The sequence below is a fragment of the Danio aesculapii genome, chromosome 20 (assembly GCF_903798145.1).
Source record: "Danio aesculapii chromosome 20, fDanAes4.1, whole genome shotgun sequence".
In the NCBI taxonomy this organism is placed as follows: Eukaryota; Metazoa; Chordata; class Actinopteri; order Cypriniformes; family Danionidae; genus Danio; species Danio aesculapii.
Window position 1 is genome coordinate 6,708,383 of NC_079454.1, and position 72,089 is coordinate 6,780,471.

General features: G+C 38.6%; 2 protein-coding genes across 4 annotated transcripts in view; both read right to left on the bottom strand.

Moving 5' to 3' along the window:
- Window positions 1–1,294: 1,294 nt before the first annotated feature.
- On the bottom strand, window positions 1,295–29,285 carry vamp4 (vesicle-associated membrane protein 4). Of its 3 annotated transcripts, none has more exons than XM_056481752.1 (9): window positions 29,074–29,285; window positions 25,258–25,386; window positions 19,701–19,802; window positions 12,512–12,558; window positions 12,347–12,397; window positions 6,652–6,752; window positions 4,187–4,266; window positions 2,374–2,425; window positions 1,295–2,265 (listed from the first exon to the last, which is right to left on the bottom strand). In XM_056481752.1, exons 2-9 carry the CDS (start codon window positions 25,258–25,260, stop codon window positions 2,240–2,242), a joined length of 462 nt encoding a protein of 153 aa, XP_056337727.1. In that variant the 5' UTR covers window positions 25,261–25,386; window positions 29,074–29,285; the 3' UTR covers window positions 1,295–2,239. The 3 variants fall into 3 exon arrangements, with proteins under 3 accessions (XP_056337727.1, XP_056337730.1, XP_056337729.1); XM_056481755.1 differs by having other exon boundaries at window positions 25,238–25,386; XM_056481754.1 differs by lacking the exon at window positions 25,258–25,386 and having other exon boundaries at window positions 29,074–29,284.
- A 36,846-nt stretch (window positions 29,286–66,131) lies between these two features.
- itpa (inosine triphosphatase (nucleoside triphosphate pyrophosphatase)) overlaps window positions 66,132–72,089 on the bottom strand; it is a 9,909-nt gene continuing 3,951 nt past the window's right edge. The window contains exons 5-8 of the mRNA XM_056481484.1: window positions 71,129–71,160; window positions 69,190–69,302; window positions 67,095–67,171; window positions 66,132–66,365 (exon numbers count right to left, since the gene is read on the bottom strand). Of these exons, the coding sequence (XP_056337459.1) occupies window positions 66,236–66,365; window positions 67,095–67,171; window positions 69,190–69,302; window positions 71,129–71,160 (352 nt within the window). The 3' untranslated portion in view covers window positions 66,132–66,235. The remainder of the gene's footprint in view (window positions 66,366–67,094; window positions 67,172–69,189; window positions 69,303–71,128; window positions 71,161–72,089) is intronic.

The following is a 72,089-nucleotide window of genomic DNA, read 5'->3' on the forward strand; positions in this document are numbered from 1 at the left end:
CTAAGGCCATGTCTACATGTACACGGGTATTTATATATATATATATATATATATATATATATATATATATATATAGATAGATATAGATATATATAGATATTATATAGTTTTCCTCGCTTTTGTTTAAAAAAAAATGTCTACATGAAAATGCAAAAACGCACTTTGATGCATGTTATGGTCATGCCAATCCAGCAGGTGGCGATAATGACACTTTTATACTCCGTTTAAATAGTGAATTAACTATATATTCTTGAGTAAATGGGCTAAATCTAGTGTTTTTCAACCAATGACGAACTTCTGGTGAAAGATTAATGTGACTCAATTTCATGAGGTTCCTTTTATAGCATCGACATTGTAATGTCATTAAAATACATTCAGTTAAATAGATTCAAGCACTCATTCAGTTGTTCATGTGTAAAACGAGATAAATGACCATCAGTAGCAGCAGCATAGTGCAGAAACTCCACTGAAAATAGGCCGAAACTGTCATATTTTAAAGACATGGCGGAGGAAAATGTAATTTAGTACAGTACTTCTTACCCTAACCTGCCTAGTTAACCTAATTAACCTAGTTAAGCCTTTAAATGTCACTTTAAACTGTATAGAAGTGTCTTGAAAAATATCTAGTCAAATATTATTTACTGTCATCATGGCAAAGATCAAATAAATCAGTTATAAAAACTATTATGTTTAGAAATGTGATGAAAAAATCTCCGTTAAACAGAAATTAGGGAAAAGAATAAACAGGGGGCTTATAATTCAGGGGGGCTAATAATCCTGACTTCAACTGTATATGCGCCAAAAGTGAAATGTCAGAAGTCTCTGTGAGTGTACGCTGCAAATGAAATTCCCCTACACGGTGACAAATAAAGTTAACTAACTAACTTCAAGTCAATGCAAACATGAGTACAGAGGCGGATTACCATCCCACGGTCAAACAACACAGAATACGTGATTAATTTGCCGCAAATGCGCAGAATTTGCCTCATTCACGTCTTCCATGTTTAGAGTGAACCTAGCCATGTTGGCCAATCAGAGAGGAGCAAACATAATGCACGCTGACGTCATGAGGATAAAACTCACTATGACTAAAAGGTTATAGCATCCACACTGTACCTGGAGTTTCTGAAAATCTTCACCTTGGCTGGAGTTTTTAGAAAGTTGTGGGTTTAATCACGACTAGAAAAAAAGCGCCGTTTTGAAAATACCCATGTTCGTGTGGACAGATCCTAACCCTTTATGGGACCTCATGCGTAAAATGTTCTCATGTTTCTCTTCAATGAATCCAATCAGATGCCCCTTAAAATCACTTTATTTCAAACGCAGGATTATTTCACAGTCTCCCAAAGGAAAGCCAATGCTGACTTAGACTGGGAATATATATATATTTACAAATAAATATAACGCAAAAAAACGACAGTCAGTAAAATCAGATGAAAGTTTTCAGGCGTGTTCAGTTCACCATCATCATCACCGCGCACGACTATTACATTACTGACCAATTACAAGCTGTTAAAATGACGCCAGAGAAGATAATTACAGTTTGTACATAAATAATTTAAATCTGGAGGGGAAAGACAGCTGCAAATAATTCGTTAATATTAAAATAATACAAACTCGTCACTATTAACCACGATCAATAATAGTCAAATATGGAAAAACAAAACTTTACAGCAGGTAATAGCAGCAAATATTAAGTAACATTACCTTTCAGAGTAACTTGTTTTGTTAAGATGATGAGGTCACAGCCACGGTGACATCATCAGGAATCTGATTTGGCCCCTCCCACCTGAGAAGACAGTATTTCACAGACCTACCATTTTAAATGTGCGTGCGCGTCATGTCGTAAGCAGAACGAATTGAACTTCTAATTAGCTAGAAAGAGGACATCGAAATACCAGCTGTGTGCAGGGCGAACGTTTGTTATTCTCTGTGTAACATAAATCCTTAATTTGTCTTGACTGAATGAATGTACAACGAAAATACCCAGTGTGCGTATACTAGAGATTGGTCTGCACTAGTGTTGTGCCTTGTTGCGAGAGCTTGATATGTTGTGTAGTCGCACACACGCACAAATTAAACCCTGCCCCTGTTTGTAACGTTTCCAGACCCTGCCAAAGTAGGCAAATACAGTGGGCAGCCCAACCCTGTGCAGCGCCCCCCTCTTGTACGGAGGAATGACAGCAGAAAGATGAGGGAGCGGAGGGAGGTAGATCGCCTCTAACCTCCCGGCCAGACACTAGCGATACCGCAAGATCACAGGAACTACGAAAAGAGAGGGAATTCAAAAGACAAGCTTAAGTCAAATACAAGTAAAGTTTATATGGTGTAAGTGCATGGTTGCATAAAGAAGTGCGTATAGAGGAGGCTTACCAATTATGATAAGGAGGAGGATGACCACTACCAACGCTACAATCATCTTCATCTGAGGAAGACAAAACCGTAGGGAAAATAGCATCATAAAATGAGGTTTGTTTAAAAATAATTAACAATAATGATCTTAAATGCTCTAACACTCATAGATAGATCGATAGATATAGATAGACAGACATATACATCTAATGAAAATTAACATTTTGCTAGCAAGAATTAACATGTTAACTTGAATGACCATGTTGTTACTGTTTTCTAGAATAAACTAGCATGTTGGTAACAAAATATGACGTTGCAGCCATGTTTCTAACATGAATTAGCATGTTGCTAGCATGAAATAACATGTTACTGATGTGTTAGAATCACTAACAAAGCAATTCATGCTAGAAATGTGCTAATTCTTATTAGAAACATGGCAGCGACATTGTATTGTTAACAGCTTGCTATAAGCATTAATTAGTATGTTGCTAGCATGAATTAGCAAGTAGATAACAAAATTGCATGTTGCTGACATGTTTCTAACATGAGATAGCATTGTTGCTAACAAGGATCATCATGGTTTTTGGTGCGTTAACATTAATTGTCATGTTGCTAACATGAATTAAGAAGCTATCAGCATGAATTAACATGCTGATAACATTTCTAGAATGTTGGTAACAATACATGACATTGCAGCTATGTTTCTAACATGAATTAGCATGTTGCTAGCATGAAATAACATGCTACTGGTGTGTTAGAATCACTAATATAGCAATTCATGACAGTGGTGTGCTAATTCTTGTTAGAAACATGGCAACAACATTGTATTTTGTTTCCAGCTTGCTATAAAACATTAGTATGTTGCTAGCAGGAATTAGCATGTTGTTATTATTTCTAGCATAAATTAGTTGGTAGAATTAATTAAAATGGTGATTTTATATTATTAAATAATATGTTGCTAACCTGTTTTACTAGCATGACTTGCCATGATGCTACTTTATATCTTGTGAGATTTAACAAGATGGTAGCATGAATTAGCATGGAGATAACATGCTTCTAGCATGGATTGAATGAAAATGTTGCTAAACTATTTCTAGGATGAATAAGCAAGCTGGTAACAATTGTATGTTGCTGACAAGTTTTCTAACATGACATAGCATGTTGCTAGCACGAATTAAGCAGCTAGCAGCATGAATTTACATTGTGATAACATTTCTAGCATAAATTAACATGGCGCTAACCTGTTTCGAACATGAATAACCATGTTGCTGACATGAACTGTAGGTAGTGTGTTTCTTGCATGAAGTAACATTTCTAGCTTTTAGCTTTTTCCTACATGGAATAGCACATTGCTAATTTGTTTCTACCATGTTTAGCATTTTAACACTAAAGCCCAATTGACTTAAAACAAAGTCATGGTTTCTTTAATTATTAAAACTTTTGCCATCTTTTAACACTACCGATTATAGCATTAAAGGACTAAATGGTTGTTGCTAGAAGGGATATAGCTCTGGCTGAAAGATAATGAGCATAATTTATTTTATTTATTAAATTACCCATTACATTGTGTCTTTTATTAATGTCTACACTTGCCCTAACCCTAAATCTCCCACTCATAGTAATGTAAAAACAGTAAGTAGTCTTGTACAGTGTCAAAAAAATGATGTTATATTAATGTCCGCATGCCAAGTAACCTTAGCTGTAGCTCCGCTAGACATTACCACACTAAAATGGATCAATTTCTTTTTTGGGCCGAACAAAACAAACCAAAAGAACAGGACCACATGTGTGAACTCACTCTCAGAAGTAGTTTATGTATATATATATAGGATACCTTCATGTCTCTCCACCACATCCTTCTGTGAAGCTGCTTGGCTCTGCTGCTGAACGCTGATGCATTATCCGACAGGCTTTCTGAAAGTCATGTGACATGACCGGATCAGTGCCAAGGTGGACTTGAGACATACATGGCCATTATATAATTTCACAGACCCTTAAAACCATTTTATATGGGTAAACAACGTCTCCTGGAGATGCTTGTTGACTTTCAGAATGCAGTCTTGAGATGTTACAGCTCTGCAACATGTGGGATCAACTGAAACATGTTCAGCCTCATTAGTGCAAGAAGAAGAAGAAGAATCAGTGAAGCTGAGCTCATACCAGCTGCCATTCAACAACACAGCAGAGGATCAATGCTTATATTGCCAGAAAGACTCACACAACACAGGTGCCCCTACCAGATGGTTTCTCTTTATTTATGCATGAAAAGGATGTAACATTTTTTTTAGATTCACCTTCAGAGCTCGGCACAAAGATAGTATTGCAGACAGCAGATGGAAAACATTCCCCCTTTGAGAGTGACAATGTCTTCCAGATGCTGCATTATAAAGCTACTTGTTCTCCATTTGCAAACAATGTGGAGGCGTTTCTAAAGCATAAACAATGGATACAAGACACTGAAGCATGTGTCTGAGCTCAGTACACCATGTTTTGATTTTTGTACACCAACCAGCAACTCTATCATGCACATTTCTTTAGTACCTACAGTATGATCTCAAAGGTGCTCTATTGGATTGAGTTCTGATGACTGTGGAGGCCATTTTGAGTTTAGTAAACTCTAGGGTATTTCCAAGAAATGTTGAGAATGGGATTAAAAATGTATACACACTATTGAGTAGAATAAACTGTTTATCCGATATGAAGGTGTATACACTATAAGGGAAACACATTAGTAAGAAAGTAATGTGTATTTATATAGCGTATTTATTGTGTATGGCCATACACCCAAAGCCCTTCACAATTATGAGGGGGTTTCTCCACACCACCAATTCATGGGGAGAATTTGACCAGGAGACTGGGGTTACACCCCTAGTGCTATGGGATTTTTAAGACCCACAAAGAGTCAGGACCACAGTTTAATGTCTCATCGGAAAAGACGGCGCTCACTGATAGTATGGTGTCCCCTTCACTGTACTGGGGCATTAGAACACAGACCGCAGGTTAAGCACTGCCTGCTGGCCTCACTAACACTACTGCCAACAGCAACCTAGTTTTCCCATGTGGTCTACCATCCCGGTACTGACCAGGCTTAGCCCTGCTTAGCTTCAGTGAGTAACCGGTCTTAGGCTGCAGGGTGATATGGCTGTGTCCATATAAACTAAATAAATTCCACCATGTGCATCAAAAAGTCATCTGATTTAGTTTTAATCAAGTGTTAACAAAATAATGGGCAGAATGTGACAAATTAATAGACATTTCAGCAGACCGACCACATTATAAAACATCTAAAATATTGTTCGGTCTTTCTTAAATCCCTTAGCCAAAGTCCATCATCAAATCGATTTAGTATTGTTGACCCCTTTTCACGTTTAAAGACAATAAAAAGAACCTATTCATTGGCATAAAAGTTAAAATATCAAGCCTACACACAGCAGCCTGAGAAAAATGCTCCTTTTTGAGATGAAACTTAGAGGATTTTGCCTCTGAATTCTTCATTTAAGGTTTTTTTTTGGGACTAGTAACTCATTTCAGATCAGCATAGACAAACCCATGCGCAAACATCTTCTGGTTTATTTTTCACATCTGGGCCAGAAATGAGAAAAATACCACACCACAGTGTGGGCCACGAGACATTTTACCCACTATCTTGGCCATATGTCTCCAGGCGGTTCCCCAAACGAAATAACAGAAATGGGACATAACTCACAAGGGGTTCAGGTACGGTGAAATACAAAACTAACAGAAGGACTTATTCACATCACATCGCTTCAGAACAGTTTCCCACAGTCTTCTGGATCAAGTTTGGTCAAGTTTAATGAGCTGTCGAATATGACTGATTGGAAATAATAGTTTGTTTACACATGGCTTTACCATCTATTCATTTGCAAATACATGCACAGGCACAGAAATTATTAACATAGGTCTGCAAATCTTTCCTTGATTCATTAAAAGTACAGCTAAACTGAACTTAATCCATTATGCCATTTAATGGACCCTTTAATTTTTGTGGCTTCAGTCATTGTTGGGGTACATTATTGGTAAATCTGTAAGCATTAACAACTGAGATATATATATATATATATATATATAAATATCGATATGGACAATAATTATCGAGACTGCCATATCACCCGGCCCTAATTGAACTTGTTTCCATTTTTACAATACTATACATTCCCACTCTGAAGAAGAACTACAGAACTTCTGTGATGGTCTAAGAATAATGTCTTGATTCTCTTGGGTTCAAAGGAATCAGAAAGTGTCGAAGGATTCACAATAATCCATTCACATTCATCTTACCAGATTTATCCTGCAGCTCATCCAGACGTTCTCCACGTTCAATCACTTTGGAGATGTTCTCCTGCATGACGTCAATAACCTCATCAACCTGAGACTGCACCCTGAAAACCAACAAGACAGAGAGGACAACATGAGGGGAACGGTTTTGTTCTTCCATTCGATTCAGCAGGACATTTTAACAGCTTCTGTGCACATGTTTGATTATATTATTTTGAAGAGAACCTTTTCTTCTTATATAAACCATTCAGGATTAAACAAGATATCATTATGACTGTGATCTGTTGACCCTGCAATGTTGAGAGGTGGTGAGAATGTTTTGCTAGACGTAGTCTAGACACATCCAAATAGTTTGAAATATTTGATCTCATTGGCATGACAAGCAAATACGCACTAAATAGCATGTGAGGTATTTAGCTGCTCTTATACACCTGGCACAAGAGTTTGGCATGGCTTTTGTAGAGGGATATTAACCTGTAAATGAACTGAGAACAGGATGTTTTGCTTCTGTGCCTGGATGCCCGCCTAGTACAAACCATCATCTGTGCCAATCGCACAGGACCTTGCACATCTCTTGCACCTGGACTAGTAACTGCCACATGCAGGCCTGCTTCCATATCAATAACCAACAGACAAATGAAGTAAGTGCAAAAATCTGAGATTTACACAAAGGAAAGAAAAAAACATTAGGAAAATTTCACCTTCCAAGGTTTCCCTATTAAATTCCATTGTTTTATGAGTTACTCCACAGTGCAGCACATGGTTACGTAAAGATGGTATCGTGTGGCTGCACACACTGGGCGAAGCTCTGCTGGGTCTCCACTGGGAGAATTACTGCAACACATTAGTATGTACCAAACTTCATAACAAAGAAATGCTCACAGTCTGGCTACTACATCCACGTCAGGACCAGAAGAACTTTTGAATATTGGGAGTAGCTGTTTACTTTTGCCTGCAAATATTATGTTGTTTCATAGAAACCCAGATGGTTACAGTGCTTCCCTTCTTTGCAGACGGGAGGTGTGTTTGTGGGTGGGTGTTTTCACAGATGTCATTATGAAGGGTTACATAAACTCTACAAGCACAACGACAAGGGCAGTGCTGGTTGAGTCAAGAACTGTGATTTCCATTACACCCTGCCAGTGTAAATCTCTAGATATCTGCCTCCACATTTCTAAGCTCAGCTCATCCTACTATTTGGAAATTCTTCAGTTCTGAAAATAACTATCAAACTTAAGACATCAAGTCTTGACTTGACCTCGACCCTCTCTAGGTTTCTGCCTTGACTCAAACTTGACCATCTTCTGGTCCCGACTTTGACTCTATTGGTCTCAGCCTCAACACATACTGCACCCTCACCTTCATTCTTTGGCCATGTACACATGGGAATTTTTATATTTTCCCACTTTTGGAAAAAAATCTCTGTCTACATAAAATCACAAAAACGCACTGATGCTGCATTTTCAAAACATGCCGAATCAACATGAAGCAATAAAAACCTGGGACACACCAGGCCAACATGTTTATGCTTATGTTAGCCTGTTTCTTCTTATCCTGAGGTTTACAAAAGTGTCATATCCTGAGCAGATAGCTGTTGTGGTCATTGAGTCATCGAATCAGTTCCTGCAAAGACCCCAGTTACAGACAAGTCTCCGCATTGATCCTGTCTGCTAGTCTGAACAACTGCCTGGTGACCAACCTGGACCTTCACCTTCTCCATTACAGATGTCCATTGTTCTCAAGACTGCGGCACCAATACTGCACCTCTGTGCATAACATTTGGCAAGAATGGAAATGGTCTACACTGGTTACTCTCAAGGTTTGTTCAATGGGTGTAGTTTTGGTTCCTTGCCACTTTTGCCTCTTGCTTGCTTGGACTGGTGAAGCTGCCCATCGGTGGACTGCTCTTCATTGGATCATCTTTCAGCAGTGATATTTGCATTACTGTATGTTCACACCAGATGTGGATGAAGGGTCAATCACAAGTGATTTACATGTTAAGTCAATGCAAAGATGTGATTAGACATCCTGCGGCGCTACTCGCATGAATGACATGAATCGAGCGAATGACACGGCGGGTTGAAAGATCGTAACTTTGGCAGACATGAACGCCACGCTAACCAGGAACTTGCTCTACTAGGGGCGTGATTACGACATGGTGCCTGTTGTTGGTGTCCCAAGGGGAAATCCTCCTGTCAACACATGACAACAGCTCATCAAACTGGAACTGGCTCAGTCGGAAGTACCACTGAAAGCTTCCATCATCCAGGTACAGCTTCTGGAGGAGCTGATGAACTCACAGAGCTGGGTGCACCTCTGAAGGATCTAAAGGACCCAGACATGGCACCGAATGAATCTGCATAGTTTTTCAGCATTCCAAAAACACATAAAGTACAGCTATTCTCACAATGAAATCCAGTGGCATTTTTACCAGGGGCTCTCAACTTTTTTTACTTCAGGGCCCACCTCCTTCTCCGAAAACTTTTTGAAGGCCCACATCTGACATTTTTTCTTAAACTGATTGTCAAGAGAAAATTCTTATTTTAAACCTTTATTAGCAAAACATTTCTTTTACTTAAACTATTATTATCTTACATTTGTACAGCATTTTATAAAAAAAGAAACAACATATTTCATATATATATATATAGTTGAAGTCAGAATTATTAGCCTGCCTGATTATTTTATTTCCCCAATTTCTGTTTAACGGAGAGAAGATTTTTTTTCAACACATTTCTAAACATAATATTTTTAATAACTCATCTCTGATAACTGATTTATTTTATCTTTGCCTTGATGACAGTAAATAATATTTTACTAGATATTTTTCAAGACACTTCTATACAGCTTAAAGTGACATTTAAAGGCTTAAAGGGCCCATAGGTTACCCCTTTTTCATATTTAATATAAGTCTTTTGTGTCCCCAGAATGTGTCTGTAAAGTTTCAGCTCAAAACACCCATCAGATTATTTATTATAGCTGTTTGAAGTGTCTGTATTAAAGCTGGGAAAAAGGTTTTGCTGTTTTTTTGTACTGGCCCTTTAAGGCTAGTCCTCCCCGCCCACCGTTCCCACGTGCCTGTCAGCAATCGCCGCCCTCGGCTGCCTCAGGAAGCAGATCTCACGTAACGTGTGTGAGAAATACTACAGTAAGAACTTTAACAATCAGTATTTGATGCATTTTTTGTGGAGTTGCAACAATGAGTCACACACAATGTCATTACAAAGTTCACGCACACACACAGCAAGGACACAAACACAGCGCAGACACATACACACACATACGCAGACACACGCGCAGAGAGAGAGAGAGAGAGAGACAGCGCGTTAAGCTTTGCACTCGTTTTGCACGCATATGTGACATGATACTGATAATATCCACTGCTGTATGGATATCTCTTATATTAATGTACAAAATAAACCTGATTTAACGTCAACAAACCGTGATGGAAGCGTCTTCCTTTATAATTGTTCTGACACGCGGCTGTGCTGATTAAGTGAATCTGAAGTGAATCGCTGTTATTCTTTACACACATGCTCCGTTTTAAAACATGTTAAACTTGTAAAACTCACTCTTGATCACGTTTGATGATGATTGATGATACTAGTGAACTGAACACACCTTTTATTCCCGCCTGCTTTGCGCTCGTCCTCTCTTGATGATATGATTATACACGTGACTACCGGACATGTTAATGCGCGCAGCTGTCTATCAATATTGGTGGGCGGGGGGACCGCTCTCCTACGTAAAGTTGCGGTCGATCTGAAAACCGCTCCAATTGGTCCACCGTTTTTATGTTGTTAAATTTAAAAAAGGACTGGGTGTGTTTATTTCACCCCAATATGACAGTTTATACACTATACCTACACACATTTCTGTCTAAACAGCTTGAAAAGTAGATTTTTCACCATAGGTGCCCTTTAACTAGGTTAATTACGTTAACTAGGCAGGTTAGGGTAAATAGGCAAGTTATTGTATAATGATGGTTTGTTTCTGTAGTTGAAAAAAAAATAGCTTAAAGGTTAAGAAACAATGTAAAACTGATTTTATTCTAGCCGAAATAAAGCAAATAAGACTTTCTCCAGAAGAAAAAAAAATTATCTGACATACTATGAAAATTTCCTTGCTCTGTTAAACATAATTTGGGAAATATTTAAAAAGAAAAAAAATTAAAAGGGGGGCTAATAATTCTGACTTCAACTGTATATATATATATATATATATATATATATATATATATATATATATATATATATATATATATATATATATATATATTCAGTAGTGAGCTGTTCACCAAAACACCACAGAGTCTCACCAGATCCTCCTGTATGGGCGCGCATCTGTTTTAAAACACTCGCACTCACGTTATAAACCAATTTAGACAACTGTGCTGATATTTTAATGATTTCACACAAAGAGAGCTAGCATAGTTTGTGAATCAACAAAGATGTGAGACTCTGATACGACTCGCAGACGTGATTCAATTCAAATCAATTCAATTCACCTTTATTTGTATAGCGCTTATACAATGTAGATTGTGTCAAAGCAGCTTCACATAAAAGGTCACAGTAAATAGGAACAGTGTAGTTCAGTTTGTAGTGTTTAAGTTCAGTTCAGTTGAGCTCAGTTCAGTGTGGTTTAAAAATCACTACTGAGAGTCCAAACACTGAAGAGCAAATCCAACGATGCGCAGCTCTACAGGTCCCGAAACATGCAAGCCAGTGGCGACAGCAGAGAGGGAAAAAAAAAACTTCACTAAAGGCGGAAGTGAAGAAAAAAAACCTTGAGAGAAACCAGGCTCAGTTGGGCACGACCATTTTAATTTCTCCGCTGGCCAAACGTTTTGTGCAGAGCTGCAGTCTTAGTGGCGGAGGCTGGAAGCTGGCCTCAGCGAAGACTCGTCTGTCTCTGGAGCGTCACAGAAATCAGTCTCATGTTCTCCACTCCTCCATGACCACCACAGTAGCTGCTCAGGAGGCAGGATGCCGTGAGGCATCTGCGAACTGGTTAAACCCTAATCATTGTTACCTTTACATTTGTGTGATGGTTTGCTTCATACAGCTGAGCATGTAGTCCTATTTGACGTGCAGCGGTTGGAAGTGCAGCCATGGTAAAGTCTGCATTTTACAGTGAGACTCTTGCGCAGAGTCCAAAGTATTCAATAACACAAAACAGGAAATGCCATTACACCAATCATTTTATATAAAACATATTTAATAATGAAATCAAATAATCAAAGTACAATAATTAAGTTAATTTTAAGCTTAATAATTAAATAATTTAATCGAGGCCCACCTGCAGGATCGCTGAGGCCCACCTCAGAATCCCTGATTTAAACTAAACTGAACTAAAGCGGTTTCAATTTACTCTCATGCCTGGATTCCTGGAATATTATGAAAAATTTGAAATATTATGGCTTAACTCGCTGTTCTTCATCTATGTTACCACAATATACAATGTAAAAAAGCTACAGAAATAAAGATACTAACGAAGAACTAGAAGTGGCGAAAGCTGACTGTGTTGTCCCTTCGCTTTGGCTGCGTCTGGACCAAACAGCTATGCTAGAACAGACCAAATGAACGACAGCTGACTGAAAGGGGAAGTATCTATATTGTCATTCCACAAAGGGAACCCGGAACTAGTGCTGCTCAAATACAAACAATAAACAATGGTAAAAATAAAATTGTGTACGTACTGTCTGATTTTATCATTTTGACCTCCAAATCTTGGTCCTGTCGGTCCTCTCCTTTAAAAAAAAACATCAAGAGACCGTCAATAAAGCCACATGCAAACAATAATTAATGCAGAAGATCTGTTTATATTCCAGTTCAAGGCTGATTATGCACAACTGCAGACTTACAGGAAAAAGTCCTCCTCTTCGTCAGAGTCTTCCTCCAGTAGGTTCCTCTGCAAATTAAGAAGATGAGTATATCAGGCTGGGCACAACTGCGCATTGTGGGTTTAATCTAATGTTCTGTCTGAACTGAAACCAGGTGTTTGACATAACAGTCAGTCTGAGACTCATTCAATTCTTATTGTTATGTTTCCAGAGGTCTGCCAGCCATCAAGGACAACGGAACACTCTGAAGGGCACAATGTGGTCACAGCGTGTGATGCTGCTTTCCTAGAACATAATTTACCAGAAGATAAACCCGTTCAGGACACAAACTCCAACAAGGAGACATCGCTGATGAACAAAGAGATATAAAGTCCATGCGGTCTGCATTCAATTACAGATCTGGAGGCATCTGGTTGACCTCCCATTAGTTTTGTTGTAACATCCATGACTGATCACATACCGCAGCTGATCATGATTTCAACATCTCCATGACTAATATTATGTAACTCTCCATAACTGCATCCAGACCTGTGACACTTTACTAAAATTCCTTCTGGAAAATTCCATGCTACCTTACCAGAAAAAAAATACCACAGAATGAAACAATAAATGACATTTTTCTATTTTAAAAGCTATAAATGTAATGGAAATGCATGGCTAAAAGCCTCCAAAATTCAGTCCCACCATGTACTAAGTGGCCATATCTACTAGATACATGAAAACAAAAATACAATGCACTTATTGTGTTTATATTGTATTGCACAACACTTAAATAGCTATTAAGCTCAAGGACACGTTTGTTGGCATGCTTAAGGGTAGGTTAAAATGTAAGGATTGGGTCAAATGTGTTCAGTGCATCCGGAATGTTAATAAGAATGTTAATATGTTAATAAAAAACCTGAAAAATCACATGTACGTATATAATCACAGCCTTTGCTCAATAGTTTATTGATGCACCTTTGGCAGAAATACAGCTAAGTCTTTTTGAATATGATGCCACAAGTTTGGCACACCCCTGTCTTTGGGAATTTTTGCCCATTCCTCTTTGCAGTACCTCTCAATCAGGTTAGATGAAAAGCGACGGTGTACAGCCATTTTCAGATCTCTCCAAAGATGTTCAATAGGATTTAGATTTGGGCTCTGGCTGGGCCACTCAAGGACATTCTCAGAGTTGTTGTGAAGCCACTCCATTGATATTTGGGCGGTGTGATTTGGGTCATTGTCCTGCTGGAAGATAACCCGTCGCCCCTGCCTGAGGTCAAGAGCACTCTGAAGCAGGTTTTCATTCAGGATGTCGCTGTACATTGCTGGATTCATCTTTCCCTCTATCCTGACTAGTCTTCCAGTTCCTGCTGCTAAAAAACATCCCCACAGCATGATGCTGCCACCACCATGCTTCACTGTAGGGATGGTATTAGCCTGGTGATGAGTGGTGCCTGGCTTTCTCCAAACATAACGCCTCGCATACTCTCCAAAGAGTTCAATTTTAGTCTCATTAGACCAGAGAATTTTGTTTCTTATTGTCTGAGAGTCCTTCAGATGCCTTTTGGCAAATTTCAGGCGGGGAGTGGCTTCGTTCTGACCACTCTACCATACAGGCCTCATTGGTGGATTGCTGCACAGATGGTTGTCCTTCTGTAAGGTTCTCCTCTCTCCAGAAGAACGCTGGAGCTCAGACAGAGTGACCATCGGGTTATTGATCACCTCCTAAACCAAGGCCCTTCTCCCCCGATCACTCAGCTTAGATGGCTTTGTCTTCATGCTTGGTTTGTGCTTTGACATGCACTGTCATCCCTGGGGCCTTATATAGACAGGTGTTTGCCTTTTCAAATCATGTCCAATCAACTGAATTTACCACAGGTGAACTCCAATTAAGCTGCTGAAACATCTCAAGAATGATCAGTGGAAACAGAATGTACCTGAGCTCAAAGGACTTTATTAAAAAGTAATAATGTTCAGTTGCCTTATCTAAAATATCTAGTTCTACAGATTCAGTTCAGCCAAGGCAGATTTTTTATAAATGACTCAGACTAATTATAACACGGGTTCAAAAACGTAATTTGTCTATGTCCATTAGGAATGGGATACGATGTTATCACAATACTTGTGTCATGATGCAATATTATTGTGACTTTAATTATTGTAATGTTCTGTACTTGATTAAATTTTCCAACTTCAACCGATGTCCCCAAAGGAAAGCGAACTGGAAATAACGCATTTTAAATGTAATTAGGGCTTAAACAACAACAGCAATGGGTCATTTTAGATTATGTAATATGTAATTTAATTATAAGTTCAGCAAGCAGTTTTCGAGATTACAGGATTCTTGGGCGAATAATATGTCGCAAATATGGCCGCCTAGATTTTCTTGAAAGGGTTAATAGTATTTGAAAGTGGATAGAAGGTACATTAGTAAAACTTTAAATTAGTAGTCAATTAGTTCTGTGGGTCCCTAAGTGGGAATCGAAGGACAATGGGGGGGGGGGGGGGGGGGGGGTGGGGGAAATCACTTTATTTACCTATTAGAATTACCATATTTTATCCATAACCTACAGAAGAACAAAATAGCAGTTAATAGTTACATTAAGAAAACAACCTTTCAATTTTTGCGACCCCAGGGGTGATTATGTTATATTAAGGACACAGCACATTGATTTTATGGCACGAGTATAAACTTTCTGATGCCTTTACGACACTCATGTACATTAAAAATAAATACAGGCCACAACTGAACATGGAGAAAATTAAATGATGAATAGTCTTGGGCCTACTTGTATGTGTGCACCGTTGTGTGCAAGGTTTATATATTTAAATCCACCTCAGAAGATATTGGGGGTCGCGAGTCACTGGCATTGTTGTTTTGGGGGTCATGGGCTGAAAAGATTGGGAACACCTGCATTAGTTAATGTATTTACTAACATGAATAAACAATTGGTAATACATTTATTACTGTATTTAATCAACTTCGTTAACGTTAGTTAATTTTTTTCAAGTCAATCGGCGTAAGTTAATGCACTGGGAATTACATTAACGTTGCAAGCACACATTTGGATTTTAATGATGCATTAGTTATTGTTCAACTATGATTAATAAATGCTTTACAAGATTATTCATACTTAATTAATGTTAGTAAATACAATAACTAACGGACCATTATTTTAAAGTGTTACAAATACATTTATAAACGCCATGTGTGAATGGTAAAGTGACTCTATTGTCCACTAGTGATCGAATCGACCTTAATACCAGGTGTAAACAAGTACCCAGAGTTCAAAGTCTGGTCATTTTCCAAGCATTTCAGGATAATTCCTCACTGTCAAATAAACACTGCTGTTTTTGAACAGCCTTTTAGAGGTCTGGCATCTGCATGAAGATTTTAGGAAATTCAATCAAATGATTCAGTGTGCAGGAAATGGGTAACTAACTTTAAATTTTACGTTGAGACTTCGCATAGCTCTGCAATAGCTCATTTCCAATCAACGCTTTACAAGAGGATATTTAAAAAACAAACCAAGAAGCTGATCTTTTTACGGGTCACTGTCAGTGGTGTTATATAACCGACACGTGTAAAGCCACATTCGTCTCAGCTCCTACAAACTCTTATTCTTTCACCGCTGCCGAATTCAAACGTCTACGAGAGGCAAATTAGAGGAGATTTTGTGTTGGATTTGCTAATGTCTGAATCCTCCAACAGCACTAATACATCAGTCGGGAGTTGCACCCAAGTGAAATACACAAGGTTATCATATTCTGGCATTAGCATATGGCTTTTTGACTAAGGGCTGGCAGGGTTTTTTAATGACAGAGTCTGTAGGACTGGCAGAAGATGGAGACATTGAATGTCAATAAAGAGATCAGTACTGACAGATTCTTGGGAAGGGCTCCGCTAATTTAAATCCCCCCCCTGTGTGAGCTAATGCCTTTTACATGATGACATTTGTCTTCATTTTTAAGCCGACTTTTCCGTTCGCTGCCTGATTTTGTTATTCAGAAATAAAGTTTGTAATGGATGTTTGACTTCCTCTACCAAGTTTTTTTCAAAGAAATTGTGCTTAACAGGGCTCCAACCCAAATACAGACAACAAGGCAGCTAAACTATACAGTAAAACAGTGGCCTGTTGCAATTCTTGATTCTGATTGGCTGGAAGGTGTGCAATATAATCACTTAATGCGCAAGTAGTTCCAGTCAGTTTTGATGCAAATCATGGTTTGGGGTTACATTCAGTATGGGGGCGTGCGAGAGATCTGCAGAGTGGATGGCAACATCAACAGCCTGAGGTATCAAGACATTTGTGCTGCCCGTTACATTACAAACCACAGGAGAGGGCAAATTCTTCAGCAGGATAGTGCTCCTCATACTTCAGCCTCCACATCAAAGTTCCTGAAAGCAAAGAAGGTCAAGGTGCTCCAGAAATGGCCAGCCCAGTCACCATACTTGAACATTATTAAGCATCTCTGGGGTAAGATAAAGGAGGAGGCATTGAAGATGAATTCAAAGAATCTTGATGAACTCTGGGAGTCCTGCAAGAACATTTTCTTCGCCATTCCAGATGACCTTATTCATACGTTATGAGTCATTGCAGAGATGTATGGATGCAGTCCTCCAAGCTCATGAGAGTCATACACAATATTAATTATTTTTCCACTGCACTGTGGACTTTAAATAACTTTATATTCTATACTGTACATTATTTATGTTAAGTGACAAGACTTTTGTCTAGCAAAGTCTGACTTTACTGTACTAATTAAATAATTAATAATCAGGCATGATCATATTTTATTTAGGTAAAATAAACGTAATCTAGAAGCCTTTGCCTTTCATATAAGCCACTTCTGATACCAAATGATCAACTACAAGTCAAGTTATTATTTGTTTTTCCTAAAACTTGGATAAGTGACAAGACTTTTGTCAGGTAGTGTTCAGGCCACAACTGAACATGGAGGATGATCTCCAAGTGGCGGTCTCCAAAACTAAACAAAGAATAGACTTGGGTCTATTGGTGTGCATGCACCATTGTGTACAAGAGTTGTATGTTTATAACTACCTCAGATGATACTGGGGGTCACGAGTCAATGTATTTTTAAGGGGTTGCGGGCTGAAAAGTTTGAGAAGCCCTGATCTAGAGGATACTTACATTTGCTTCAAAAAGGAGCTTATGTTGATTAACTAACTTAAAAATATGCACCAAATAATTTACAAAAGGATCCCTGTCAAGGCTGATACAGTAAAGCTGTTGGTTTGCAGCAAGCATTTTTGTTGGGAGAGAATTGGAGAATGGCGTACTTTGTCTTTTTATCAGTTGAGTTTGATACCATTCAGGCACATCACCTATCCATGCTGCAGTGTTAGCCTATGTTTAAAATATCCAGAATACTGGCAGGGTTAATGGTTGGAATAGACAGGGCAAGAGACCTGCTGCTCATTCTATCCACCGAGTCTGCATTCAGACCTGGGGATTGAGGAGGAGAGAAGTCCTCCTCATTTAAGTCAAGTCAAGTCGGTTTTATTTTCCATTTTAACAATATACAGTGCACTACACAGTGAAACGAAACAATGTTCCCCCAGGACCAAGGTGCTACATCAAACAACATAAAATGACAACATAACACAGGACTGTGCACTACTATAAAACATCTAGAGAATGAAATAAAATAAGATGAGATAAACTAAAATAAAAATAAATAAAATAAGAAAAAGAGTGCAACGTGCGATTTGTGCAACATTTAGTGCCAATAAGACAGGACAGACAAGACATATTTAGCAGGACATTAAATTACTTAATCTTTATTTTTTTGCATTTTAACTTTGTAAACTATAAAATCACGGGTCTCCTCATGGTTTGTGTCTCATTTTGTAAGCCAGCTGATAACAGTTGTTCGCTACTGCTGAATAACTATTGAGAGATTTCAGCTGCTGTCTGGGCTTTAACTGCCTTTCGATGCCTCCCTTTCTTCATGTGTTCAGTACTCGTTGCATCATTTCATTCTATTACACAACTTAATTTGTAAACGGATTAGATTTGGTCTCGCTGCATATCAGAATTACCTTGGTTGTTACCAACATCAAGGGAAAATTTCAAGTCAACGGCACCTTTACAAGTATGTTTTCAGAGACAAATGCTGACGTGTTCAATACTTATTTTCTCTGCTGTAAATTAACAAAGACTTTAACTAATTAAAATAAATAACAAACCTATATTATTTATTTCATTTTAAATATATTAAAAAAGGGAACAATCTAAATTAAAAGTAAAAGTAAATTAAAACTGCACTGCAGGAGTTTTTGTAGAGTCTAGATCAGGGGTGTCCAAACTCGGTCCTGGAGGGCCGGTGTCCTGCAGATTTTAGCTCCAACTTGCCTCAACACACCTGCACGGATGTTTCTAGAAAGCCTTGTAAGTGCTTGATTAGCTAGCCCAGGTGTGTCTGATTGGGGTTGGAACTAAACTTTGCAGGACACCGGCCCTCCAGGACCGAGCTTGGACATGCCTGGTCTAGATGGTGTGGAATTGATGAAAATTTAATGTATTTTATTGCTCTAATATATCTAAATATTATTTTTTGCTGTTGTTCGTTTATTTAATTACTATTTTAATATATGTTTTTAAGTGTATTGAGTTATTTTTTTAGCTTATTTATCAATTTATTATTATTTTTATATATTTCTTAAATATTCAGTTTTAAAAACTAATCCATTGTCTCAAACTGTGCTTTTGTTTAAAAACAAAAACTTACAAAAAAATAGTTTGCTTGGGCCAAAAAAACATACATTATTTTTCATTTAAAGGATCAAACTCATGTTTATGTTTTTTTTTTGTGTATTTGTCTCTCCATCTGTTTCATTTTTTTCCCACCTCAGTTTATCCTCTACTATTATGACATGTGGCAACTGCTTGACAGTGTTAGGAACAAATAGCTCTCTGTAGGGCTGTACAGCATTCGAGTTGAAATGTTGTGTGTAAATGCGTGTACTAACACAAACACCGCCATCTAAGTGGCTTGTTATGCAAGCAAGCATTTATGTGTTCTAGAGAATAGCTGTTTATTCCTCCTGTAAACAACATAAACTGATCACGGCGGTTCATGCTGGGGTTGTAAAAAGTGCTGAGAGGATTGGCTCTGGTCAGCTAAAAGCACTGTAGACCTTTCATATCCACGTTGACATCACCTCCGGTTAATCTATATGGTAAGAAGTGACTCAGTGACTTGCCCGCTCGCTGCGAATGGAGCCGGTGACCTCATCATCATTCAGATGCCGCTTGAATTTCGGGGGCATGCTGGGGTCGAGCTGCTCCTCCCTCTCTGGCTCCCTCTGCAGGCAAAACACAGACAACACTGTGGTGATTCTGTCAATAATAATAACATAAAAAATGGTAAATAAAAAAGTCCACTAAAATTAAAACGTTCTGCATTTTTTATTTCATTAAGCCACTCTCTTGTAGCTTAGCTTAGCATAAACCATTGAATTGGATTAGACCATTAGCATCCTGCTCAAAAGATTGAGTGTTTCGATGTTTGAGTTTCAGTATTTTTCCTATTTAAAGCTTGACTCTTCTATAGTTTACATTGTGTACTAAGACTGATGGAAAATGAAACGTTTCTGTTTGTAGGCCGATCTGGCTTTTTTGCTTTCTTTTTTTTTTTTTTTTTTTCGCTTATAATAAAATCATTTGAATTTAAACAATAGTTTATGCCTATTTTATGCCCAGTCAACCAGAAATTATTTTAAAATAACCCTTATCTTTGGGCCTATTTTGCAGTTACGACCAGATGACGTTATAATAATGTTTACAAAGCGGTAATTTATTTGTTATTGTAATTATGTAATATAGTTAATTAGCTTTTATTATTAAAAGAACACTCAGTTTGTTTTGAAAGAAGTCCGCTAGACTTAAAAAGTTGAGTTTTGCCATTTTTAATCCATTCAGCCAATCTGTTGTAGCTTAGCTTAGCATAAACCTTTAAATCGCATTAGATCGCTCACAAATAAAAGTCCAAAAAGTTTTTCAACAATTCTCCTATTTAAAGCATGACTCTTCTGTAGTTACATTGTGTACCAAGACTGACGGAAAAATTATGAGTTGCTATTTTCAGGCCGATGAGTCTTTTTCGCTCAAAATAAAATAATTTCAATCTAAATAAAATAATATTTTATGCCCAGTCAACCAGAGATTATTTAAAAATAACCCTTATCTTTGGGTCTACTTTGCAGTTACGACCAGATGACGTTATAATATTGTTTACAAAGGGTCATTTATTTGTTATTGTAATTATGTAACATAGTTAATTAGCTATTTTTTATTAAAAGACACTCAAAATTGTTTTAAAAGAAGTCCACTAGACTTAAAAAGTTGAGTTTTGTCATTTTTGAAACCATTTAGCCAATCTCTTGTAGCTTAGCTTAGCATAAACCATTGAATAACATTAGACCATTAGCATCTCGCTCACAAAACAAATTCCAAAATTACTTTAGATAATTCTCCTATTTAAAGCTTGACTCTTCTGTAGTTACATTGTGTACTAAGACTGACTGAAAATTAAAAGTTGCTATTTTTAGGCCAATACAGTATGTCTTTTTGATCATAATACCAATTTCATGCCCAGTCAACCAGAATTTTTTTAAAAATAACCCTTACCTTTGGGCCTATGCGTTGCAGTTACGACCAGATGACGATATAATATTGTTTACAAAGGGGTAATTTATTTATTATTCTAATTATTTAATAAGCTTTTTTATTATAGTAACACTCCAATTGTTTAGTGAAGAAGAAAACTAGAGTAAAAAAGTTCCATTCAGCCAATCTCTTTTAGCTTAGCTTAGCATAAACCATTGAATTGGATTAGACCATTAGCATCTTGCTCAAAAATTAAATTCCAAAAAGTGTTTCAATAATTGTCATATTTAAAGCTTGACTCTTCCGTAGTTACATCATGTACTGAGGCCAACAGAAAATGAAGAGTTGCTATTTTTAGACTGATATGTCTAGGAACTATAGTCTCATTCTGGAATAATAATCTGGAACTTTGCAGTCATACCATGGCTGCAGCAGGCACAATGATGTTAAGCAGCACTGTTACCTAGTTACCAAGCTGGGGACTATTTTCAGGCGCACCATAATATTGTTGTGCCTGCTGCAGTCATGATATTGGTACGTTTTTGTTTGTTGTTATATAAACTATTTATCTTAAGAAATGTTATTCAGTCTTTCTGCTCAGGAAATAAAGTCAACAGGACACATTCTATTATAGAAAACGAAAGTAAAGCTTCATTATTTTGATGCATTAAAACTTTTTTGGTCTTTGACCCATGTACCACAGCAATTTTTGCAATTCTCATCTGTGGCCACAGATGTGTGTTTATCAGCTGTTTTACAATGCCTTCAGAAGTGACTTATTAACACTGGCTCAGTCTGTTCTTTAAGTCTTAATTTAGACCAGACTGTGACCTTAGAGGAAACTCAATTATAGTGAGCACATATCTGAGCACTGGACTGTTAGCCGGTTCATTAGACTGAACTTCAGACCATAAATCTGAACTACTTTTAAGTAAATCCGTCGTAAGTCAGACTTGGGGAGAGACCACCCCGTTTTATTTAACTGGTTTAGCCATGGGGATAAATCCAGTCACACCATCACTAACTGTAATGTGCTGCTTGCAAACATCAAACATAGCAGTTAAAGACGAGCTGATGTTAAAGTCATAACGGGCGCATTTGCTTTATGTTGACGCAGCAGTCCGTTTATGTTAAAAACAGTTGGTCGTTCTTTTACAAACCTGTTGCCTATAGCTTTGAACTCACAGAAGGTTTTCATCTAGAAACTACCAGATAAGGAAATTTTATCTTTACATATGAAACAACACTGACTGATTTTTTTTTTTTTTCATAAAGACCCTCTGATGAACAATTTCTCACAACAAACTTTAAGGTTTTTAAAGAGATAGTTCAAGCAAAAATGAAAATTCTGTCAGACCTGTTTGACTATCTTGCTTCTGATGAACACAAAATAAGATGTTTTAAAGAAAGCTTGAAATCTGTAACAACTGACATCCATAATATTCGTTTCTATGGATGTCGGTGGTTACCGGTTTTCAGCTTTCTTTGAAATATCTTCTTTAGCGTTTAACAGAATAAAGAATCTCAGAGATTCTGAACCATCTGAGGGTGAGCAAATACTCAGTTAATTTTCATTTTTGGATTAAAAAATACCATTGCATTCTAAGCAAAATCAAAAAAGAACCGATGTGGCATTATTTTGAATAAACTCAAGGTAAAACTAAATTTGTATAGAGACAGATTTAAAAATTTGAAACGACTGAGCTTTCTGGGAAAAGAAAACAACAATTTGGCTGGTAAAAACCTTTGAATCCCCATTAATTCTCAATGATTTTATTAAAGGTTGGTGTGCAATTCTGATTCAGTAATACCATTTTATTCTCTGAAATTATATTTAAAAGCAGCACTGACGCTGGATTCATGTTTAAAACTTAATCCAGAAATTGATATCCACTAGGGATGCTCCGATCAGGATTTTTGCAGCCGATAACCAAGTACCGATTCCTTGTCATGGTGAACAGCCGATACGGAGTACAGATTCTGACGCTTCAAGCTTTATAATGCATAAAGCCCATTTTCCCTTTAAGTATGATACTTAAGTGGAGATTACTCCTTACCTAAGAGAATACGTGAAGGATGTTGCATATAATCCCTTAAATATGTCCCTTATAACAATTTAGTGTGGACATGTCATGGTCAGAAGCAGCTTAATATTTTAAACAGATAAAAACATTGGTAAGAAAAACGACTAACAAAGCAATTTAGAAACCCTGCAAATGATGGAAGAAGAATTCAACATGTCTCAATCAAGAAGACGTTTGGAGTGTATATTTGATGAATAAGTTAAAATGCACACCTATAAATACATATTTGTTTATTGCAGTAAGTATATTACAAAAAGGTATATTATTAAATATTCAAGTAAGAAAAAAATAATTTTAACCTTTTTTTTATTTCATTAAAATGTTGTAATGTTGTAATAGTGTCAAAAACACATAACTTTCAGTGCTTATATATGTAAAAAGGCCTAAATGCATGCAAGACCATTCCAATATTTTGCTCTCCAACTAGCACATCTGGTTCCTCTGCATGTAAACACAAACAAACACCTGCAATTGGTTCATGAGATCGGCCAGATTGGCGAGTACCGATCGAGTCATAAAATGTGATTATCGGCAGATACCGATTACAATCGATCGATCGGAGCATCCCTAATATCCACAATTTACAGATGCTTTCTTAAAGGAAATAATAAACTCAAATCCCTGATCAATCATCTTCGTCATACATCATGTGTGTGTCAGGTCAAGACGTTTTCTAGAACAAGCTTTCATCAACCATCATAAGTTTGAGTTTATCATTTAAAAATGAAATATTTTTGTTACAAAAACACATCGAAGCAATTCATCATGGGTTCAGTTTTACAACGAATTTATGCACTTTTGGAAGCTTCAAAAAAAGGACCACTACCCAACATTATCATACAGCATGGAAGAGCCAGGAATAAATGTAAAACTACTTAATTATACTACAATGATGCTTTAATGAATCAGACTTTCCCGCACTACTTGAGTCATTCTGACTGGGAGAGTGACTAATGCAAATCACAATCAGAGATAATACACTGATATAGTAGACTATAACTGAGAAAAAAATTGTTAATAGAAAAACTGCACAATTTTAACAGCCAAACTACTTAAACAAGTAGTTTTAGATGGAGCTTCACTAGATTTAGCAAGCATGCATTAAAAAGAGTTCATCTAAATAATAAATAACCTTGAACAGATGTCACATTTAAACTGTAAAGACCATAAAACATGACGCAAAAATACTACAATTATGCCATTTTTATACTATTCTCTTCTTTAACAAGTTAAAAGAAAAACACCCCTTAAAAAAGCTCAATTTAGAAGTACCCTAGTGGTAAAGACTTGAGTTTTAAATCCATTCAGCCAATCTCTGAGTCTGACACTAGTACGTTTAGCTTAGCATAAATCATTGAATCGGATTAGACCATTAGCATCTCGCTCAACAATAAGAATTTCAATAATTTTCCTGTTTAACGCTTGAGTATTTTGCAGACCGTTCTAAGACTGACATAAAATAGAAAGTTGCTATTTTCTAGGCTGGTATGACTAGGAACTATACTCTCATTCTGGCGCAATAATCAAGGAGGTTTGTTGTTGTACCATGGCTGAAGTAAGCACAATGATCTAGCACACGATCCATGTTCAAGCAGGTGGTCACGCTGGAAGTTACAGTATATAGAGAGATAATATTTTAAGGAGCTGTGTAACATCATTGTGCCTGCTGCAGCCATGGTACAGCAACAGTTTTTTTGATTATTATGCCAGAATGAGACGATAGTTTCCTAGTCACATCAGGCTAGAAAAAAAAAACTTAGTACACAATGTAACTTCAGAAGAGTCAAGCTTTAAATAGGACAATTATCAAAAATCTTTAGTCAATATTTAGTGAGATGCTAATGGTCTAATCCGATTCAATTATATATGCTAAGCTAAGCTAAAAGAGCTCTTGGCAGACCTGGATATCGGCTAAATGGATTTATTAAAATTGAAAAAACTGTTCAACTATAAGGGACTTGTTTTTTTTTTTGTTTTTTTGTTTTTAAGTGGAGCGTTTATTGCAATAAAGCGTTTCCTTCCTCCAGCCACTGTCAAACATACTCAACTGAAACTCTATGTCTAGTACCATTGAGTCCACTGTCCCCTCTGAGACTGATCTCTGCTTCTCTTGCTGGAAGAGCTGCTGGAAAACGGCTTCTCCTTTATCCAGGAGCGCAGGAGAGCGTTCCAGAAAGCAGGAGTGGGGAAAGAGAGGCTGGGGACAGGGAGCGAGAGGGAGGGAGGAGAAGGAGACATGAGGTTTGAGAGAAAGAGAGGAAAGAAAGGTAAATAAAAGTGCAGAGACAGAAAAATAAAGACACAGAATCTAACCACCATCCACTAAATCCAATCCAGCTTTCAAGTAGGGGTGTGTGATACTGACAAAAAAATTATTCCGTCTTACTGTTTGTTTGCTATTAATTTTATAGAAAAATATTGGGTATAGATAGAAACCTTAACCAGAATCATAGTTAACCTACATACAGGTAAGACGGCGATGAGGAACCATATGATTTTACTTGTGTTTCCAAGTCAGGTGCAAACATTCTGAACTCGTTTTTTAGTTAGTCAGCAAACCACAGCTGTCCAGTGTGTGTGTGTGTGTGTGCGTGTGTGTGTGTGTGTGTGTGTGTGTGTGTGTATGTATGTGTATATATATATATATATATATATATATATATATATATATATATATATATATATATATATATATATATAAATAAATAAATAAATATACATATAATATATAAATAAATAATATATATATGTGTGTATATGTATATGTATATATATACAGGTATATATATATATATATATATATATATATATATATATATATATATATATATATATATATATATATATATATATATATATATATAAAGCAAATGAATCAAAGATACATTGACTTTCGTCGTTTCTTTGCCTACTTTTAAAATTTGGATTGGGTGGATAATAGTACACCACCTCTTTTTTTAGGACTACACCACTGGTTCGAGGTATTTCCATCTCTCATGGTCACCTTTTTATAGCACAATTCGCAAATTGCCGTGTCCATATTTACCACCTCTTCCTTCTTGTTCGGTCGAAACCCAAAATACTGCCAAACTACAGAAGTTGTATTCTGTTTTCGAGACCAGGTCACTTGGTGCGTGACTCGCCATCTTTCCCCACCTCTCATACACATTTTTAAGCATTAAATAAATTATATTTAATATTTAATCCTTGCCTCCTATGTAAGTGCATTGTTTTTATAAAGGTATAACAGTATTGAAACTAGGGCTGGGCGATTTGGCCTAAAATCTAAATCTCGATTAATTGAACATTTTAACTCGATGACAATTAATGAACGATTATTTAATTTATTTATTTTATGTTTTTGCCCTCATAGTTCACTGCCAAGTTTTGTACAGTTAATATGCTCACATATTACAAGCGAGAGATTTCTGAATGAAGGGTGCATTACTTGATTTTAAAATAATTGAAGGAAACACAGACTATGATTATTTATTGAACATCAGCGTTAAACAACTGAAATTAAAACATACTGCCTAAAACGCGGCTCTCCGGGCCACCCACTGTCGTCACCACTACCAAAGTGACCAATCACAAAGCTTGCACTATGCGTCTTTGGGATGTGTTACATTTTTTTGAGAGGTGTGCGGAGGTATGCGAAGGCTGCACCGGACAGTAATCGTGCACGTGGCAGAAGCATAATATCATAATAATATAATAAGTATAAATCATAATATATTAAGCATAAATTAGCCTTAACAGAACAGGGTCACATACAGGGAAAATAATTGTAAAAATTGACCTGGAAAAATTAGATAGAATATAGGTTCTGAATGTCGATTTTGATTACTTTTCGATTAATCGCCCAGCCCTAATTGAAACTATACTGTTGCAATTTTTAGATCCCACGGTAAACCATATTACCGGCCAAGCCTACTGCAAATATAATCTTAAAAATTATCACTAATATATGACCATGAGGAGGATCTGTCTGTAAAGTCTATTCCAGCATGTGAAGCCGTTCACAATCCGAGCACTATGAATGTAATTGCCAACCTGTAGGAAATGTCTGCTGACAAGGTTGTTAAAGAAATAATTGCATCAATTTGGTTTAAAAGAATTGCTGCTCAACATATAACACGCCAATAAACATTAAAGCACCGCAATAAAGAGCAAATCATAGACTGTTTGCTTACTTAAATCTAAAAACCATGAAATCATCGAATCACCTTTTTTTAAGATGTAGAATTTGGTTTTGTTTTTCGTTCAGCACGTTCATATGAAATTTCAATCTATAAATCACCATATCTTGGAACGTGATTAAAAAATGACTAATTTTTAAAACTAATTCTTCAATATTATTTAGTGTTTTAAATAATTAGTTATACATGAATTACTATGGATTATGAATTATGGACATCAAATAATAGTTTTGAAACATTTAATGTCCAATGGTCAAGTGGGTGGATGGATGGATAGATGAATGAATGGATGGATGGATGGATGGATGGATGGATGGATGGATGGATGGATGGGACGGGACTCTGGACCACAAAACCAGTTATAAGATTATTAAGATTATAAGATTTTTTATTTTATTTTTTTTAACTGAGATGTATACAGCAACTGTAAGCTATATAAATAAGTTTTCCATTGATATACTTTGTTAGGATAGGACCATATTTGGCCAAGATGAATATTTGAAATCTGAAGGGTTAAAATAATAATGACAAAATTACCAACTTTACAATTGTTTAAATTAAACGCTTCAATGCACATTATTACTTTTGATATAGGACATAAACAAAATGTTGCCATGAAACGCATTTAATTTAATATACTAATGATTTTTGGCATAAAATAAAATTGTATAACTATGAACCATTGATAAAAATGTATCTTTGCAACATAATACGGGTTTTGTCATCCAGGGTCACAAATGCATGAATGGAATGGACAAAAGTTTGGACTGGGAAATGTTAACAAGGGAAACTGAAAGCAGAAATCTGTCCCTGCTGTTGTCAATACAAACCACCAAATCCACAATGAGCATTCTGACTGCAAACTGTTTACAGACGTAACAAGTGACCCCATTAATTAAAACCTCCACATGCCTCATGTTGTCACGAAACAGCTCATAAACAAAACCAACAGGTTAGGCATCATTCCAGCATTTTCTCCATCGTTGCCACTAAATGATTTATATGAAAAGCACAGGTCAGGGAACAGCTAAAAGAAACACTGAGATCACTAACACATGATGGAGCTTACATAATTCAGGAAATAAGATAGCCTTGATTTTCTGTTTAAATAACTCAGTCTAAACTAATGCCAATCACAAAATCACTGAGTAGAATGAAGAGAGAAACTAAACTGAAACGGATAGACTCAACATCTAGTGAACAATACGAGGCTGGAACAAAACGGTTCCTTCATTTGTCAAAACAGTTCAGTGTAGATCAGGACTCATTGTGCATTTGGGTTTCAAAATTCTTACCATTTGCAATAAAGAACTCCTAAACAACCGTTTTCAAACAAGAATTCAACTGTACATTAGCGCTAATTTTCTAAATAAATAACATAACGTATAAAACTTAATCTTCCTGACAAGCAACTGCTGTACACACAGCTTTATGCTAGTCAACCATGTAAACACTATGCTAATCGGAGATCGAAGCAAATGACAAGAGGGGGTTTTGTGGAAAAACGAAAAAGCGTGAAATTGAATAATCGTGTTTGCATGTCGATTAGTGGAGGAATGGAAACACTGCGTTGAAAACAGATGGGATGACAGCTAGCATGACGGCTAACACCTTTGGCTACATCACTGACCGCTACACAAACACATCCATGCAGGCCTCGAGAGCCGCTACTCCGGCTGGTGTACCTCAGAGTTCCTGCTTTTGTCGATTAATGTCTGGAGGAACCGCGTCGGTGTCTTTGTAATCCTGCTGATCTGTGTTTGATGGGATGCTGGGATGAGTCCTGAACGCTGTCTCTCATTCGGCTCTGAGGCGGAAGCCAGAACAGCTGGACTGATTGTGTTTCCTGCAGACGCATCATCATTACTACCGCGTCATCACCACCGACATCATCATCATCTTTTGATAAAATACTACAGCATCATCTTTCGAGGTAGTGTGATGTAACCTATATACCTGGAAGAGAGTGATAAGTCATTTGTCATATTTGCCAACCAACCATAAACCATAAAGTCATTTTAATATAGTTATTTGCATTTTTTTTGCGATGAGAAATCATTTCTCTAATGTTAACATTAGCATTAGCAATGATTTCTTTATTAGGGATTATTTGTAACATAATGATAACTTGTTTTTGTGACCAACAACATGTCTTCACCAGTAACCTGTTTAAATAATAGTGAATATAACTGAATACAATCCTCTTTTTATAATATAAGCTCTTGGATGGTAAAAGTACAGTATATATTAGAGTAATTTAGGTCTGATTGAAAAGATGTGTAACTAACATAGTAGTAGTAGACTGAAGCGCTGGGAAAGAAACAGCATGCTGCCAACGAAACAAACACAAAATACGAGAGCGCACATCCAGAGCACACCCAAACCTCGCGGCCCAAGGTTGTCTCATACAAAGACAAAAACTGGAGATTTGAGTGCTCGACCCAAGAAAACACGAGCCGAGCACAACATACAAGACATGACAGAACAAGGCAGAGTCTTGACAAAAAAAATATTAAAAAAGAACAATGTAATTTTCCACAACATTACTGTTTATACTTTTATCAAATATTTAAAATACTGGTGAGTATAGATAGATAGATAGATAGATAGATAGATAGATAGATAGATAGATAGATAGATAGATAGATAGATAGATAGATAGATAGATTTTCTTATTTGAATACATCCTGAGATTCCCTGAAATTTTTCAAGCAATCATTGAAAATAAATTAATAAATAAAAATCAAGGACTTCAGAAGATTCATGGAACATTTGGAGCAGTAAATTCAGATCATCCTGTCACACAAACAGAAAAAAATGCAAGTGATGCAGCTCTTCAGAGGAGAAGCGGTTTTGTGAGCAGGCCCGGAATGTGTCCTGTGAGCTACAGGACGCATGATCTGTAAAACAGACAACCTTGAGAAATGTTTCACATGAGGATAAAAGGTGCTTTGCGAAGTGAAAAGTTTAGAAAATGTGTCCCCTAAAAAGGCCCTTGTCAAAGGTCCACACTTAATTCCCTGGTAAGGATGCTCTTACAGACGTGAGAGTGAAATTTCTTTTGCATGCATCTTTTGAGCAAGGATATGATCTGGTCTGTTTGTAAGGTGTATGTTGACTGACTTTGTAAGGTGTATGTTGCAACCTAGGCTCATTGGAAATATGTGCCGCAGACTGCATTTTTGCAAAAGATAAAAAATATTGCTCTGGTTGAGATTTTGTAAGTGTGTCCTCACTGCAGCCTGTAGCATGATGACGTACTGGATCAGGTCCAATATGTAGTGGATGAGCATGTGCATGTTGTTGTTGCTAGGAATGAGAGTTATTTAAATGACCTATTACATTGTGTATATAACGTCTTCACCAACCCAGCCCTAAACCCAACCATTACAGTTATTACCGTCTACACCTACCCCAACCATAAACCCAATTATCACTGTTATTAAAATCTACACTTACCCCAACCCTAAACCCAACTATCACTGTTATAAAAGTCTACACCTACCACAACCCCAAACCCAACTTTCATAATTAATAAAGTCTACACCTACCACAACCCTAAACCCAACTTTCACCCTAAACCTAACTCTCACTGTTATTAAAGTCTAACAGCTACCCCAACCCTAAACCCAAGTTTCACCCTAAACCTAACTCTCACTGTTATTAAAGTCTAACAGCTACCCCAACCCTAAACCCAACTCTCGCTGTAAACCGAACTTTCAAAATTATTAAAGTCTACACCTAGCCCAACCCTAAACCCAATTCTCACAGTTATTAACGTCTACACCTATCCCAACCCTAAACCCAACCGTCACAGTATCATGGGCATTACAATGTCTGCTACATATTACAGCTGATCCAGTACATCATTGTGCTACAGACTGCAGCGAGGACAATTGACTAGTAAGGACAACTGACTGACCTTAACTATAAATATGGAGATAAACCAACCCAGGCTCATTCTGAAAACGTACCTCCACGGACGTTTCTGGGGACCGCGAAATACTTCCCGGCGGCACGTTTTTCTGCAGTTTTTTTTTTCGCGAATCCGCCAGAGGTTGCCGTGTACGCTTTTCGGGATCTCAAATTTCCCTCGCGAGTGCCATTCGCGCCTGCTGTTCTCGTGTAAACCCACCAGTGGCCGCTGTTGACTCACTTTTGGACAGACTTTCTGACTGACTGAGCGAACGATCGGCTGACCCACCCTCCCCCTTCCCTAAACCCAACCAATTTTATCGATTGACCCGCCCACCCGCTTCCCTAAACCCAAGTAACACGTTTCAAAATCAATAAAAAAAAATAAAAGCCCTCGTCTGACTTTTCACTTGTTTGCTTTATATTTTGGATTCTGTCTTACCTGCTTTCTGGAACCACTCTTCACTGGACTCGAACCCCCATCTTCATGGTCAACTCCTCTCTGCATCTCAAATCCGCCGACGGACATGGCGCGCTAACGGGACAAACTGGTTGCAGCCAGAATGCCGTCCATACGGAGGTAAGTGGTCAGCTGGTAAGCGCGAAAAGGAACGGCGTCACACCGCCCTGTAGCGTTCGTTTAAAGAAATTAAATGCAGCCATACGTACCTCCGCTGTCTCCAGAAACGTCCACAGGGCTACGTTTTCACAATGAGCCTGTGTTGCGATAAACAGGTGTGTATTTAATTTCAACTCATAGACACTTATAAGTAGTTTTGTAGCATATATTTGGTGTTTCGCAAAGAACTGCATGAAAATAATCCTAATTTGTCATTAATATGTCCTAGTAAATACCATTAGTGTGAAAATGAATATTTGTTGGTGTTATACTGTCCTGTAGTGTTCATTTTACCTTGGAAATTGCAGTCAAGCGTAGGTTAAAGAATGTTTTTGAGGTTTCACAGAAAAATGTACACTAAATCACATATTTACTTATTGAGACTCGTTGGTTGTTTCATTTTCAGATTCCTGTGAGACACTAAAGGATATGGAAAACCAGTGGGGGAAAAATACGATATAAACAGTGTGAAGTTTGACTTATTGGATGTTCCACTAAGTCACTGGACTTAAGATGTTCATGCAGCTCAAATTGAAACATTTTAGATAGGAAACTTAACCACAGTCAGCGATTTCTTAACCCTCCATTTTACAAAAGACAGCACTGTCTCTCTCTCTCTCTCAGCACTTGAGAACCTCTCACATCTCTGCATATGATGGAAGCCATGTGCTTGGAGTAAAGAGCAATAATGGCTTATACATATCAGCAATTCACAGATCATTACACCAAAGAAACATATTCCAGAATTTATGACCAAACAAATTTATGACCTTTGACTTCAAATGCCAAACATTTATCTGCCAGTCGATCTTAATGTTTATACACTCAGTCAGAGTTCAGGGTTTTTTTGGTGCGTGTTGAAAACGGTTCAAATAAACTGCCCTGGTGTCTTGATGAGATGAGCAGACGTCCTGAAAACTAGAGGAGTGCGAGCGGGAGAGATAAAGTCACAGAAGATTTAGTCAATGCCTCTAGATGGACATTTGAAAATTTCATAGGGGATGTGTGTGGAAAGGTGGCAAGCTGGTTGATGAGATGGTGCTCAACGGGAATCCAGACTTGGTTACAGGATAATAAACGACAGGAGTGAGGGGTGCAAGGTTTAAGGATGAGTGGTAAAAGCACTGATAGATGAGTCCCACATGAGCAGGACACTATACTGTAAAATCTATAACAGGGATATTATCTATTATCAGGGATAATATCTATAAAATAAAATAAGACAGCATTAACCAAACTAAATATATATGGGAAACTTAAAATTAGAGGCTAGCTGCCAAGACAACATTCCTCCTTTTTGTTTAGATTTGAAGTACTAAAATAACTCAAACTAAACCATATACAAACATAAATTAATAAATCTTTAAATTATTGGTTACACTTTATTTAAATGTCCTTGTTACAGTGCTTGTACTTACTATGATAAGAGTTAGGATGTGGTTCTTTTCATTGCCTTTAAAGTGAAATAATTTAACATAAACATATAGGAGGTTGGGAAAAATGCTCATTATAAAAGAAAATTTCAGACTGCGTTTAGAGGGTTTTGCATCTGAACTCTTTAATTGTACTTTCTAAGTACATGATCCTGTTAAGTACATTGAATACAAAATACAAAAGAATAATGAGTTTGTAGACTCGACAAAAAGTACCTTAAATACATGGCAATATATACAACAAACAAACAAACAAAGGTAAGAAGATAAGTCACTAATTAATTAGCAACTAAGGTGGAATCAGAAACTAAACAGAAAGGAGCTGCAAAAACTAAACCTGGTAATCAAATAAAAACTAACAGACATCTGCACTTTCCCCACTTCCTGATTCTGGCCACAATAGCAGAAAAGCACAAGATTAAGCAGGCGAAGGACAAGACTCCGGAAGACTTGCAGAGGAGGAGTCCACAATGGAGCTGATGGAGGGAGCAACCAGGATATACAGTAGGTCTGACAAAATTTATGGGATGACTGCCCAGGGTAACACTATTGGTCTGGAGGAATAAAAGTGGGCTCCTGAGGATGAGTTGGAACTGGGATTAGCAGACCAAGGCAGAGCCGGTGGGATTAAAGGCAAATGAGAACGGGAAGCTGGAGGTCTGAAGTCAGAACCAGAGCAAGACTAGACCAAGGAAAAGGCGGTGGGATGAAGGAGCCTGAAGGTTCATCCAAAAAGTTGAAGGATTAGGGTGGAACAGAGAGAGCATTGAGCCTGGGCAGAGCTGATGAGCGGATAGAGCTTTTTTTACAAGTCTGGAGGTCCAAGGTTAATAAATCCAGACATCAGCCCTGCAGACATCATCCCTGCATGTTCCCCGCTCCCTGATTTTGGCCACAATAGCAAAAAAGCACAAAATTAAGCAGGCGAAGGACAAGACTCTGGAAGACTTGCAGAGGAGGAGTACACTATGGAGCTGATGGAGGGAGCAACCAGGATATAGGCCTGGCAAAAGTTATGGGATGACTGCCCAGGGTAACACTATTGGTCTGGAGGAATAAAAGTGGGCTCCTGAGGATGAGTTGGAACTGGGATTAGCAGACCAAGGCAGAGCCGGTGGGATTGAAGTCAAATGAGAACGGGAAGCTGGAGGTCTGAAGTCAGAACCAGAGCAAGACTAGACCAAGGAAAAGGTGGTGGGATGAAGGAGCCTGAAGGTTCATCCAAAAAGTTGAAGGATTAGGGTGGAACCGAGAGAGCATTGAGCCTGGGCAGGGCTGATGAGCGGATAGAGCTTTTTTTACAAGTCTGGAGGTCCAAGGTTAATAAATCCAGACATCAGCCCTGCAGACATCATCCCTGCATGTTCCCCGCTCCCTGATTTTGGCCACAATAGCAAAAAAGCACAAGATTAAGCAGGCGAAGGACAAGACTCTGGAAGACTTGCAGAGGAGGAGTCCACTATGGAGCTGATGGAGGGAGCAACCAAGATATAGGCCTGGCAAAAGTTATGGGATGACTGCCCAGGGTAACACTATTGGTCTGGAGGAATAAAAGCGGGCTCCTGAGGATGAGTTGGAACTGGGATTAGCAGACCAAGGCAGAGCCGGTGGGATTGAAGGCAAATGAGAACGGGAAGCTGGAGGTCCTAAGTCAGAACCAGAGCAAGACTAGACCAAGGAAAAGGCGGTGGGATGAAGGAGCCTGAAGGTTTATCCAAAAAGTTGAAGGATTAGGGTGGAACCGAGAGAGCATTGAGCCTGGGCAGAGCTGATGAGCGGATAGAGCTTTTTTTACAAGTCTGGAGGTCCAAGGTTAATAAATCCAGACATCAGCCCTGCAGACATCATCCCTGCATGTTCCCCGCTCCCTGATTTTGGCCACAATAGCAGAAAAGCACAAGATTAAGCAGGCGAAGGACAAGACCCTGGAAGACTTGCAGAGGAGGAGTCCACTATGGATCTGTTGGGCAGACCAAGTAGGATATAGGCTTGGCAGAAGTTATAGGCTGACTGCTCAGGGTAACACTACTGATGTGGAGGAATAAAGGTGAGCTCTTGGGGTTGGTTGGAACTGGCACTTAGTAGACCAAGGCAGATCTGGTGGGATTGAAGGCAAATGAGATTGGGAAGCTGGAGGTCTGAAGTCAGAACCAGAACAAGACTAGACTAAGGAAAAGGCGGTGGGATGAAGGAGCCTGAAGGTTCATCCAGAGGGTTAAAAGACTAGGGTGAAACTGAGAGAGCATTGAGCCTGGACAGACCTGATGAGGTTATAGAGTTTTTTCACCAGTCTAGAGGTCTTATCCTCAATAATAATTTAGTCCCCTAACAAAATCTAATAAAAATAACACTTTTGTCAACTTTCATTATCTGAGACATGCAGAACGGATTAAATCACATTCTCTACTCAAATCCTTCCACCCCAAACACATACAGTATGGACAGTGTGATTGGCTGTGCCTTTCCCTGCTGGCTACATTTGGATGATTGCAGTGCCAAAACTGCAAGGAAATTTAAAAGTAAAATCAGCAATAAAAAAAAGATGGACACAAGAATTTACTTTTCAAATAAAAGTGTAAGTCACTTAAAGTCAAGTTTGCCACTGAATGAGTCCAACAGGATTGTAACTAGGACTGTGGAATTAATCAAATTCAGTTTTGATTTCCTAATCGCTGGAGACGATTATGAAAATACAATAATCAAGAAAATAAAATTATTGTGTCATATCCCACTCACTCTCCAGCATTCATGCTTGACTTATTGACATGTGTTAGAATTATTTGCGTTCTTAAAAGTAAGAAAGAAAGCTTGTAACTGGGTTGGTGGGTGTTGCGTTCATAGGTCTCCACCAATGTTAAGAGCAAATCTACACCCTTGCGTCATTGAGTACAAATAAATACACTAATGCTCCTGTACTCAGTTTGTGGTAGACTGCAGACCAGTCTAGTGCTGGCTCAGGGATTAACCTGTTGGCAGACTCTGGCCTTAGAAGGAAAAGGCAGTCGGTTCAGTCTCTGAGTGGACAAAGCTGGCTGGGACTTGTGGCTCTAGTGCAGGGTCTTTGGCAAGCATGGGCTCTGGTTTCATGGTGGGGTTGAGCTTTGTTTTTGAGCCTAAATTGGGAATTAAAGAGGTCTCCACTGTCTACACTCTGTAGAGCAGGTAGGGAAATGTCTGCTGAATGTGGTAATTGTTTTGGGGAGTTGGAGTAGATGTTGCCTTCCTTAGTGACTCCAGTATCCACAGGCTATAATTGAAAGTCGATTAGAAAGTCCATCCTGCCAAACATTCCAGCATGCTTTGTTTTATGAACCAAGGAGCTTCTCCAAATACTCATCTAGTTTGCATCTGTTTATAACATAAGTTATGAAATAAAAAGTTTAGGTGTTCTATCAAACTGAGGTTTGGTTTTAAAAATGAATAATCTGTTAAATGGTTGCTCTCTACAAACACAGGAAACAGATATTATCAAAACCTCTTCTTTACAAAAACATAACATAAACTTCACGTGGACAGGAACACCCAACATAAATAAACGAAACTGACTGATAATCAGGATGACGACAAGGAATAACATTAAATCCAGACAAGGAATATCCAAAACTTAAGCTGTGGTCACACTGTATTTTTCTCCCTATAGATTTCCATTCGTGCACACGCAAATGTGGCAAACCAGAAACGTGCATGTGCATGTGAATAAAAGTGGCAATCTGATTGGTGGAGAAGGTTTTGACGCGGTGCAAAAAAACAAGCATGAGCGTTTTGCACGTTGGTGTGCATGATCACATTGGCGCCCTTTATTTAGTCATGAGGCAATAAACGTTGACGGAAAATGCGAGCAAAAAGCGTCCTGGTGTGCACAGGCCTTAAGACAAGAAACCGAAAGAAGCCAAAGCATTTTAACCACACAAGGCAAAGGTGAACCTAATTAATGGCTAATAGAACTTACAAGTAAACAGGGACTACACTAAAAGGAAACACTCACACACACAAAGCAATATTGTATACAAACACGTGCACATACCCTAATTTACAAAATGGGAACTAAATCACATTACTAATAGAACTAATATGCGCAAGACTTCAGATAATCACCATAGGCATTAAACCAACAATAAATTCCATATACTGTAGAATCAGTATCTGTCTATAATCTAGATTTTAATGCTGATTCTGCAAACAAACATTTAACGACAGCTACATTTTAAAACGGACTGCTTTCCCAGTCAACCTATTTCCTTTTCATGTCTTGTTTTCCAAACATAATTAATTCAGTTCACGTTCACTTGGAGACTCAGAACAATATTTCTTAATGTTATTCACAAGTGGGCTAATACTATGTAAGACTGTCTGATGAGGAAAGGGACCAAAAATCTTTTTTATACTGTATATCTTTGTTATGAAAATAAAACAACTGCTAAAATGTTTTTTTATTGTTATTATTTTACTGAACAAACTAAATCTCCAGTGTATTGGGATGTTATTGGACCACAGAGAACATTGATTCTATGCTAAGATGGTTTTCATGACATTCAACCTTGAGGTGAGAGGTCAAAATGTGCCTGTTCTCTCTCTTTCGTCACAGTTTCTATCTCTACTGGTGCAGCTGATCAATCTCAAACTGACCCATGATAACTGCAGAACAGACCTCAATCAAGCCTTCATGTCTCCGGATACAAAATATTAGTCACCGCTGTGTTGGTGGATGTGATGGAGCAGGAGGCATTCATCTTTGTGTTTATCTACTGTCATGAAGACTTCAAACGCCATGACACAGGTCACACCTGGCATGTGTTCTGAAGTTTAGAGTTCACCAGAGGTCAGATTCACTTCCGAATGGTGTCCACACAGGATGCTGCCTTTTACTGAGTATTACATATGCTTTCAAGACCACAAGTGCAGCAGGATGAGTTTCAGGCTACATTTGGTAACACTTTATTTTGATGGTCCGTTTGAGTATTAGTAGACTGTCTGCTTAATATCTGTTGATACTGCTGCTAAACAGATATTTAATATAAGAAACTTTGCAAGTACATGTCAACTTACACTAAATCCAACCCCAACCTAACAGTCTATTTATAATCTAATGAGAATTAGTTGGCATGTAGATGCAATGTAACCAGGCCCGGAGCTAGGATGTCATAACTGAGGGGGCATTTTTTTCCCATAGGGGGGCACTAGACCTGGTGACTGATTTTAGTCCCTCTTGTTCCTTTCATTTAGGCTATTTATTCACTTATTTATTATTACTTTGCAATACTGCCTAAGATCCTGACTTAAGGCAGTAATATACAATTTTATAGTAATAATAATATGCACAGTTTTGCAATTACTGATTTTATCAATGAAGGTAATGCAATGATACCGTTTACATAAACGGGGACAGATCATGGCACCAAACGAGTGCTTTAAATCATATTTTATTCCCATATCTTTCTGTTTCATTTCAAATAATATAAATGTTTAAAGTTTTAGGTAAAGACGTCAAACTATGCCCACACATCCAAACTAACCCATGGTTAGACTGTTCTATAACCGGTAAATAAATATAGTAAATCAGCATTCGAGTCATTTCCCAACCAATATCAGTGTTAGGAAAAAGTTAAATGTTACAATCTAATGTAATTAAAAAAAAATAGTACCTAAATGTGTTAATTAGTTACATTTTAAGGCATTAGTGTAGCCAGAAAATGCCTAAAAAAGATACCGAAATTCACAGTTATTACCGTGAAAATTGGTAAAATTTTGGTGAAAAACTCAATAGGCTATATAACTTTTTTTTTTCATAATTTTAAAAGGTAAAATCAAAGATTTATGTTAGGCTATCATAAGTGAGTTTTATTTCGTGATATTGTCTGGTTGGCATTTGTACAAAATAGCAATCATAAACCATTAGGTTACTAGGCCTACCCGTGATTTTATTTATTTATTAAGCCTATTTGTAAAACTTGTTTTCAGGTTACATTTTAGTTTTTTAAGGCCATGAGCTAAAGTCAAAACAAAATCGATATGCTGACTGTACTTTAGCCGTTAAAATAGGCCTACAATATATTTTCTGGTGTTTAATTTTGCATGAGCAAATAGCAGTATAGCCTAAATTACATATTTTTAAAAGATTATCATTCAGCCTGCCTGCAGCGCATGAGTGTTTCTTTACGCAACTGTAAAAGTGTGCTTTAGCGATTCCAAAATGAAAGCATACATTCAAAACAGTTCTTGAGTTTTGTCAATTTTAGCTTAATTTTAATAATATTAATAATAATTGTTACCGACTCGGTCCCAGTCATTCCCCTCGCTGGCCAGCAGAGGTCACCATCCCCGGACTTTTAAGCATTACATCATCCATCTAAACTGATTGTGCACACACCTGAACTGAATCTAGTTAACGACCCACGCTTCCTATATAAGCCACACTCAAACACCAGTTCATTGCGAAGTCTTGTTTAGCCCCGGCCTGCATTACTGAGTGTTCTTTCCTGTCTGATCTTCTGAGAACAACCCCGGACTGTTTCTGACTCTGAGTTGCCTTCTGCCTGCCCACGACCCTTGCTTTATACACGGACTCTGAACCACGCTGCCTGCCCTCGACCCAAGGCTGTCTAACGGATTCTGAACCACTCCGCCTGCCACTGATCTATGCCTGGTAAATCACTCTGTGTCTGTCAGCCGCCAGCCCCAAGACCATTATTGATTACTGTTGATGTGTGTTCACACTTTAGTGCGTATTGGGTGTTTGACTGTGACTAATAAATACTGCATAATGGATCCCTCCGTGTCAGTCTCCTCGTTACAATAATAATGAATATAATAAATTAAAATATTAATTATAGTGTAGACTACTGAGGGACTGTGCAGTGAACTAAATTTTAAATTTTAATTAGGCTACATATCCCCTAACCGAAAGACTGTGAAAATTACTGGCAGCTGCGTCTCTGCTAAAATTAATTTAATGGCAAATTTCTTCCGCGTTTTTTCCTTTTAGAGCTCAAAAAAGGGGTATTTAAAGAATTAGTTAACCAAAACATGAAATGAATTGGGCTGCTCGTCTTCATGTCATCCACTAGTCCAGTTTTCTCCCATGTGAGTTTAGAGTGCGCCTCCTCTGCCGCGTGCTCGTTTTAAGAGCTATATACAGGTGTACTTGACCTGACGTGGGGACCAGATCTCTGGATGTTAGGCCTAGCTTTAGTCTCACAATTTTCATAATTGAATTGCTATTTCATATTATAAAATATCTAAATGGGCAACGTGGTGGCACAGTAGGTAGTGCTGTCGCCTCACAGCAGGAAGGTCAGTGGTTCAAGCCTCAGCTGGGTCAGTTGGCGTTTCTGTGTGGAGTTTGCATGTTCTCCCCGCGTTCACGTGGGTTTCCTCTGGGTGCTCCGATTTCCCCCACAATCCAAAGACATGCGGTGCAGATGAATTGGGTAGGCTAAATTGTCCGTAGTGTATGAGTTTGAATGTGTGTGTGGATGTTTCCCAGAGATGGGTTGCGGCTGGAAGGGCATCCGCTGCATAAACACGTGCTGGATAAGTTGGCGGTTCATTCCGCTGTGGTGACCCCAGATTAATAAAGGGACTAAGCCGAGAAGAAAATGAATGATTGAATGAAAAGTGGCTGATCGGTTCGGTGAAATATTTGACAGCGCATCATCGATGACGTAGGCATGCTCCAGCTCGGATGCAATGTGAGTGCAGGCCGTCGGGAGAGAGGGGAGGGGGGTGGACAAGCGTGCTTTGGCACAGTTCAAGGCAACTGTACGTAGTGTGAGTACGCCCTAACTCACTATTGTGAACTGTATGCCAATGCTAAGTGGCCGTCTCTGAATGTAAGAAGGTACACCCACTGGATAACTCTGGTCTACAAGGCTCTTCTTGGTCAGGTGCCTTTATACCCATGTTCCCTTCTTCATAGGTCATAAAGCATCCTGACCAACTGCGTCACAGTCTGGTATGGAAGCTGCTCTGTTGCTGAGCGTAAGGCACTGCAGCGGGTGGTGAAAACTGCCCAACGCATCACAGGGACTACACTGCCAGCCATTGAAGACATCCAGAAGAAACACTGTCTGCGCAGAGCACACAGTATTCTTAAGGACACCTCTCACCCTGCTCACAGACTGTTTTCTCTCCTGCCTTCCGGCAGGCGCTTCAGGCTCCCCTGGACAAAAACCAGCAGACTGAGGAACAGCTTTTTCCCCCAGAGCTGTCTCCCTTTTGAACTCTGCCCCTCACTGACTCTTTTGCCCCCACAATACACCCCCCACACTCCTCTAACTTATACTCCTCACAATCACTGCACTATTTAACATTTGCACATTTAAAGTTTGCACATATTCATTGCACTGATTCACTTATCTGAACTGTACATACCCACTGCACATGAACATTTGTAATTGTTTATCTATCTGCCACTCCTGATTATTAATAGCATCCTGTACATATAATCATTTATTGTAAATCTGTTCATAGCTAATACAACCTGTATATAATGTTCATAGTACATCCATCTGTAAATATTACCATAGTTTTTCTATAACTGCACTTTATAACTTTATACCTGTATCCTGCACTTGCTGCTATTGCACTGCTGGTTAGACCTAAACTGCATTTCGTTGCCTTGTAGTTGTACATGTGTAATGACAATAAAGTTGAATCTAATCATCTAAAGCCAGTATGCCCTACGTTCAAGTGAAATTTATAATTTGTCTGTTCCCCAGGTTCGAACCGAAATATGGAAGCGAACCTTTAGTCATGCTGCCCCCTCGTCCTGGAATTATCCTGAACTAAAAAATGTCTGAGCTCATCCCAATTAAATAATTTCGCTCTATCCTTTATAACAAACAACAACAGTCCATTTCTCAATGGATGTGTTTTTAACAAATTGTAATGTGGTATAGCTGAATAACCAAAATGTATTTTTATACTATCTTTACTTTTTATTTATTATTATTTTGATATCATTCAAATGATCAAAAACTGTAAATGAGACCTTAAAATATCTCACTGTTGTCTTTGACACTTAGTCGTAATATTCCTCTTTAGGTGGTTAGAAAACATGATTAATATCAAAGATTGTGCCCTGCCACAATTCAGTTCACATCTTAGAAACAGGTCCTTTTCTGTAATGTTTTTTTCTTATGCGCAGCTTTAATTACTTGTGGAGTTCCTCAGGGCTCTACATTGGGCCCTCTTCTTTTTGACTTTTAACGTTGGCATTGCTTGTCCATTTTAGGATGTAATTCAAGGTTTTGCTTTTTATTTTTTAAATGTGAATGGTATGCTCCATCCTAGATAAAAAATGCTCATATTTCCTGTTCTTGCACTTATTTACAGCTGCAGATAATCTTTAGCATGCAGCGCATTTATTTACATGGATGTCTAAATTTGTTATGTGCTTTTCTGTGTTTGGCCAGTTTTTTGTAACTGTTTCTGGCATTTATAGAATGTAATTAATTACATTAAAAAAAGTGACATCGGCTGGGTCGGTTGGTGTTTCTGTGTGGAGTTTGCATGTTCTCTTTTCGTGTAGGTTTCCTCTGGGTGCTCCGGTTTCCCCAAGTCCAAAGACATGCGCTATAGGTGAATTGGGTAAGCTAAATTGTCAGTAGGGTATGTGTGTGAATGAGTGTGTATGGATGTTTCCCAGTGATGGGTTGCAGCTGAAAGCGCATCCGCTGCGTAAAACATATGCTTCATAAGTTGGCAGTTCATTCCGCTGTGGCGACCCCTGATTAATAAAGGGACTAAGCCAAAAAGAAAATGAATGAATAGAAAGTGACAACTTACAAAAAACTATTTGCGAATAATGTACACAAAAACGTTTGACAGCTAAAACAAACAAACAAACAAAAGGGGAAATAATCCACAAATCTAAATGTGATCTCACGGCAATACGTAACTTTTTAATTTAGTGGCTAATTCGTATGAATTTGATGTCATTCGTATAAAGCTACGGTCACACCAGGCTTTGTGTGTGCGAAATTCTGTCGTGCGGCTCTGCGAAAAGGGGCAGGATTAAACAAGCTTATTAGACATTAAAAAAAGCTAGGGATTGCTTCATGTTTGAAATTTCTCCCCCGAGAGGTCGTGTTTTGATCCTCGATTGGTCTCACGCAGTCAAGTGATGCGAATTCGCAGGTTAGAGTTCACCAAGCTTGAACTTTGCACCACAGCAATCTGCGAAACTCGACGCATGACCTTGCGTTTCCGGTCTGACGCATTCGCGTGCGTATGAATAGAAGTCTATGGGAGGAAAAGCCAAGTGTGACCGCAGCTTTATGTAGTATGCTTTGCTTATCCCTCAATTATGGTTGGGTTTAGGGGCGGGGTTGGGTGCTACGCCTCCTTTTTAAAATCATACATTTTCGTACGACTGAATTAGCTACTAAACCAGTGTTTCCCAACCCTGTTCCTGAAGGCACACCAACAGTACACATTTTCGACCTCTCCCTAATCAAACACACCTGAATCAACTCATCAGAAGATTAGAAGAGACTAAAAAACCTGAAGTTAATGGGTCAGATAAGGGAGACATCCAAAATATGTACTGTTGGTGTGCCTCCAGGAACAGGGTTGGGAAACATTGTACTAAACTGACAAAACGTAAAATAATTACGCTTCCTTGAGAGAGCAGGCTGCAAAACTCCAACGGAGACACTAACAATAGCTAGCTATCTTGAATATAAATATCAATTATTATAAACTCTTACTATTTAAACACTCAATATTGCTAATTTAAACTGATGAAACGAACTAATAAATTGTTATTACAAATACGTTGTTTTAAATTAAAGTTGTGTCTATTAATATTACATAGCTAACATTAACAATGTATAAATATCAATAAATACTGTAACAATTATATTGCTCACTATAAGTTAAAATGTATTTTATTAGTATATTTTATTATGATTGTAATGTGGTTTACAATATGGAAAGATGACATGAAAAACAGAGCTTTCATTTGAATCTATGTTCTGGCAAAAACCTTTCTTTTAAACCGACTTGAACACAGTTATTTAAACACCAGACTACCTGCTGTTGTCTTGTCAACAAGGCAATAAACACGTTTTCCTTAAACAGGAACTGTTTGTCCAATCATTCCAGAAGAGGCGCTACACCACAAAAATGTCATGTTGAAGATGAGGAGGAAACTGCAGTTGTTTGTGGACATCTCCTGCTCAACGCTCATAATGATAATGACCTGTAAAACTGGTTTCCTGCACTTTATAGGACACCTTGCAGTGTAAGAGTGAAGTTTACAGCCTTATTCATTCACACCATTCATGATCACTTTCCCATATGTGGTATGGAAGCACATGAGTAGTATAATTTAATTTGAAATGTAATATGCAAAATGGTAATGTATTTCTGTATTTCAATTTGCAATATCCAAGACATATGTGCAATGTTTGGTGCAGAATGAAAATTAAATCCCATCGTTTGCATTTCTCATTTTAAACACAGTTTTAATATGTAGCCGAATCAAAATCAATGGAGGAAATAAAATAATTTTAAAAATAGTACCCTTTGTTATAGCAACTATACATAGCAACTTGTTATAGGCCCAATGTGTTTTTATTCTGGTCCTGCTAAAAACTATTTAAAAAACGAAACAGTAAAAGACATAAGTAAACAATATTTATTATTATTATTATTATCCTATTATTATTAATATTATTATTATTATTATTATTATTATTATCCTATTATTATTAGCCTATTAATAGCCTATTAATATAATAATTATTATTAGCCTATTATTATAATTATTATTATTATTATTAGCCTATTATAAGCCTATTATTATTATTATTATTATTATTATTATTATTATTATTATTATTATTATTATTATTATTAGCCTATAATGAGCCTATTATTATTATTATTATTATTATTAGCCTGCTATAAGCCTATTATTATTATTATTATTAGCCTATAATGAGCCTATTATTATTATTATTATTATTATTATTATTATTATTATTATTAGCCTACTATAAGACTATTATTAGCCTATTATAAGCCTATTATTATTATTATTATTATTATTATTAATATTATTATTATTATTATTATTAGCCTATAATGAGCCTATTATTATTATTATTATTATTATTATTATTATTATTATTATTATTATTATTATTATTATTAGCCTACTATAAGCCTATTATTATTATTAGCCTATTATAAGCCTATATTATTATTATTATTATTATTATTAGCCTACTATAAGCCTATTATTATTATTATTATTATTATTTATTATTATTATTATTAGTATTATTATTAATATTAGCCTATTACAAGCCTATTATTATTATTATTATTATTATTATTATTATTATTATTATTATTATTATAATTATTATTATTAGCCTATTATAAGCCTATTATTATTATTATTATTATTATTATTATTATTATTATTATTTAGGCCTACAGAAGCTCGGAAACAATCATGTAAACCAGGTGCTGCTCGCAAATGGCTGTCTTTGCTCAGCATCAGGTGCACAACAACAAGATGTTTGGTGGCGAACTATAGGCATATTATTATTATTAATATTATTATTATTATTATTATCATCATCATCATCATCATCATTATTATATAGGCCTTGCTCGGAAATAATCATGCAAACTAGGTGCTGCTCGCAAATGGCTATCTTTGTTCCACATCAGGTGCACAGCTGCAGGACTTTTTGCAGTGAACTATGACCTTATTTTAATGACAAATGTCTAATAATACTGCTAATTTAAATTTTTATTTAATTTTTGCATAAACCCTGACATATGTGTATTGTATAGAGTGTATCATGTGCGCATATGTATGGAATGTATATGTATGGAGTGTATCATGTGTGCATATGTATGGATTATATGTATGGAGTGTATCATGTGTGCATATGTATGGACTGTATGCATATGTATGACGTATATCATGTGTACAAATGTACAGAGTGTGTATATGTATAGAATGTATCATGTGTGCATATGTATGGAGTGTGTATATTTATAGAGTGTGTCATGTGTGCATATGTATGGAGTGTATCATGTATGCATATGTATGGAATATATCATGTGTGCAAATGTATGGAGTGTGTATATGAATAGAATGGATCATGTGTGCATATGTAGATTGTGTATCATGTGTGCATATGTATGGAGTATATCACTACAAACACTACAAACTGAACTACACTGTTCCTATTTACTGTTACCTTTTATGTGAAGCTGCTTTGACACAATCTACATTGTATAAGCGCTATACAAATAAAGGTGAATTGAATTGAATTGAATCACGTGTGCAAATGTATGGGGTGTGTATATGTATTGAATGTCTCATGTGTGTATATGTATGGAAGAAAGTTTATGTGTTCATGAACTCCCAGTAGCTCAGAGAATACTGTATGTCACTCAACTTTCACGCCAGAGACCCATGTTCTGTCCCAAATGTGTATATTTATGGAGTGTATTGTGTGTGCATTTGTATGGGGTGTATTATTTTTGCATCTGTATGGAGTGTATCATTTGTGTATATGTATGGAATGTGTATATGTATAGAGTGTATCATGTGTGCATATGCATGGAGTGTATCGTGTGTGCATTTGTATGGAGTGTATCATGTGTATATATGTATGGAGTGTGTACATGCAATGAATATTTCATGAGTGCATATGTATAGAGTGTATCATGTGTGTATATGTATGGAGTGTATCACGTCTGTATGTGTATGGAGTGTTTCATGTCTGTAAATGTTTGGAGTGTATTATGGTATCATGTGTGCATATGTATGGAATGTATATGTATAGAGTGTATCGTGTGTGTGCATTTGTATAGAGTATGTATATGTATAAAGTGTATTGTGTGCATTTGTATCGAGTATAACATGTGTGCATATGTATGGATTATATGTATAGAGTGGATCATGTGTGCATATGTATGGAGTGTGTATATGTAATGAATGTTTCATGTGTGCATATATATATAGTATAATATGTGTTAATGTGTGGATTATATCAAGTTGTATGTGTTTATCAACTCCCAGTAGCTCAGAGAATATGTCACTCAACTTTCACGCCAGAGACCTGGGTTCTATCCCAGACCCTGACATATGTGTCATGTATGTAAATGTATCATGTGCGCAAATGTTTGAAATGTATGTGTATCATGTGTATATAGTGTAACGTGTGCATATCTATGGAGTGTATTATGTATGTATAGAATGCATCATGTGTGTATGGAATATATCATGTGTGCTTATCTATAGAGTGTATCATGTGTGCATATGTACAGAGTGTCTATCATGTATAGAATATATCATGTGTGCATATGTATGGAGTGCGTATATTTATAGAGTGTGTCATGTGTGCATATGTATGGAGTGTGTATATTTATAGAGTGTGTCATGTGTGCATATGTATGAAGTGTATCATGTATGGAATGTATCATGTGTGCATATGTATGGAGTGTATCATGTACACATATATATGGAGTATATCATGTGTTCATTTGTATGGAGTATACGCATAGAGTGTATCGTGTGCATATGTATGGAGTGTGTATATGTATAGAGTGTATCATGTGTGTATATGAATGGAAGCAAGTTGTAGGTGTTCATCAACTCCCAGTAGCTCACAGAATATGTCGCTCAACTTTCACGCCAGAGACCTGTGTTCTATTCCAGACCCTGACATATGTGTATCGTATGTGTAAATGTATGGATTGTATCATGTGTGTATATTTATAGAGTGTATCATGTGTGCAACTGTATGAAGTATGGAATGTATGTGTATGGAGTGTATCATGTGTGCAAATGTATAGAGTGTATCATGTGTGCATATGTATGGACTGTCATGTGTGCTTATGTATAGAGTGTATCATGCGTGCATATGTATGGAGTGTGTTTATGTATAGAGTGTATCATGTGTGCATATGTATGGATTGTGCATATGTATAGAGTGTATCATGTGTGCATATGTTTTGAGTGTCTACGTGTATAGAGTGTATCATGTGTGCATATGTATGGAGTGTGTCATGTGTGCTTATGTATAGAGTGTATCATGCATGCATATGTATGGAGTCTGTTTATGTATAGAGTGTATCATGTGTGCATATGTATGGAGTGTGAATATGTATATAATGGATCATGTGTGCGTATGTATGGAGTGTGAATATGTATATAATGGATCATGTGTGCACATGTATAGTGTATCATGTGTGCAAATGAATGGAGTGTGTATATGTATTGAATGTTTCATGTGTGTATATGTATAGAGTATACATGAGTGTATCATGTGTGCCTATGTATGGAATATATCATGTCTATGTCTGTATGTGTATGGAGTATATTATGTGTGTATATGTATGGAAGCAAGTTGTAAGTGATCATCAACTCCCAGTAGCTCAGAGATTATGTCAGTCGACTTTCATGCCAGAGACACGGGTTCTATAACAGACCCTGACATATGTGTATCGTATGTGTAAATGTATGAATTGTATCATGTATGAAGTGTATTATTTATGCATTTGTATGGAGTGTATTATTTGTGCATTTGTATGGAGTGTATCATATGTGTATATGTATGGAGTGTGTATATGTATAGAGTGTATCATGTGTGCATATGTATGGAGTATATCATGTCTATGTCTGTATACATGTGGAGTGTATCATGTATGCAAATATATGGAGTATATCATGTGTGCATGTGTATGGATTATATGTATAGAGTGTATCATGTGTGCATATGTATGGAGTGTGTATATGTATAGAGTGTATCATGTGTGTATATGTATTGAATGTTTCATGTGTGCATATGTATAGAGTATACATGAGTGTATCATGTGTGCCTATGTATGGAGTATATCATGTCTATGTCTGTATACGTGTGGAGTGTATCATGTATGGAATGTATATGTATGGAGTATATCATGTGTGCATATGTTTGGAGTGTGTATATGTATAGAGTGTATCATGTGTGCATTGTCTGGAGTATATTATCTGTGCAAATGTATGGAGTGTGTATATGTGTGCAAATGTATGGAGTGTGTAAATGTATAGAATGTATCATGTGTGCATATGTATAGAGCATATACAAGAGTGTATCATGTGTGCATCTGTATGGAGTATTTCATGTCTGTATATGTATGGAAGAAAGTTGTACGTGTTCATCAACTCCCACTAGCTCAGAGAAAACATGACTCAACTTTCACGTCAGAGACCCGGGATCTATCCTATACCCTGACATATGTCTATCGCATGTGTACATGTGGAGTGTGTATATGTGTAGAATATATCAGGTGTGCATATGTATGGAGTGTATCATGTGTGCCTATGTATGGAGTGTGTATATGTATAGAGTATATAATTTGTGTATATGTATGGAGTGTATCATGTATGCATATGTATGGAGTACATGTATAAAATGTACTATGTGTGCATATGTATGGAGTGTGTGCTCTGGCTTTTTGTGGGACTCAGGTGACTGCTCTGGCCTTTCGTGGGACTCAGGTGACAGCTCTGGCCTTTCGTGGGACTCAGGTGACTGCTCTGGACTTTCGTGGGACTCAGGTGACTGCTCTGGACTTTCGTGGGACTCAGGTGACTGCTCTGGCCTTTCGTGGGACTCAGGTGACAGCTCTGGCCTTTCGTGGGACTCAGGTGACTGCTCTGGACTTTCGTGGGACTCAGGTGACTGCTCTGGCCTTTCGTGGAACTCAGGTGACTGCTCTGGCCATTCGTGGGATTCAAGGGGATCTGGAGCCCGCCATTCGGGAAGCTCATGCGGCGGCAGCCATTCAGGAAGCTCAGACGGCAGCCATTCAGGAAGCTCAGACGGCGGCCAATCAGGAAGCTCAGGCAGCGGGCGGCAGCCATTCAGGAAGCTCAGGTGGTGGCGGCCATTCAGAAAGCTCAGGCAGCGGCAGCCATCCAGGAAGCTCAGGCGGCGGAGGCGGCCATTCAGGAAGCTCAGGCGGCGGCCATTCAGGAAGCTATATCATGTGTGCAAGTGTATGAAGTGTGTATATGTATAGAATGTATCATGTGTGCATATGTATAGAGTGTATCATGTGTGCATATGTATGGAATGTATATGTATATAGTGTATCATGTGTGTATATGTATAGAGTTTATCTTGTGTGTATATGTATGGAGTGTATCATGTGTGCATATGTATGGAGTGTGTATATGTATAGAGTGTATCATGTGTGCATAGGTATGGAGTGTATCATGTATGCATATATATACAGTAAATGGATAGAGTGTATCATGTGTGCATATGCATGGAGTGTGTATATGTATGTTGTATGTGTTCATTAACTCCCAGTAGCTCAGAGAATACGTGACTCAACTTTCACGCCAGAGACCCGGGTTCTATCCCAAACCCTGACATATGTGTATCGTATGTTTATATGTATGGAGTATATCGAGTGTGTATATGTAATGTGTGCATATGTATAGAGTGTATCATGTCTGTATATGTATGAAGTATATCGAGTGTGTATATGTAATGTGTGCATATGTATAGAGTGTATTATGTCTGTATATGTATGGAGTATATCATGTGTGCATATTGTGGATATATAAATTTATTTAATCTATATATAACTGAAAAGTAGTTTTTAGGGTGTGACAAACCTTAAAATGTCTTGGTTTCCTGAACCCTGACTGTCTCCAAAGTAATGCAAAATGTCAGTTTCACAGCACGCCTGTGTCGATTGTCTTCTCAAGTCGGTCAACTGGACAGATGGTTTCTGTCAGTTGATGGGCAGGTTACTCAAAACTATATGTCGGTTATCATGCAGACTTCAATACTGAATGTGCATGCTTTGTTTAGCCATCTCCCCTCCTCCTAAGAACACAATATAGACATGACATCTCTGTCTTAATTCAGACTTGTGATAAAACTCGCTGACTGCAGACCTCTAATAGGCACATGGACTTCTTGGAGACGCTGTATGACTGCAGATTAACCAACACGTCTCAATAAAGAAATTCTTCTGCTTGTTCAAGTCTCCTGGACTGGGTTCTCCTTTATCTTCATAATGTATTTTTTTACAACAATATGTATGGAGTGTATCATGTATGCACTACATCATGTGTGCATATGTATGCAGCGTATCATGTCTGTATGTGTATGGAGTATATCATGTGTGCATATCTATAGAGTGTATTATGTGTGCATATGTGTGGAGTATATATGTAAAGAATGTATCATGTGTGCATATGTATGGAGTGTATATGTATAGAATGTATCATGTGTGCAAAAGGATGGAGTGTATCATGTTTGCATGCGTATAGAGAGTATCATGTATGGAGTATATCATGTGTGCAAATGTATGGAGTGTGTATATGAACAGAATGTATCGTGTGCATATGTATAGAGTGTATACATGAGTTTATCATGTCTGTATATGTATGGAGTGTGTATATGTATAGAATGTATCGTGTGCATATGTATGGAGTATATGTATAGAGTGCATCATGTGTGCATATGTATAGTGTATCATGTATGCATATGTATGGAGTATATCATGTGTGCAAATGTATAGTGTATCAAGTATGCATATGTATGGAGTATATCATGTGTGCAAATGTATGGAGTGTGTATATGTATTGAATGTATCATGTGTGTATATGTATAGAGGTTATGCATGAGTGTATCGTGTGTATATGTATAGAGTGTATTTGTGGATTAGATTGCCTGGATCCTTGCAGTCGAATTACTTTAGAATGTTATGGATCTGTGGACAGGCAGGAGATTCGAAAGGAGAGTTCTTTGGTTGAAATCTTTCTAGTCATGCGAGTCTTGTCTTTCAAAAGATTTATAAAATGTTTAGTCTTTGTTAAGGAGTAGTTATTTTTGCGAAGCTTCCCCTTAAGGCATGCTGTGTACGTTACCACGGGTGCACCGCTAGGAGAGCAGTGAGAGTTTGACTTTATTGCAATGGATTGGTTCGTCAGTGTCTTGAGAGTTTAGTCGGAGTTTGTGGACTGCGTTGTGTGAGGCAGTTTGAAGTAGACGGTGGAAGAGCTGGTGTGCTGGCATTTGCGGGAACTCAGGCTCGATTGCTGGCGAGGCTGCGGCTGGATTCTCAGGGAGAGCGGGGCTCTGGCTGGAGTTGTTGTTTGTTTGTTCTTCCGTATCGATAGGTTAAATGGTGCGATGCTGGAGCGTTTTGTAGTGGGAAGCATTCTTCAGCTCGAAGATATTGAGATAAGAAAACTCTGGTTATTTATAGTGAGTTAGGAATCATCTGATTGGATAATTGATCATGAACTGATGCTGGAACAGCTGAGAACAATCATAACCACGTGATCCTCTCGAAATTTGTTTATAAATAAACTTCACGCAGTGTATGTGTGTGAATGAGTGTGTATGGGTGTTTCCCAGTACTGGGTTGCAGCTGGAATGGCATCCGCTGTGTAAAACATATGCTGGATAAGTTGGCGGTTCATTCTGCCGTGGCGACCCCTGATGAATTAAGGGACTAAGCTGAAAGAAAATGAATGAATGTATTTGAATGAATAAGCCATTTATATTTATTTTTATATGTACACTATTGTTTGGAGTTAGAGCAGTTTTTCAAACATATCTCATAAGTTATATTTATTCTAATGCACATAATAAATATTTAAACTAAATATTTTGGGGAAAAAATTCCGATACTTCCATTTATTGTTTTTAATCTCCAATTGTTGGTAATTTCCTTATTAATCTGCCAAATCCTATCCATCTGAAATTCCTAAACCTATTCCTTCAGCCAACGATTTTCATGCAAGACAGGACAATTAGCCCTGCACATAGAATAATGGGTAGAGCAGTCCCTTGAAGATAAAAGCACTAAAATAATGAAATGGCAACCCAGAGTCCTGAACTAAACCTGATTGAAAATCTCTAGAATTATGGTCTGTGAGAGACTAGCTATGTATTGTGAGAGACTAGAGCTGCATTCCTACCTTACACGGGATAATGGATCAAGCAGTTCCTTGATAAAACACTGAAATAATGATATGGCAACCCAGAGTCCTGATCTTAACCTGATTGTACATCTCAAGAACGATGGTCTGTGAGAAACTAGAGCTGCATTCCAGCCTTGCACAGAGAAATGGATCAAGCAGTTCCTTGATAAAACACTCAAATAATGAAATGGCAACCCAGAGTCCTGAACCAAACCTGATTGAACATTTCTTGAACGATGGTCTGTGAGAGACTAGCTATGTACTGTGAGAGACTAAGGCCGCATTCCAGCCTCACACAGAATAATGGATCAAGCAGTTTTTTGATAAATCACTGAAATTGCAACTCAGAGTCCTGAACTAAACCTGATTGAAAATCTCAAGCATGATGATCTGTGAGAGACTAGCTACTGTATGTACTGTGAGAGACTAAGGCTGCATTCCAGCATCACACAGCATAATGGATTAAGCAGTTCCTTGAAGATAAAAACACTGAAACAATGAAATGGCAACACAGAGTCCTGATATAAACCTGATTGAACATTTCTAGAATGATGGTCTGTGAGGGATGAGCTATGTACTGTGAGAGACTAGAGCTGCATTCCAGCCTCACACAGAATAATGGATCAAGCAGTTCCTTGATAGAACACTGAAATAATGATATGGCAACCCAGAGTCCTGATCTAAATCTGATTAAAAATCTATAGAATGATACCCAAATTTACCTGCAGTAACAATGAATTGGCAACCCAGAGTCCTGAACTAAATCTGATTGAAAATCTCTATAATGATACCCAAATTTACCTACACTGAAAAAAAAATCTTCATATTTACGGTAGAACCGCAGCTGTGGTTGCCAGTATTTCACCGTTAAAACACGGTACAAACCGTTAAAAGTAATTTCTAATTTTTACACTAAACTACCGTATTTCATTGATTTATAGATGTAATATCTCAACACAACGTTTGTTACACAGATAGTCACGTTAATACAGCCATATGCAGGTGGTGATGAGAAAAATACATAATCCTCATCACAGACAACTTTTCCCTCAAGTAGAAAATACTTTCAGCGAATGGAAGGTGCTCTGTTGTTGTTATGAAGCGGACAGGAGACAGAGGTAAGGAAACGTTAGGGTGTTTATTGAATGACAACAAGGAGCACATGAAGGATAGCCAGGAGGATCAGGAATGATGTTGGGGTCTTTTCCTCCGTGGCTGGGTAACAGGAATACACGAGGATGGACAACACACACCAGATACAGCTGACAGAGGATGACACAGACTTGGAAGGACTGGAAGACAGGACGATTCGGGAGGACCAGGAAGACTAGGAGGAATACAAAGAGAACAGGTAAGTAAATCGTTTGTTTAGCTGAGGATGACTACGCTGAGTGGTCGCTCAGTTGTCCGCTTTCGTCGAGACGAGCCCGGACAATGAGCGACTGGAGTGCTGTGCTTTTATCTGGTGCTCGTGAATGTGATGCAGCTGTGTGCTCATTAGAAGTCAGGTGATGGTGATCTTCGTGAGTGGGGGTCGTGAGAGCCTGACCAATCCATGACAGTACCCCCCTCCCCAGGGCCCGCTCCTGAGGGCCGACACCTCCGACGCCGTGGTGGTCTCCCTCTGCCTCTAGGCGCTGGGAACTCAGGGTGGCTCTCATGAAACTCCACCATGAGACTAGGATCGAGAATATCAGCTCTGGGAACCCATGTCCTTTCTTCGGGGCCGTACCCTTCCCAGTCCACCAGGTACTCCAACTGGCCACCACGACGTCGGGAACGCAAGATCTCCTTCACTGCGTAGACGGCTCCTTCTTCTAGGAGCAGTGGAGGAGGGGGTTCCTCTTCGTGGTCAGGCTCTGTGGAGGGAAGAACAGGATCGTGATAGGGTTTCAGGAGTGATACGTGGAATGTAGGGTGAATACGGTAGTGAGAGGGTAATTGTAGTTTGTAGGTGACGGGGTTAACCTGTTCCACGATGGTGAAGGGACCAACAAATCGGGGACTTAACTTGCGAGAGGGCAGTCGCATGCGTATGTCCCGGGTGGATAGCCACACCTTTTGTCCGGGTGTGTATCTGGGTTCTTCAGACCTTCTTCTATCGGCGGTTACCTTGCTTCGACGGACTGCCCTCTGCAGATGTTGATGAGCCTCGTCCCAGACTCTCTCGCTCTCCCGGAACCAGTGATCCACTGCGGGGACATCAGATGGTTCGCCATCCCAGGGAAAGAGCGGTGGTTGGAAGCCCAGGACGCACTGGAATGGCGTGAGTCCGGTGGAGGGTTGCCGCAGTGAATTTTGGGCATATTCTGCCCAGCCCAAATACTGGCTCCAGGAGCTCTGGTGACCACTGCAGAAGGTCCTCAGGAACCGTCCCACCTCCTGAATCTTCCTCTCTGTCTGCCCGTTGGTTTGGGGATGATATCCAGAAGAGAGGCTGACGGCCACACCTAGGAGCTTGAAGAAGGCTTTCCATAGACGTGAGATGAACTGTGGACCTCTGTCCGACACAATATCTTCTGGAATACCAAATGACCTGAAGACTTGATTAAAGATATTGTCGGCTGTTTCAAAGGCTGTGGGAAGACCTTTCAGAGGGATTAGTTTGACAAACTTTGAGAATCTATCTACTATGACTAGAATACAGGTATTACCTTCTGACGAAGGGAGATCAGTGATAAAGTCCACTCCTAGGTGTGACCAGGGACGGTTCGGAATCGGCAAGGGATGGAGCTTTCCAGCGGGTAGATGACGTGGGCTCTTGGATTGGGCACAGTCCTTACAGCCCTGAACATATTGCCTCACATCCCTTGCCATGTTTGGCCACCAGAATCGTTGGGATACTAGCGAGAGAGTATTGTTGATCCCTGGATGTCCAGTGCCTAGCGAGGTATGTAAGGAGTGGATCAGATCTACCCGGTGTTCAGGTGGTATGAACTGCCGATGAGGAGGGCATCCCGGCGGAGCAGGGGCTTCCGGAGTGGCAACGACTGGAGGAGCGTTCCAGGTGATCGGACAAATGGAGATGTGTTCGGGAAGAATCTTCGTTGGGAGTTCTTCATGATCGTGATGCTCGTGTAAACGAGAGAGAGCGTCTGCTCTTAGATTCTTGGGTCCTGGACGATAGGAAATGGAGAAATCAAAACGTGAGAAGAAAAGTGACCATCTGGCTTGACGTGGACATAGTCTCTTGGCCTCTTTGATATATTGGAGGTTTTTGTGATCTGTGATCACCTGGAACGGATGTTTGGCTCCCTCCAACCAGTGACGCCACTCCTCCAAGGCTAGCTTGATTGCTAGCAGCTCCCTGTCTCCTATGCTGTAATTCTGCTCCGCCGGGCTCAACTTCCGAGAGAAATAGGCACAGGGATGCAGTCGGGGCGGTGTATCATGATGTTGAGATAATACTGCCCCGACGCCGGTGGTGGATGCGTCCACTTCCACCACGAAAGGAAGATTTGGGTCAGGATGAGTCAGGAGTGGGGCCCTTGTGAACTCCTTCTTAAGAAGGCGGAAGGCTGCGGCTGCTTCTTTGGTCCACTCCAGTCCTTTGGGTTTACCCTTGAGGAGATTAGTGAGAGGTGATGTAATCCTGCTGTAGTCCTTGATAAACCGTCTATAAAAGTTAGCAAACCCAAGAAACCTCTGGAGCTCCTTAATGGAAGTGGGTTCTGACCAGGATAGAACAGCCTCAATTTTCTTCCCATCCATACGTATACCGGTTTGATCAATGATGTATCCCAAGAAATGAATCGACTTCTGGTGGAATGAGCATTTCTCCGCTTTGAGGTAGAGGTGATGTTCTCTCAATGTGTGTAGGACCTCCGCAACGTGTTGGCGATGTTCGGCCTCACTCCGGGAGTAAATGAGGATGTCATCTATGTACACTATTACAAAGTGGTGAAGAAACTCCCGGAGGACTTCATGAATGAAGTTTTGGAATACGGAGGGGGCGTTGACCAGACCGTAAGGCATGACCTCATATTCATAGTGGCCAGTAGGGGTCACGAATGCTGTCTTCCATTGGTCCCCCTCACGTATTCTTATCAGATTATACGCGCTGCGGAGGTCCAATTTAGTGAAGACTTTAGCTTCTCGGAGCTGTTCCAAAGCGGCTGGTACCAGAGGAAGGGGATATCGGTATTTTACTGTACCGTTATTTAGGACCCTGTAGTCGATGCATGGACGCAGCCCTCCGTCCTTCTTGGCCACAAAGAAGAAGCTTGAGGCGGCTGGTGATTTTGAGTGACGTATGTACCCCTGACTCAGAGCCTCCCTTATGTAATCTTCCATTGCCTGATTCTCTGGAAGCGAGAGCGGGTAGATCCTACCTCTTGGCAACTGGGCATCTGGAACTAGGTCGATCGCGCAGTCCCATGGCCGATGCGGCGGTAGCTGGGAAGCTCTCTTGGGGCAGAAGACATCATGAAAGGAGCTGTACTCCTTAGGAATGTGGATAGACTGCTTCTCAGGAGGGCTCTCGACCGATGTTGCAAACAAAGAAATGGGGTTCCGACCTTGAAGAGGGAGATTTGGAAAACAGGTAGGTGTACATCCAGATCCCCATTTCTTTATCTCTCCTGTGCCCCAAGAGATGATGGGATCGTGCTTCACCAGCCACGGGCGCCCTAGAATGATGTCCATATTTGCACCCTCCAGAACCAGAAATTGAATCCTCTCTTGATGTAACAGCCCCACTTGAAGAAGGATGTCTTCGCATTGTCGATGGATACGGGTCGAAGATCGAGTGCACTGGGTTATCGGTTGTATCTGGTATATATGCGAGGACGCCTCAGTACGGAGGTGGAGTTGACGACAGAGGGATTGGGAGATGAAGTTCCCTGCTGACCCGGAGTCGATGAGGGCTGTGACAAGGAGAGAAATAGAGGCAGTAGTTATTTGTACGGTGGTAGTAAGTGGTTTACATTGTTCAATATTCGTACTGAATACACTCACTGAAGTCCGAATGGGACGAAGGGGACACTCCATACGGGTGTGTCCACTGACACCGCAGTATAGACACAGACCCCGGGTCAGCCTCCTCTGTCGTTCCGCTGATGTCAGTCTTCCAGACTCTATTATCATGGGTTCTGGTTCTGGAGAGGCTGTTGACTCAGGCGATTGGAGGAGTGCAGACGAGGGGGTGATGGTGTCCTGTTGATAGGAACGGAGACGATCGGAACATCGGAGAGAATGTTGGATGAATCTCTCCAGACCCATTGTATCATCTAATGTGGCCAGCTGGATTCGGAGAGTGGGTTCCAAGCCGAGCCGGTACGTGGTCAACAACGATCTCTCATTCCATCCACTTGCAGCTGCTAGAGTGCGAAACCGGAGAGCATATTCCTGTGTAGATAGAGTACCTTGCTTTAGATGATACAGCTGCTCTCCAGCGGCTACTTCCCCATCAGAACGTCCAAACACCTCTTTGAAATACTCCGTGAAGGTAGTGATGGAATTCATGACCGGCCCGGCTTGGTTCCAGATCGTCTCAGCCCATTTAAGTGCAGGTCCAGAGAGTAGTGATACGATGTAGGCGATCTTTGACTTATCTGTGGGATATAGAGAAGGTTGCATTTCGAATATGAGGGAACATTGTAACAGAAAACCATTGCACTCCCCCGCTCCGCCTGAGTAGGGCGCTGGTCGGGCCATGGGACTGGAAGGAAGGGCCGAAGAAGAAACTGTGGAGGCGGAAGTGCTCGGTGCTGGTGGTGCGTTGGAAAGTGGAGCTGGTGGCTGTAGAATCCGCTTCAACTGGTCCACCAGCTCTTGAAAGTGATCGAGGGTGCTCATGTTGTCGTCGTTATGGGTCCGGGCTTCTGTTATGAAGCGGACAGGAGACAGAGGTAAGGAAACGTTAGGGTGTTTATTGAATGACAACAAGGAGCACATGAAGGATAGCCAGGAGGATCAGGAATGATGTTGGGGTCTTTTCCTCCGTGGCTGGGTAACAGGAATACACGAGGATGGACAACACACACCAGATACAGCTGACAGAGGATGACACAGACTTGGAAGGACTGGAAGACAGGACGATTCGGGAGGACCAGGAAGACTAGGAGGAATACAAAGAGAACAGGTAAGTAAATCGTTTGTTTAGCTGAGGATGACTACGCTGAGTGGTCGCTCAGTTGTCCGCTTTCGTCGAGACGAGCCCGGACAATGAGCGACTGGAGTGCTGTGCTTTTATCTGGTGCTCGTGAATGTGATGCAGCTGTGTGCTCATTAGAAGTCAGGTGATGGTGATCTTCGTGAGTGGGGGTCGTGAGAGCCTGACCAATCCATGACAGTTGTCAATCACACAGCTACTGAACAGCAGTATGGTAACAAGCATAAAATTAAAGTCATAAAATAAACATTGTTTAACAACATTAGATTAAACATAAACCTCTAATGTACATAACTGATGGGGAAACAACTAAAAAATCCATAGTAATGTCAACAAAAAGCATAAAAAGTGATGTGCCATGCAGGGAATTCTGGGAAATTCAATTTACGATTATTCGCCGTATATATTAAGGAATAATACTGTTAACCAGGTTATGGATTTTTACAGTTTTTTACCGTTGAAATCACTGCCATTTTTTTACAGTGTACAGTAACATTTTTTTGTTCTGCAATCATTGTGTTTTATAGATACATTGTGTCTTACTAGCATAGTGAACACCACATGACAATTTAATATAGTTACAGTGCATTTTAAAACTACACTACGACGGGCAGACAGCGTAACGCAGTTGTCTGACAATTATTAATGTCTACAGGATGTTTCTTCACCTCAAACGCTTGTTTTCTCCACTCAGCAGACTTCCGACAACATGTTTACATGGAGTGAACGCGACAATGCATCAGACAAAAGTATTTCCAGACGATTAAGAGCTAGGGAATGTTGTTGTGTATAATTTAGGGTCATCAAGGTGTCTGCTTCTCGCCTGTCGCTCCTTATTTTCAATGGATGCCACTCCTTGATCTTTATGGGCAAACTCCAATAAGCCCGGTAGGAGTTGGGACGGGGACCCGGCTTGTGTTTTTGATGTGGTTTGGACAGAGACAGTTTGCACGGGCTCCTGAATACCAGAGATATTTTCCTTTGCCATTTGACTCATGGCTCCATTGCAGTTGTTTGCATCCCAACCATCCCGTGCAACCACGAAGAATTCAGACCTGCCCTCCACAACGCTCATAACAAGTAAATCCATTGAAAAGGGGACTTTGAATAAGCAAAATACTAACTATTCTTCAGGTTTAGAATTTAAGACTTGCAGACATATAATTATGATCCAGGATATTACCTTTAAATATTAGTTTTATAGCCCTATAAACGTTATAAGGCTAGTAACTATATTTCAGGTTCTGATGAATTTAACATTAGCCCATCAGTAAGCTAAATGGACCTTTTGGTTCAGAGTCACAGTCTTGGAATTGCTCGGAGTCTTTGAGAGGTCACGCAGACTAAAATAATTTTATTGCTTGAATAGAGACAAGGAGTTATTGTTGACAGTAAAAAGCACAGATATATATATATATATATATATATATATATATATACATACATATATATATATATATATATATATATATATATATATATATATATATATATATATATAGATGTGTGTGTATCTAGATGTGTGTGTATAATATATATATATATATATATATATATGTGTGTGTGTGTGTGTGTGTGTGTGTGTGTGTGTGTGTGTGTGTGTGTGTGTGTGTGTGTGTATATATATATATATATATATATATATATATATATATATATATATATATATATATATATATATATATATATATATATATATATATATATATATATATATATATATATATATATATATATATATATATATATATATATATAGAATGTGCTTCATGGTTAAATTGCTTTTTGGCATTCAAAGTAATGGGAAAAAACATGGGTCTTATATAATTAATATGTATTATATTTTCCATCTACATTTACATTGTCATTTAGCAGACGCTTTTATCCAAAGCGACTTACAAATGAGGACAAGGAAGCAATTCACACAACTATAAGAGCAGCAGTGAACAAGTGCTGTAGACAAGTTTCAGGTGTGTAAAGTCTAAGAAGCTAAGCATTTCTAAATATTTTTATTTATTTATTATTATTACTTTTTTTTGAGAGAGTTCAGTTAGTGATATAGCCAGAGAGGCAGTTGCAGATTAGGAAGGAAAGTGGAGACTAAACAGTTGCGTTTTTAGTCGTTTCTTGAAGACAGCAAGTGACTCTGCTGTTCTGATGTAGTTAGGGAGTTCATTCCACCAACTGGGCAGATTGAATGTGAGAGTTCGGGAAAGTGATTTCTTCCCTCTTTGGGATGGAACAACGAGGCGACGTTCATTCACAGAACGCAAGTTTCTGGAGGGCACGTATATCTGCAAAAGTGAGAGCAGATATGAAGGAGCAAAGCCAGAGGTCGCTTTGTAAGCAAACATCAGAGCTTTGAATTTGATGCGAGCAGCAACTGGCAGCCAGTGCAAACGGGTGAGTAGCGGAGTGACATGTGCTCTTTTGGGTTCATCAAAGACCACTCGTGCTGCTGCGTTCTGAAGCAGCTGAAGAGGTTTGATAGAATTAGCTGGAAGCCCGGCTAGTAGAGAGTTGCAATAGTCCAGTTTGGAGAGAACAAGAGCTTGAACAATGAGAACATCTGTGATTTAAGCTTTTGTAATACTGATGCTCACATTATAAGACAACATAAATTTGACTAACAATCCGTTATTTCTTCAGAAAAGCAAAACTACACTGTAAAAATATCTGTAAATTAGCAGTTATCCATTAAAATTAATGATTTTGAATTGCATTATGGGAAGTTTGAAAAAGTAACTATTATTAACATTCTTAATAGTTTAAAATGACATGTGTTGTATATTAAACTACGAAACCTTGTAATAAACTTCCAGTACGTTTAGTTATTTTACAGACTTTTTTCTTTATATAATATTTCTTACACATCATATCTCCTAAAATGTCAATAAGAGTCTTGTTGTTAAACTCTAGAGTTGAATTTTCAACATCAAAAGTCCACAGAGCAGAGATCGACGTCCCAAAATGCAATTCACAACTGCAAATAAACAGAAAACACTTGTGAATTGTTTTACAAAGTGTTAACTAACGGATATTTTTTACAGTGTACTCTCTGAATCAAACATCCATATGCTCATGTTACCAATAAAGGCTTTGTCACGAGGGGAAGGAGGACAGGAAGAGAAAGCGAGCGACGAGTGAATAAATGAATGAGAGAGAGAGAGAATGCGAGTAACAGCAGTGAAAACACTGCCTGCGTGCCATTAATAATGAGAAACACAAACAGTAGATGATATAACTGTAATCCTGAGCTTCCTCCCCCTGTGCACAGGGCAGATGAACAAACAGGAGGCGTCACATGAACATCCCGAAGATTTATGACTCTCAATTCCCCACGTCTCAATCCTCAGACCGGCTCTGTCCTCTCAAACACACACACATTGGATTTTCAGAGTTTATGGGCACTTCCCATAGACGTTACGATTTTCTACACTGCACAAACGGTTTAATCTGTCCTGTTCCCCCTGACCCTACCCCTAAACCAACTCTCGGAGGAAACATTCTGCACTTTGACCTTTTCCGAATATTTCATTGTGTAATTCATGAGCTGTTTTCTTCATGGGGACTAAAAAATGTCCCAACAAACTCAAACATTACAGGTATTGCTATACCTTTAGGCACACACACACACACACAACATACTGAATATATGATGAGACTACATGCATGAGCACATACACACATATGTTCGCACACAAGAGCACACACATGCGTGCGGCTCACAAGCGCACAGACACATGCAAACACACAAGCACATATGCATCCACACAAACATATGTACGCACACACATACACATGCATGCGCGCACACACATCCGCAGAAAAATGCACACACCTGCATGCTGCTCATGAGTACACAGAAGTGCAAACACACATGTACGCTGCTCAAAAGTACTGACACATACATTCGCACATAAGCACGCACAAACTCACACACACATATGTAGGCACACTTATACACACACATGCACACACACGTACAGTAAGTGCACACGCACGCTGCTCACAATTACGCACTTGTGCGTGCACACACACATGCACACAGCTTACAAGTGTGCACACACACAGCTCACAAGTGCGCACACACACATGCACGAAAACACACACAGATATACACATACACACACAAGCACAGATATTCATGCATGCGCACGCGCACACAAATGCACAAGCAAGCACACACACATGCACAAATAGGCATGCATACACACTGTCACATATGCAGACGTGCATGCACACACATGCACAAAAACACACACACAGTCACACTCACACATACGTAAATGCACACACGCACGCTTGCAAGTACAGACACATGCAAACACACACATAAATACCCACAAAAACACACACATGCACAAAAACACACACAATGTGCATGCACAGACACACACACAAGCACAGGTACACATACACATACATACATGCACATATTGTAACCACTGTCACACTCACACATAAGTAAATGCACACACGCACGATTGCAGATGCAGACACATGCAAACACGCACATAAATACCCACGAAAACACACACATGCACAACAACACACGCATGCAAAGACACTTAAGCATACACATTCACGAGCACAAGCACAGCTACACACACACACTGTCACACTCACACATGCACGCTGCTCATAAGTACACAGATGTGGAAAAACACACATGTACCCCGCTCAAAAGTACTGAAACACACATTGACACATAAGCACACACACATTTGTAGGCACACTTATACACACACGTACAGTATGTACATAAGTGCACACGCACGCACATGTGCGTAATTGTGAGCAGCGTGCGTGTGCACTTATGTACATACTGTACGTGTGTACAAGTGTGCCTACAAATGTGTGTGTGCTTATGTGTCAATGTGTGTTTCAGTACTTTTGAGCGGGGCACACACATGCACACAGCTTACAAGTGCGCACACACACATGCACGAAAACACACACAGATATACACATACACACACAAGCACAGATATTCATGCATGTGCGCGCGCACACAAATGGACACGCAAGCACACACACATGCACAAATAGGCATGCATACACACTCTCACATATGCAGACGTGCATGCACACACATGCACAAAAACACACACAATGTGCATGCACAGACACACACACACACACAAGCACAGGTACACATACACATACATACATGCACATATTGTACACACTGTCACACTCACACATACGTAAATGCACACACGCACGCTTGCAAGTGCAGACACATGCAAACACACACATAAATACCCACGAAAACACACACATGCACAAAAACACACGCATGCAAAGACACTTAAGCATACACATTCACATTCACGAGCACAAGCACAGCTACACACATACACGCATGCACACACACACATGGATACACACTGTCACACACGTACAGTATGTACATAAGTGCACACGCATGCTGCTCACAATTACGCACATGTGCATCCACACACACATGCACACAGCTCACAAGTGCGCACACACACATGCACGAAAACACACACAGATATACACATACACACACAAGCACAGATATTCATGCATGTGCGCGCGCACAAATGGACACGCAAGCACACACACATGCACAAATAGGCATGCATACACACTCTCACATATGCAGACGTGCATGCACACACATGCACAAAAACACACACAATGTGCATGCACAGACACACACACACACACACAAGCACAGGTACACATACACATACATACATGCACATATTGTACACACTGTCACACTCACACATACGTAAATGCACACACGCACGCTTGCAAGTGCAGACACATGCAAACACACACATAAATACCCACGAAAACACACACATGCACAAAAACACACGCATGCAAAGACACTTAAGCATACACATTCACATTCACGAGCACAAGCACAGCTACACACATACACGCATGCACACACACACATGGATACACACTGTCACACACGTACAGTATGTACATAAGTGCACACGCATGCTGCTCACAATTACGCACATGTGCATCCACACACACATGCACACAGCTCACAAGTGCGCACACACACATGCACGAAAACACACACAGATATACACATACACACACAAGCACAGATATTCATGCATGTGCGCGTGCACACAAATGGACACGCAAGCACACACACATGCACAAATAGGCATGCATACACACTCTCACATATGCAGACGTGCATGCACACACATGCACAAAAACACACACAATGTGCATGCACAGACACACACACACACACAAGCACAGGTACACATACACATACATACATGCACATATTGTACACACTCACACATACGTAAATGCACACACGCACGCTTGCAAGCGCAGACACATGCAAACACGCACATAAATACCCACGAAAACACACACATGCACAAAAACACACGCATGCAAAGACACTTAAGCATACACATCCACGAGCACAAGCCCACCTACACACACACACGCATGCACACACACACGCGCACACGCACGCACACACACACACACAAACACACACACACACACACACGCACGCGCGCACACGCACACACACGCACACACACACACACACACACACACAACAAGCTATCCAAGTATGGACAAACCATAAACAGCTTTTATCACTTTGGCTGATGCTAACTTTGATTCAGTCCTAATTTAGAATTAAAATAAAAGCGCTTTACATACTTACATTTTTATAAACAAAACATTTATTTCAAAGTTGAACAGCACATCGATGCATTCATTGGACTCGCTCTGATTGGCTGATTGGGCTTGGGAACAGATCAGCGTGTCCTCAGTCCTGGTGTTTTGAGCGCTTGGTCTCTGGTGCGCCGTTATTCTGACAGAAGTGTTCAGACAGAGTTGCCAGCGCGCGGTACCGATGAGAAATAGTGTTCTTCACTTCTTTAGGAAGCTCAGCATAACTGCCCACAGAAACACAGCAAAACACAAAGCACGATAAGATCAGGAGGACTTTAAATAGTGCAGCTAATTTTATTTGACAAAGATTCAGCTTGTGCTAGTGTTGCTAAATATTTACTCAGGCGTAGGGAGTAAGCTAATCAGGCTAATTCTGTTATGTTTCCTCGTCAATGTTTTTTTCTGGATGAGTACTTTTTCATAGAGGATTATAACAACTTTAATGTTTAGGAAAATCTCACTGATACTTGAATAGACTTTTTCAGGTAGCTATACTTTTGACAACATTATTTAGGCAAACTTTAGCTTCAGTTGTTTCTGAAGCGTACTTTTCTCTCCACTATACTTCATAAAAACACTTTAGTTTGCACTGTAGAAATCTTTAACTACTCAGACACATGACATGGTGCTGAAAGTTTTCTTTTAAGATAAATATTCATCAGTTAGCTCTTTTTTAGCTCATTAATAGTTTAGTGAATATTAAAAAAAACTAATCTTACTTTAATACTGTGAATCAAGTAATAATAATAAAAAAACGCTAAACACATTTACTGGACTTATATTTTAATAAGGGTTCTGTATTTCTGCTCAGTTGAAAAACTTCAATGTGTATTTAGAAACGTGAAATCAAAGCCCAAATCTTTTTAGTGGCTTAAATTAACAAACACTGCCACCTGCTGGTGAACATTATAAACTACATGGCAAACTTAGAAATACTTCGAAATGATACTCACGTTTTGTCATAGCCCTCAGGCTGGAAACAAGGATCCCACCCAAAATCTCTTGGACCCCTGGGCTCAACAATACGACCCTGGAAACCATTATTATTATGATTAAATGCTTGAAGTAGAAATCAAAACACAGAATATTACACTACATTTTTAAGAAATCTGTACTCATCAGTACTAGGTTTTTATAAAAGCACAAAAGTTAAATTTTAAAAAGTATTAAATATATTCTTAAACAATTGTTTAATTAAACTTATAATCACGTAAAAAGTCACATTAACATGTACTTACTATAGTAATCATGATTAAATATGCATAATTACATGCAACTAAACCTAAGCTGCATTGTAACCCAACCATATATAAAGTACGTGTAATGAATTAATATTACTCAGCAGATAAATTAATAGTTACAAAAGGAAACCTTAAAATAAAGTGTAACCAAATAATCCTATGTGAACGAGTACATTTTTGAGTATTTTATTTAAAGTCAAGTGCTCTTTTGGGCTTTCTGCTTGAATTTTGCCTACCCATATTAAAAAGCTTCCCAAATCCACATGCAGAGGTATAAATGCAAAAGTTTGGTATCATTTTAAAGAAAACCCTTTAAATTTTCAGAAAACACTGTTGAAAGTGATCAGAAAAAAGATCATAATTTATGCAAAAGTTATTCTATTCCAACTGATGAACGAACGGAACCACTTATGAGAGTATTGGGCCAGTACGGACCTTTAAACTTTAAAGAGCCCATATTATACATAAAATAGGGTCATATTTAGGTCTCCAACAACAGTCTAATATGCATGCAAGGTCAAAAAACACTTTGATGGTCTTATAATCTGCATTTATTTTTACCTAATTATCCCAGCGACTCCCAGATGAATCGTTCAGCGATTCATTTGTTCCCAAACCCCTCCTCAGCGCGAAGCTAATCTGCGCTGATTGGACTTATGACAGCCTGCTGCGATTGGTCGACACGGACAAGGCTTCAGCGCAAGACAGAGTGAAATGCCCAGCCGCTAATCAACAATATAAAAGTAGTCACAGTGCATACACGCTTCTTTTGGCTGCCAGTGGGTGAATGTAAACACAGACGATGGACTAGAAAATACTGACGACTAACTATTTTATTGAGCAAAAAGTCCAAGAACTGGCGAGGAGATCTCCTAGCCCGTCGCAGTCTACTTGCTCTTTTCACTCACACACACACACACACACACACACACACACACACGCACACACACGCACACGCACACACACGCACACACACACACACACACACACGGCGCGTCCATAGAGAAGACCAAGAGCGGCAGAATAGAGAGGGGGCGGCGCTCAGTTATATCCGCGAATCGCTCCGTTATATCCGCGGCGCTCAGTTATATCTTTAAAGAATGCAGAAGTAAATGACCCGGTACCGGGTACACAGAGCTTAGTAGTTTTTAAAGTTTAAAAACAAAGTAGTCCTTTCCATGTGGTCAATATAACTTTTAATTGATTGAATTTACAAAAAAGTACTGTTTTGTGATTTTTTCCACAATTTCTGTTTAACGGAGAGACTTTTTCAACACATTTCATAATAGTTTTAATAACTCATTTCTAATAACTGATTTATTTAATCTTTGCCATGATGACAGTAAATAATCCTTTACTAGATATTTTTCAAGACACTTCTATACAGCTTAAAGTGACATTAAAAGTCTTAACTCGGTTAATTAGGTTAACTAGGCAGGTTAGGGTAATTAGGCAAGTTATTGTATAATGATGGTTAGTTCTGTAAACTATGAAAAAAAATTAGCCCAAAGGGGCCTATCATTTTGCCCATAAAATGGTGTTTACAAAAATTAAAAACTGCTTTCATTCTAGTCAAAATAAAACAAATCAGACTTTCTCCAGAAGAAAAAATATTATCAGACAAACTGTGAAAATTTCCTGAATCTGTTAAACATAATTTGGTAAATATTTAAAAAAAGAAATTATTGCCCAGCTCTACTTATTATATAAACACCTCTGTCAATAATTCAGTTTTTAAAGTCGTAAACCTGAATAGTCTGTATGAGCAATAAAATTCAACACACACACACCCACAACACAAGCTCACCTCAGTTATTCCTCTGAACAGCTGAACTGGCTCCTCTTTTCCGGCACAGAAAGCAAACGTACACAGAGCCCAGGCTGATTTATCTTCAAAACCTGCCAGCATTTTATACAATCCTGCAAACATGTTATATGACTTATGACTAAGTCTGACAGAATGTATTAGCAAAATTTATGCAGATGTTCATTGCATCCGGAAAGTATTCATAGCACTTCACTTTTTTTCCCACATTTTTTAATGTTACAGCCTTATTCCAAAATGAATTAAATTCATTTATTTCCTCAAAATTCTACACACAAAACCCCATAATGACAATGTGAAAAAAAGATTTCAATTGTTGCAAATTTATTAAAAATAAAAAACCTAAAAATAAATAAATAAATAAATAAATAAATAAATAAATAAATAAATTAATTAATTAATTAATTAATAAATAAATCTCATGTACAGAATTATTCACAGCCTTTGCTGTGAAGCTCTAAATTGAGCTCAGGTACATTCTGTTTCCACTGATCATTCTTGAGATGTTTCAGCAGCTTAATTGGAGTTCACCTGTGGTAAATTCAGTAGATTGGACATGATTTGAAAAGGCAAACACCTGTCTATATACGGTCCCAGGGTTGACAGTGCATGTCAAAGCACAAACCAAGCATGAAGACAAAGGGATTGTCTGTAGACCTCCGAGACAGAATTGTCTTGAGGCACAAGGCTGGGGAAGGTTACAGAAAAATTTCTGCTGCTCTGAAAGTTCAAATGAGCTCAGTGGCCTCCATTAGTAAGTGGAAGATGTTTAAAACCACCAGGACTCTTCCTTGAGCTGGCCGGCTATCTAAGCTGAGTGATCGGGAGTGAAGGGCCTTAGTGATCAATAACCCGATGGTCACTCTGTCTGAGCTCCAGCGTTCTTCTGTGGAGAGAGGAAAACCTTACAGAAGGACAACCATCTGTGCAGCAATCCACCAATCAGGCCTGTATGGTAGAGGGGTCAGACAGAAGCCACTTCCCGCCTGGAATTTGCCGAAAAGCATCTGAAGGACTCTCAGACAATAAGAAACAAAATTCTCTGATCTGATGAGACTAAAATTGAACTCTTTGGAGTTAATGCCAGGCGTTACGTTTGTGAAGCATGGTGGTGGCAGCATCATGCTTTGGGGATGTTTTTCAGCAGCAGGAACTGAAAGACTACTCAGGACAGAGGGAAAGATGAATGCAGCGATGTACAGAGACACCCTGAATGAAAACCTGCTTCAGAGTGCTCTTGACCTCAAACTGGGGCGACAGTTCATCTTCCAGCAGGACAATGACCCAAAGCACACCGCCAACATATCAATGGAGTGGCTTTACAACAACTCGGTGAATGTCCTTGAGTGGCCCAGCCAGAGCCCAGACCTAAATCCTATTGAACATCTTTGGAGAGATCTGAAAATGGCTGTACACTGACGCTTCCCATCCAACCTGATAGAGCTTGAGAAGTACTGCAAAGAGGAATGGGCAAAAATTTCCAAAGACAGGTGGGACAAGCTTGTGGCATCATATTCAAAAAGACTTGAGGCTGTAATTGCTGCCAAAGGTGCATCAACAAAGTATTGAGCGAAGGCTGTGAATACTTATGCACGTGATTTTTCATTTTGAATAAATTTGCAACTTTTAAAAAAAATCTTTTTTCACATTGTCATTATGGGGTATTGTGTGTAGAATTTTGAGGAAATAAATAAATTTAATCCATTTCAGAATAAGGCTGTAACATAAAAAAGTGGAAAAAGTGAAGCGCAATGAATACTTTCCGGATGGACTGTAGCTTGAATGTTTGTCAAAGTTATGAATTTGAGTCACACTTGTGCTGTTTGTGACCATATTTGTATAACAGTTGGACTTTTTTGTATATTAATATACTATTATTCCACATCTTGTTTATAATTGTTCCATGTAAAATGCATCTTACCTTCAGGCTTCAGTTTATCCAAGAACCACTTTCTGTCATGAGAACAAATATTTAGTGCAGTGGGTAAAAACTAAATGTGTGATTTGTTATATTTAGTGAATACAAAGGAATTTGCATGAAAATAATAATACAGTCATTTATAGTAAATATAGTGTTTTTGAACTGTACTATAGTAAAGAGTGTATTATACTGTATATAATCTAGTATTTACAACACGTTACTACAGGATATTTTAGTATTAACTATAGTGAATGATAAACTATTAAATACTGTAGTATATTTTAGTTTCTACTGCAGTAAACTATGGTGTGTTGTAGTATAATATACCCTATGGCTGTAGAAAACTTAAGAGTGGGTTATTTCTTTAAATTAATATAGAATTACTACGACAAATTACCACAACGTATTAATTCAAGTATGGTTCAAAAACACTATATTTACTATAAATTAGAGATGCATGATATTTATCAGGCCAATAATTACTGAGTGATACAGGTAAAAATGACAGCTAGTGTGAAAACGGAGCGTTAATGCACCCATTTGAAGACTGTAAAACATTTTCCAGTGACAACAAAAAGACTAAGCTTTGCACGGAAATACCTGCCAGCACCTTAAATGGGTAAAACTTAAAACAATGTAAGGATAAAAAGACAAAAAGAATTGGCTGAAAGAAAGCAGATATGCTTTTGTTAATCAATAAAAATCTCCCACTAATGCCCTCACATTACAAATAGATTACAAATCATTACTTTTTTTATTAGTATTTATATTAAACTGTATAATTTCTAGTAAAATCACAACTATGCCCTGTGTACTGTAATTTTGAGGATGCATTTTATGTTTGACGATAAATGTTATTGATTATTTAGGTTTGACGATGTGTTATTTTAACACATTTTTAAAATAATTTTTTTGGGTTGATGAATGGCATTTTATTTATACATTTAAAGTATGTGCCTTA

Bases quoted from the DNA above. Each gene is read 5' to 3' on its own strand.
- vamp4 (XM_056481752.1), bottom strand. The intron at 6,753-12,346 runs GTACGTACACAA...GTTGGTTTTCAG, and splicing joins CAAAATGATAAAATCAGACA to GGTGCAGTCTCAGGTTGATG. The intron at 2,266-2,373 runs GTAAGCCTCCTC...CTCTTTTCGTAG, and splicing joins CCTCCTCCTTATCATAATTG to TTCCTGTGATCTTGCGGTAT.